We start from the raw sequence: 72,089 nt of genomic DNA on the forward strand, positions 1-72,089 counted from the left end.
TCAGTAGTATGATCAGCACATCAGGTGACAATCCCAAGAGGATCTCTGTAATTGAACCTGTCATAAGTGCAACAGCCATACACAATCCTCTGATGGAGTATCACTTTGGTGTCTGAGGTATGACTTCTTGGCTGAAGGACTAGTCTGAAAGGGGATTAGCAGTAAAACAGCCTGCTGGGCGAGTGGGACAGTACATTTGGGGACTGAAATGATGTGTTCAAGAAAAAGGGGGGAAGAACTGGGTGTGGGGAGGAAGCACAAGTGAGAAGAATAAGACAAAGACAGGTCTTCTCCTTGTTACAGCACTGTACTAGGAAACAGGAATTCTGGGTTCTTGGGTTTGTCATAGACTTCATGCGTGACTATGGGTAAATCAAATAACAACTCCAGCTTCAGTTTCCCCATCTGTAAACTGGGAATTAAGAGTACTTCTCTACCTCAAAAGAGTGTTGTATTGCTTATTCTATTGTTTGGTGTTCAGGTACCACAGTGATCAGCCTTATAGAAAAGCCTATCCATAAATAAGGAAATATATCAAGTGAAAGGTATCTGGAAAATTTCTGGTTAGTCTATTTTTCTTCTCTGTTCTGATACAGCACCCATCACCATAATATCTGAACCTTTGCTGATAGTTCACCTAGCAATATAACTTATTTCGAATCTTTGGTACTCTGCCCATGAACACTTTCTAGGAAAAACTGGGTTCACGGGCACACGTATGCAGTTATGATGAGGAAATTCCAGATGTGATACTACAACCACTGACCTTTGCCCATTGACAGTGCTATATTTTCTTGTCGTCTGGATGTGCCAAAGCTTGAGGCAACAGCAAACCATAGTCAAAATCCAACCGATATGAGAAAGAGAAGATAAATTATATTACCTGCCCTGTTATACCAACAAGCTTAAAAGTGTTCCTTTCACCAACAGAAATTGGTCTAATAGGTGAGGTAACATAATTTATCTTCTCTCTCTCATATCTCTTGGATGTTGACTACGGTTTGCTGGGACCAACATGACTACAACGCCACTACATGCAACAGATATGAGAAAGAAGGGATGGCACAGATGGTTTTTTATAACATTTAATCTTTTTTATTTGATTTGCCTGGGTTGTATTATTTAGTTATGATTCCCAGTCCACTAGGATCAAGATTCGGGATTGTTTAGTCTAGGCACCGAGCAAGCAAAAGGGTGAATCATCACATTTGGACAACATGGTGCTCTCTTCCCTCCCCTCTCCCAAAACACTCTTAACATACTTTCTGAAGAGAGTAGGTCAGCAGTAGGTCAGCTGCCTGCGTTCCAGTGAACTTGCAGATATATTGGGTAGGTCAGGCAGGAGTGGGGACATCAGAGAGGAGACTCTCAGACAGCCAGGGTGACTGCTTTTTTTTGCCATTTGTGTGTTCCATGCACATTTCCATGTTCATCGTAAGATAGTCTTTCTATTTTAAATATCTTTTCCTTACGAAAACACACATATTCCCCAGAGGTTGTGCAAGCTAGTGCAGCCCCAGGAGAGCAATTACTTCTACACATATGCAGAGTACAAATGCACAGCTTTACTCACCCATCTGTTAACATATCCTATCACATACTGATGTATTCCCTTGGGAACAACTACTTTATATGGGCTATGACATGGCTGGGAAAAGCAAAACAACATCTCTAGAAATAGACATGTCCACATATCATGCAATCCTTGGGTTTTACTACCATTTCTCTTAAATAGGGAAAAGTCTATAAAGGGTGTGTTTTAAAACGTAGGTGCCATTGCCTACAGTTTATGATTCCTTTTAGGGTGCTTTTGAACAGAGTTTAACTTTTTTCTCTCGTGAGCATCTCCTTGTTAAAGTCATTTTATTTTGCTTAGTAAAAATTAATGGCCATAAGCTAAGACTTCATAATTCCAAAATTAAAAACAATACTGGAATTATTCCGGTCTCTGGTGCACATTGTGTACCCCCTTTTCACTCACGAATGGCCAGGCTGTACTCCATTCTGAATATGGCTGCAAGGTAGAAGGGTTTCACCTTCCTCCTATGTGCATATCTGTTGCACCATCACTTCCAGCACCATGGAGTTGCTATGTACCATCCTTCTACAAGTGGGCTGTGCCAGCACGATGAGGGCTCAGTTCAGTTGACTCCTTCTCTCAGGCAGTCAAACCACCAGGAGCAAGTTTCTGATTTCCCATGTCAGAGACTCCTGCCCTGGCAGTTGTTCTAGGTACAGCACAACAATATGCTGCTTTTCAGTCTGGACAGACTACTAGCTTCATGCCAGGGCTATGTCTAGACTGGCATGATTTTCCGGAAATGCTTTTAATGGAAAAGTTTTCCGTTAAAAGCATTTTTGGAACAGTGTCTAGATTGGCGCGGACGCTTTTCCGCAAAGCACTTTTTGCGGAAAAGCGTCCATGCCAATCTAGACGCGCTTTTCCACAAAAAAGCCCTGCTCGCCATTTTCGCCATCGGGGCTTTTTTGCGGAAAACAAATCTGGGCTGTCTACACTGGCTCTTTTGCACAAAAGTTTTGCGCAAAAGGACTTTTGCCCGAACGGGAGCAGCATAGTATTTCCGCAAAAACACTGACAATCTTACATGAGATCGTCAGTGCTTTTGCGGAAATTCAAGCAGCCAGTGTAGACAGCTGGCAAGTTTTTCCAGAAAAGTGGCTGATTTTCCGGAAAAACTGGCCAGTCTAGACACAGCCCAGTAGTTTAGGCCCTGTTTTACCTGGACAGATCCCTGGGCCTACATGGAGCCTCAATGAAGTCAATAGGGATCCACTCACACATTTTGAGGCAATGGCAGAGGGGAAAGCAAGCTGGTGCACCGCTCTAATAAGAAGGAGCCAGTGGGCTGGAACACTTAGCTGCAGGAGGAGAGGCAGTGGCTACCAACCAGACTCCTAGGGCTCTGCTGCATGCTGCTGCATTAAGCAATAGACAGACAGACAGGTAAAAAGGACTGGCTGGTGACATGCCCCCTCACCCATCCAGGACTGCCCCAGCCCTGTCCCCCAGGGTGCCCTTTACGGAGGGCAAGGGGACTGGCACTCCCTCCCACCCCTCACCACCAAAATTCATACCAGGATTCTGTTTGCTGCTGTTCCTCTTCTGCCAGTATGAAGGAGTAAGGAGAAAGTGCGCAGCTCATCTGCCCACTGCCCTCCCCAGCCAGCGTGGAAAGAATGCAGCTAACGGTGCTCCCTGACAAGGACTGGAGGGGGAAGAGCAAGCAGCATCCTGCTATGAATCTTGGGGGCAGCCCCCTATCCTCCCCCCCCCACACACACACACACACAGACACCAGAGGTATGTCTAGACTACAAGGTTTTCAAAAAAAGTAGCCTTTTACACGGCTCCTTTTTATGCAAAAAAACCCTTTTGTGTAAGAGCCGTTCTTCCACATTTTTTTCAGGAAGAATGGCTCTTGCACAAGAGGGGGTTTTTACACAAAAACAGAGCCTCATTAATTATGCAAATGAGATATTCCTTGCTTTGCCTCATTTGCATATTTTTTGTGCAAAACAAGGGGGCTGCGTCTAGACTGGCAAGTTTTTCCGCAAACGCTTGCCAGCTGTCTACACTGGCCGCTTGAATTTCCGCAAAAGCACTGACTTCCTACCGTAAGAAATCAGTGCTTCTTGTGGACATACTATGCTGCTCCCATTCAGGCAAAAGTCCTTTTGCGCAAAAGGGCCAGTGTAGACAGCTCAGATTTGTTTCCCACAAAAAAGCCTCGATGGCGAAAATGGCGATCGGGGCTTTCTTGCGCAAAACCGCGTCTAGATTGGCACGGACGCTTTCCGCAGAAAGTTCTTTTGTGGAAAAGCGTCCGTGCCAATCTAGATGCTCTTTTCCGCAAATGCTTTTAACATAAAAACTTTTCCGTTAAAAACATTTGCGGAAAATCATGCCAGTCTAGACGTAGCCAGGCAGTGTAGATGTAGCCCTACAGACAGCATACTGAACTTGGTGGAGCAGTGTGGCAATTTCTATGTTCCATTGACTTCAATGGAAGAAGGATTCAGGCCCCAAGACACCTAACAGAGTTAACCAGCATGCTCAGTCAGGGGAAGAAATGGGAGGTATCCTGGATTCTATACAACAGTCTTGCTGTAAAAGTGCACAAGAAGATATAGAGTACTGAATTCATGTTATGCAAGATTACGCCAGATAGTTTTGTGCTATATGATGCCATGTCTACTCTAGAAATATCCTGAGGTAAAATCTATGCATTTTTTTAAACCCACCCATACTGCCTATAGTGCTTTTAGTTAAAATGGAACTCACTTTTTCACTGACTCATAGCTGCAGATAATTGGATGCAAAGTGAACTGAAAAGTTGAAATGGCAGCTCATTTCATTTTGAAGAATGACCTTGATTGTTCCTCATGACACAATACAGAACATATACATAGAGGTGAAATGGGGTGGATGGCAAGGTGTATGCAAATGTGAGCATTCTAATCACTCTTAACCTACCTGGAGGTTAGAATGGGAGCAGTCTTTTTTTCCCCCTTATCCCTCATTTACATCTGAATCTTAGCTAAAATTAGCTACATAGCTAATATGTCAGAGACATCATTAAGCTTGGAGCATCTTTAAAACAACCTGACTCTGGGATACACACCCTTATGTTTGCAAAAGACTTCTTCTAGCAACCTAGTTACGAGCCTCTCAAGTGGTAGATTTACTACAGCAACAGAAAAACTTTCTTCTGTTGCTGTAAAAAGTGACTATACTACAGTAGCATAGTGCAAACTGTTCAGTTTTCCTATAATAAGCCTCTAGAGAAAACATACATAGATTAGGGCAGATATTTTTGAATCCTCCCATATTCATTAGAGTTTATAATCCAAACACCAGGCACTAACAAGCTTTTTAAAAGCTGTAAATGTTCTTGGCTCACCCTTAACATGATGCTAATGCTCCAACCACTTTTGATTCTACAGGCAGCGAAAATGAAACATGCCAATTGATGATAATTCTGAAGACATAATAGTAATTACAGTCTGGCAGATTGTCATCTGATGCATATCACTATAGTTTCACTGAAATGAATGGAGCTAGACTAATCTATAACACCTTAAAACCTGTCCCAGCAGAATTTTTATGATTCCAAACTCAGTTATCCAACATTATGCTGATATTTATGAATATCTTTGAACATTCCTCCCAAGTATCCAAAACCAGGAATTTTAGAGTTTATTTGACATCAAATAATCGAATTGCATATTAGGAAAGATCAACAAGCATCTTCTCTTGCAATATTTATGTCATTCTAACTGCAGCAAACTATGCTACTCATTTTTGCTTCCATTGAAGCTTCAAAATAGCAATTGAGTGGGTCATCTCCACAGCAATAGTAAAAGAAAACTGAGGAGAAATACCTCAAGTACTTGCCCCAGAAAGAAAGATGTAGTCCTCTGTAAAATGGCTTCCTTAGGGGCATAGCTGCTCATGTCTGTCAAATTTAAAGGACCAGCCCCAGAAAGGTGGGCTGAGAAAAATAATTCCTAATGAGGACAATCCTTCAGGGAGTTGGAAGGATCAGGATGTCTGCCAGGAAAGTGCTGCTTCTGTGTTCTTCATATTGACATTATGTCACAGATTGGGAAGAACTACTTTCATATTTAATTAATCACTGGAGCCTGAAGGTCAGATTCTGTAAGCTTCTGAGTTTGCTCAATAGCCACTGAATTTAGTGATCTGAGGTGTATTCAGCAAGATGCAGCATGCACCTAATATGCCCCTAAGTTCTACAGTGTCTTGGGGAAGACTTTTTATTCTGAAAAGCCCTAGCAGCTGAATCTCAAGGCACATTAAATAGCTACAACTGTTTGTCTCAAAGTATGAATGAGTTTGAACACCAAGCTTTTACTCACTCACCTTCTACACCAGAGGCTGTGTCTAGACTGGCCAGTTTTTCTGGAAAATCAGCCACTTTTCCAGAAAAACTTGACAGCTGTCTACACTGGCCTCTTGAATTTCCACAAAAGCACTGACTTCCTACTGTAAGAAATCAGTGCTTCTTGCGGAAATACTATGCTGCTCCCGTTCAGGCAAAAGGGCCAGTGTAGATAGCTCAGATTTGTTTTCCGCAAAAAATCCCAGATCGTGAAAATGGCGATTGGGGCTTTCTTGCGCAAAACCGCGTCTAGATTGGCATGGACGCTTTTTGCGGAAAAGCGTCCGTGCCGATCTAGACGCTCTTTTCCGAAAATGTTTTTAATGGAAAATTTTTTCTGTTAAAAGCATTTCCGGAAAATCATGCCAGTCTAGACGTAGCCCAGAGTGTTTCTTACTTTGATCAGGTGTGGTTCATTCAGACAGAAAGACACAGATACTTGCCACAGGTACAGCTCATTTCCAACTGTATTTATACCAACAACAACCTTCAAAATCTAGTAAAAAATGCCATGGGTTTCCTTTTTATAATGCTTGTTCTACTAACATAGAAAAGAAATATGAGTATAATATCCTTCATAATACATTAGATATTCAACTTGCATCCGATCCTGCAACACAACAGAAGAAAACACTCTTTGACTCAGCATGGGTCACATGACTAAGGCCAGACACACAGGATTAAGTGCAGTACAGTATTTAAGTCCCAGGCTGAGGTAAAGGCCCAGCTAGGGCTAGACTTCTGCATTCCTGATTGGAGTCCCAATGTAAGAATTGCACTTTGGGGCCACAAAAGGCTTTTATGATTGAACTGAAGTAGCTACTATGCACTTGCAGTGATTCCTCAGCTTGCAGAGAGGTTTCTTTCTCTCCCCCCTCCCCGGCATCCCATCACTGAGATACTAGTTTTATGCTAAGCCAACTTGATGCTTTGATCTTTGGATCTAGTGTCATAGATGTACACTAGGAACATCTATTAGGAATACTTTGCCATGAATGTTGTTTAGTACCCAGGGATCTATAATTGTGAGGGGACAAAAATGGTCCCATGGATTCACCTCTGAATGGGGCAGATAATTGTTAAGCATGTGTTCTATTCCTGTTCACTTTGTTGTACTGCTGAGTTTCTTGATTGAATTTAAGCATTGCCACAGGGTGATTGGCCCCTTAAGAGGAATAGATGCAATTTACCTGAAAACAGCTAGTTAGTTGTTTCCTGAAGGTACTTGATAGGAAGAGACAGTAAAAAGTTGGTCAGAATTGCTTGTAGATAAATACAGGCAGTCCCCGGGTTACATGGATCCAACTTACATCGGATCCCTACTTACAAACGGGGTGAGGCAACCCTGCACTAGCTGCGCCCTCCCCCCCCCCCCCCAGGAGACCACCGAGACACGCCACAGTCCCGCCGCCCGCGTCCTCCGTGGAGAGAAAAGCCGCTCCACATCTCCCTGGTCTGCAGGACTGAGGGAAGTGAGGTATGGGAGAATAAAATTGAGCTCTGGAGAAATGTTTGGCTAGAGTTTCCCCTACAATATGTACAAGTTCCGACTTACATACAAATTCAACTTAAGAACAAACCTACAGTCCCTATCTTGTACGTAACCTGGGGACTGCCTGTAGTTGGGAGCTGGTTAAAAGACTTTGGCCTAAATCCTTGGTGGTAGTTAGGTGCTGAGCTCCTTTTGATTTCAATGGGTGTTATGTAACTAAATACTTTTGAGGCTTTGAGCTCTTTTGTTGGTACTGTGCTATGAACTGCCCAGGGCAGGGAAACTGCGGAGTAGAAAGCTTGTGCAAAAGTTTCTAGGTAAAGGGGAAAACCCAACTCAGGAAGGGCAGGCTGAGTCCAGCAACAGGGGAATTGATTCTGTAAGGAGGTTCCTATGAGCAGCATTAGGATTGGCAAATAGAGGAGTCTGGGGAGCTTTCTTGCAAAAGATCTGTGTGGAGAGTTATGGGAGAAAAGCTACAAGAAGCATGGAGAATTGCTAGAGGTGTGAAGGTCTTGGGGTAGGAGTATAGGAACTTGGCAAGAGGAAGGTTGACTCCTGTATCTCAAGATCCTGAGAGTGACCCTGAAGTGGGCAGAGAGGTTAAAATCCAGACGTTCTACTTTACTCCAAGGGAGTCTGATCTTGGGGTCACTTATGCTGTTAAACTATGTCTGGAAGCAGGGCTTGAACTGGACTTTGAGAGGGACATCTCTTTCCCAGTTGAGGAGAAGTTATCACTGGCCTGTTTGGTGGTAGAGAAGAATGGCAACTTGTTTGGCCCAGGAGACAATAGGGGAAACTGAGACAGCACCATTGCTGGCTGCTGATGAGTTCTCTGTTGGGTGAGAGGGCATGACCCCCTATTTCAAGCATACTCTACACTTTCAAAAACTGAGAAACACACAAAACAACATTCCAGAGCAGACAGAGAAAGATACAAAGTAAGCAATATATTGTACACAGCATTGTGGACATACTGTTGACTGTACGCATACATCTAAACCCCTGAGCTTTTTTTTTTATCAAACATGTAGGGCTCATTTGAAGATGCGTTATCAGTTCTGATCCTTTCCTGGTCTATGTTCAAACTGTCTAGCCGCTTCAACTATGCTAATAGATTCCATTACATGTGCTGTGAATAACAGATCTTTTGCATGTGAGTGAGTTGCTGAGCTGAATTCCTCCGGCTGGGTCAGGATTTAGGGAGACTCAAGCCATGCTCGTGGTTTAACAATTTCAAAATATTTAGAGACAGGTTTCAGGGACAACTTTCTTGCAAAAAATGCTACTTTTTTTTTTTCACCTAACAACAGTGATGCAGGAGTTGCTAAGGTAGCTCTGCTACTTGATGAGCCGGATACAGAGAGGACACTCTTCTGGTAGCTAGCCTGTTAAGCCAGCTTTAGTGTACTAAAGGATCTGACCCCTCGTCCCCATGTTGTGGCAAGAAGCAGTCTGGGAAAGAGTCTCAATTAAAAAATAAATTGTTGTTAACAGACAACTGGCTGTGTTCAGCATCTATAGACGCTATAAATGATAGCACTTCTGGAGTATTTAGATAAGCATTTCCTGTTTTGCATAGGAAAACTCCTCTCTTGCAGAAACCATACCCCTCCCATTGTTGCTCACACTGCAATTCTGATGGAATGATAGGGTTTGGCTTGAACTTTCCTGTTTCAGGGTAATCCTGGAACATCTTGTACCCTTGCAAGCTTTTTTTGTTTTGTTTTGTTTTGTTTTTAAACTTCAAAAGAAATAAGAATCTGTAGTTAGAGTGGAGCACTTACACAGTGCTTACTCATAGCTTTCCTGCTGTCATTATCTGGGTTATTAGTGTCTCTTTTCATGAGCATCAAATGCATATCAAACATGTAAAAAGGGGGAGCTATAATGAGAGGTCTTTCTAAGATTTTTCCAACTCCTACCTGTACGCCTGAGACCAAACATCACTGACGACTGGTCAGTGGCCAGTGCATGTATTTGTTGGTAATTTCTGGACACTGTATGTACCTCAATATCCAACCTTATAATGTTTTGGAAGAACAAAATTTGAGAGTTCTTCCACAAAGCCTTCCAATATACTAGTGATGACTCCAGGCCTCTCTCCCCGCCCCAATGGAACTGTTGCCCTGTGTTTTTTCCTGTCTCGGACTATGTGCACGTTTGCAGTGCTACATAAATTAATTAATAATAATAATAGCAAAGAAAAGACAACAATCTAGTTATGTGCAAGCTTTTCCACTTTGTCAAGTCTAATGCCGCAGTGCAATCTACAGAGCAAGACAATATAGGATAACTTTGCAGTTTATTTACAAAAATTGTGAAATGGCTAACGGAGCCCCATATAGATTACATGTTCTTTTAAAAGGGTCTCTTCAAAATGAATAGGTAACTATTCTAGCTTGTCTTGTGCAATAGCTATTGTGTACTGGGGGACTCAAATGATCACAGCTGAGCTCTGTCATTTGTAAGACCAAGGAGTATGATAATCCCCCTGCCTAATGGATTCATAGAAAGATTTGCATATTACCTAAGCAGTGAGTGGATGTTTGGCTCTGTTTCTAAAAAATGATAAAATCGAAGGATAAACTTGAAATATATAGATAGATAGCAGGCTAGGGGAACTGAATCAGGGCTTACAAATATTAATCAGCTTTAATTAAAGATCAAAATCTTTCTTTGTTTCCAATTATATCTGACTCACTTTGTTTATTTGTTCCTGTTTATCAAGGAAGTGCCTTTGTTCCCAAGGAAAGAAATTCTGTGGATGCTTCATTATGAACCATGACTGGCGGAACTTTGCAAACTCTTCATTTGTTAATATGAAGCAGTGTGACTATGTGATTTTGTACTTGCTTGATCAATAAAGATCTAGTATCACTGCAGCCAGATAGATTCATAGATTACAGAGCTAGAAGGGACCACGATAATCATCTTGTCTGACCTCTTGGGTAACACGGGCCATAGACCTGCCCCCAAATAATTCCTGTTTGAAGTAGAGCATGGCTCTTAGAAAAACATCCCATCTTGATTTTAAAATATTCAGCAATGGAGAATCTACCACAGCCTTTGATAGATACTCTGTACAATCCCTAGAGTATACATTCTCCCCAGCTGATCAAGTGATTCAACAACCTTTATTCAAAAGCCAAGAGCAAACATTTTTTGTCAGTTCATTTTCTTATAAGGTACTGCCATTAAGAGAAACTGACCAAATGATGACTCCTGCTCTTTCCACCAGGTTCAGTTCGGACCCATTAATTGGTATAACCTTTAACATTATCTGCTAACAGTGGAATTTGTGTGAGATGGAGTATACCAAGCAGCTGATGTCCTCTGCTGGAAACCCTGGCACAGCCTACCTGAAGAAGTTTTCCTTTAAAGGGAAAATGGTGAGCTTAGACTTCCAAGAATTGCCTAGCAAGGCCACTCAGGATCAGTTGCTGGCAGAACCAATGAGAATGGGTCTTCCAGAAGCAAGAAGGGCCAGAAAAATGCCAGTTGGGGCCTATCAAGCCAGGTAACAGTGGCTCATTGCTTCTCCTAGGGTCAAGTTATGGGTGAAATTGGGACATGAGAGGACAGATCTTTCCTGTTTTAACCCTGACTGAATCTTTTTGATTAAGCCAGTAAAAAACTGTTTGTTTGTTTTTATTTCCCTGTGCTCCATTCAGGGCCGGCCCACAACATTTTGGTACCTGAGACGGGAAGCTCAAATGATGCCCCATACCACCTCGCTTGGGCCAAAACTTTGAAAGGTCTCAATTCTCTGGGTCCTAGTGGTGTTCTCTCGCTCCCCCCCCTCCACACACACAGTCTGACACACAGTCTATGCTCACCTGTAGTATCCTATCTTATCCTTAGACTGTGTCTACATTGGCGCGATCTTGCACAAAAGCGGCCACTCTTGTGCAAAAAATTGCTGCCTGTCTACACTGGCCGCGAGTTCTTGCACAAGAACACTGACGTTCTAATGTATGAAACCAGGGCTTCTTGCGCAAGAACTATGATGCTCCCGCTCAGGAATAAGTCCTCTTGCATAACTGTTCTTGCGCAAGAGGCCAGTGTAGACAGGCAACATGAATTTCTTGCGCAAGAAAGCCCTATGGTTAAAATGGCCATCGGAGCTTTCTTGCGCAAGAGAGCGTCTACAATGGCATGGATGCTCTTGCGCAAAAGCACATGCCAGTGTAGACGCTCTCTTCTGGAAGAGTTTTTGCACAAGATCATGCCAGTGTAGACGTAGCCTACGATTGTAAGCTCTTTGGGGCAGGGAACATCTCTTGCTTTGTGTTTGTACTGGTGCAGTGGGTTGTCAGTCCATAACTGGGTTTCCTTGGTGCTATACCAATACAATAAGGAGGAAGGTTATGAAACTAAAAAGCCCAGGTGGCCATCTTGAGCTGACTATCAATTTAATGCTGTCTCTTGAGAGGTTTTACTGGTTCAGACAAACCTGCAATACTGTGGTTGTACGGAGTAGGAACAGTAGGAACTGTGTGCCACAGTTCTCATTTTTTGTATTGTATCTGAGCTGGCTTGTCTTAGAATGGGTTCCTATCGGGGAAGTTATACTGTTGCTTGCTGAAGCATTAGCACACATGGCTCCGAGAGCTGCAGATATGTGCTAAGTCATCCCTTCATCACAGCAGTAGCCTTAAAAACAAGTCTTGAAAGAAGGGGCTCCTGTTTTCTTTCAAAAAGGGAGGAAACAACGAATGCATCTGCTCAACAACTGCAAAAAATATATATAAATAATGAACAATAGCCAAGTAGTTCCCACCACTGCAATGATTATGGAGCGAAATTCCATACTTTGTACTGTGAAGGTCATGTGAGGTTATCTTAATTGTCTCTGTGAATCCATGCATAGCATTTATTGCTATACACTCAACATCGTTCATATTGTTATTGTAATAGGAGGAAGGTGAACGTGAGGGGTTTTTTTCAGTGTTCAGATGTTGGTATGACACACGTTAATTACACCCATTCAGGAAATACAATAGCACCGAAGGGAGTTGCAGGACTGTTTAATTATCATTATCATTTTCAAAGGTATTTCCCAGGTAGTTGCCATGCTAAGAAATTAACTTATGTCATATTGAACAGCAGTATGTGACAACAAGGGGAGCTTTTCCTCTTCCCTCTTCACTTCTTTTGTGACTATAGAGGCTATGTTTCTCTAAACAAGCCCACTGATGGTGTGGGGAAAGGGGGCAGAGAGGCAATTATCCAAGGGCCTGCCAATTTAAAAGGATATGGGGCCCCAGCTGCTGCTGCTGAAGCGCTGCCTAAAAGTGTCTCTTGATTGAAAGATGCTTTTGATATGTCCCATGCAGGTTCTGGGGCAGGGTTACTTTATCCTGGAACCTGTCTGGGGCATATCAAAACCATCTTTCAACCAAAAGATGCTGCTGTGGTTTTCCCCAGAGCAGACAGGTTGGGTCCAGGGAAGGGAAGAGAGACATGTTGTGATGACTGCTCTGGGGCTCCTCCCCACAGGTGGGGGATGAGACAGATTTGGAGGGCTCCGGTGGTTTCTCTGCATGATGTGAGGTGGGCCTTGTGATCCTGGTCAGGGGACGGGGATAGGAGGGACTTCTCCCCTGAGGCCCAGAATTGCTGTCCATGGGTATCAAGGCTGTTCCCCACTCTGGCACGACAAATGCAGAAGTGGGGGCCCACAAGAGCACCCCAAAATCTGATCTCTACAAGCTTTGGTACAAAAACTTCCCCCCCAAAATCCTAATACCCAGATTTTGGGAAATCCGCTGCTACTACTCAAGTGGGAGTAAAACCAGGAAGTTTCAAGAAATTCCAAGAAAACCAAGGAAGAGATCACTTGGGAAACCTCCTCCCTAAGGTAAAACTCTCCCCTGCCCCAACCTTCATTTTGCTTGGAGTTGGGAAAAAGAGAGGGGACCCACAGACAGACCTTCGAGGACACAAAAATCAACCAGGCCTCCCATCTACTTCAGTCTTGGAAGAAACTGCTCTGCTTTTTAGACAAAGGAGGGAAAGATAAAGACTCCTCTGAACCAGTTTGAAATTCCTATCTGCATTGTTATTGGCTGACCAGATACCTGGCTAGGTGCTGAAGGCCTTAGTTAATCCCTTAGTCACCTGGTGCTGGTCAGCACTCCTGTTATGACAGTGGGCCTGGGCCAAATCTGTTTGTAAGAATCTATATCCTACTCAAACATATTTATGTGCACAGATAGCAGTGAAAGCAGTTTAAAAATTTCTTACAGGTACTGTCCTATGGCAACTTGGGTCCCTGCCAGCTTTTTAAATAGCTTCCTGCTGGCTTTTGCCATAGCTCAGCCCGCTCATGCCAGAGCTGTGAACTAGGGTGCACCCACCTACTCTCACCTCTGTGCACAGATGCCACCTCAGGAATCATCTTTGCTGACTTCCTCTTTGCTTCTGGGCAAAGGCTGGCTCGGAGAAAGGGGCCAGATATGCTATTGAAATGGCTCCTTATTTTAGATCTAAGAATACTTTTTGTGCTAACCCAATCATTATAATGTTTTTAATAAAGAATATCAGCCAGGAAATAATATTTTTGTTGATTAAAAAACCTGTGATTTTTATCTTCCCACTTAACTCCTGCAACAGCCAGTCAGATGAATGCATGGGTCAAATATATTGTGACACCTCAAGCCAGATGCAATGCCTGGACCATGTTCAAACTCAAGAGGCTTAAAGAGCACATAGGACCAGTGAGTGGGAAGTGTTTTTAGCCTGCTGGAGCTCTACCAGAGTGTATGTGGGAGAGTGTGTGTGTGGGGGGGAGGGGAAGACTAAGAAAGAGAAAATTATCTTTCATATTGTTACAAAATAGCCCCGTATCTAACCAACTCCATGCATCAGGTGTTTTAAGGGTTAACATAGCTAATGGCTAAAATGATCAAAGAATGAAGAGGTACTAAAATTATGACTTAGCCATCAAATGATAGAATGGTATTACAGTGTGAGAAGAGACGGTACGAGATTTTTTTATTATTATTATTTGGTTTTCTGGAGAAACATATGCAGTGGTTTGAGTATGGTTTGCCAGAATGATTGTCATATAATTAGGTAAGTGGTTTAGTTGCATGCTTGTGCTGTGCAACATGTCTACATATAAAATGAAATATGTGGTCTTGCTTTGCAAGGTGGTGTCATGGATTAAATGACCAGGATTTTCATCCCTTACATCAAATTCCCCAATAAGGACTGATCAGTTACATTTACCTTGAGATTTCTGTATGTAGAGATCGCTATTTGCTTGATCTGTTACTGTGACAACTCAGCAACATGTATGCTACATTTAAACCTTCCCTCACAAGTTACAGTGTGACTTTTCAAAGGGCTGAGTGTAATCACAGAAAGACGTATTTATAAATATAGTAGATACTAAAATACATCAGTTCAAAGTGAACATGTCTGTGTGAGCGAACATGTCTGTGTGAGCAAACAAGTGGTGGAACCTTTTAATTTGCCCCACCCACACAGTTGTTAATATAGTGGAAAGTCCAGAATCATCTTTGGTTCTTGAATGTCACTACTACAGTTTCTGTAACAATCCTCTGTTTGATGAAGATGAGTTGGTGGTAAAAGGAAGTGAGCTTTAATTCTTCTGTTTGGTAGCAGGATTTCTTATGAATTGATATTGGAGATGCATTTGTGGAAGCTGGAAGTTGATTGAAAACCATAGAGTGATGGATGAAATTGTTTGCACAAAGTATTGTTTGAGGATTTTATTTTAAAGTGCAAAGTGCTTAGAAAGATGCCTGGCCATCCTTACTATAAGAAGATGCTTGTGATTTGGTGCTTTACAATTTCAGTAACAATAACGTTAACTGAACTTTTTTTCAAAATTCAAATGAAGGTTTGGCTTGAAATTGAGATAAATTCCTGTAACTGTGTTGCTTGAAATATCCCTAATAATAGTAGGATAATGATAAGAATGGAATGTCTAATTCACAAGCCTCATTCTGCAAACAGTTTTAGATGCATGGATTATTACCCCACACAGAATATGCATCCAAAGGCCTACATCCTTCCTTTCTGATTGCAAGAGAACTTTGTGCATCTGAATCTGCAACTGCAAGTGGTCCCTGTTCCTTTTTGGATCCATCAACTGTGATGAATTAAAGAAGTGGTGGCTGGATCCAGAGTCAGTTTAATTTTGGTTTGTGGTTCATGTTCAAGTCTGAATCAGAAATCAATTGGGATCTGATCATGACAGAATCTCAAAAAAATTCTGACATCTTGGGCTGCTCTTGCATTATAAATGCAAGAATGTTACTACTTTCAAACCAGAATATCCCCTCACAGGGCTGTGTTTGGATCTGAATCTATACTCTTCAAATTTGAATGGGTTCAGATACACATTTCTAGTTCCTTTGCATAAATCCATAAATTGTGCCTTGGTTTTTCATGTGAATATATATCATAATGCATCTTTTGTGCTTAACTAATTATTAACTTCTGTATTTATTTACATATCAAGGTGAGAAGAGTCCAGAATAACTAGATTCCTTTGGTTTGTTTCAATCCATATGTATATCATCTCTGTTTTATACCAGTATATGTCATATTGGTGAAACTAAGAAAAAAAATAAACCCATAATGCATCAAGATGGTTTATTACTGATTCATATGGTCTCAGCCCTCCAGCAATTCAGTACCTAATAAAATTATTAACACCTAATAAAGAGGCTTACTGGAGCTCTGAAGTTAGTGATTGTTTTTTAATTACATATTTCGTTTGATTTAATAAGGTAGTAAATATTTTCTTCATCTCTCTTTAAAGCAAATATATATCTTATGTAGTCATGGGCTTTAAAGTGTTTTTTATTTATATTTTCTTTGCATAATCATCACCATATTTACCCTGGGTCACAAGAAGCCCTATCTTCACCTTTTGCATTATTTTGGTTATATTTACTCAGTTTAGCTATTTTATAAGCTGCAAAAAGAACCCTTAACAATTAACACACACAAGTCATTCCTTGGTGTGAATATATTATAGAACCCCCTTCACTTCAATCAGAATATATTTTCATTGGTGCTTGCTCATCTCTGTGGAGTGCTTCAAAGCAGTGTCCCTGTAACCAGAGTGCTTGGACAGCCACCCAGGTCAGATTCAAATGCCACCCAGCTGATTAGCAAAGTGCCCACAACTGGCGGAAGCTGGCAGCATGTGTTTCTACTGGTGGTGCACATCTGCACATGCTTCGGTGCACATGAATGGAAAAAACTAGAGGGAACATTACTCCAGAATGCCAAACTGCAAGTTTTCCTTAGGAGGATAGCATTGGTTTCTATTCCAGGATCAGCTGGTGACCTGCTGTATAACTTTGAATATGTCCTGTGTTCACTCTAGAGGCTACGACTACACTGGCAACTTCTTGCGCAAGAACTCTTTTGTGCAAAAACTTGCTGCCTGTCTACACTGGCCGCGTGTTCTTGTGCAAGTAAACTGATGTTCTAATGTATGAAATCAGGGCTTCTTGCACCAGAACTCTGATGCTCCTGCTTAGGAATAAGCCCTTTCGCGCAACTGTTCTTGTGCAAGAGGCCAGTGTAGACAGGCAACATGAATTTCTTGCGCAAGAAAGCCGTATGGTTAAAATGGCCATCAGAGGTTTCTTGCGCAAGAGAGCATCTACCCTGGCATGGATGCTCTTGTGCAAAAGCACATCTCTTGTGCAAAAGCACACGCCAGTGTAGACGCTCTCTTCTGGAAGAGTTTTTGCACAAGAACTCTTCCGCAAAAGAGTTTTTGCATGAGAATGCACCAGTGTAGGTGTAGCCTAGTGGTTAGGGCTCTTACCTGGGGTATGGGAGAGTCATGTTTGTGTCCTTGCTCCACTGAATATTTATGTATTGGCACAGAGTAACATCTTAAACAGGAGCAATGAAGAAAGACCTAGCCTCGAGGTTAGGACAATTTGGGGGAGATATGGGTTCAAGTCCTGAGTGAGAGTTAGTCTCGGGCTCTCCCACATCCTGGGGGAGAGCTTTAACCACTGGAACACAGACTATGAGGAAAGGAAGGAGTGGCACCTGCTCCTCTTCATTTTCTGGCAATGACAAAGCTGATGCGGCAGAGGCACTTCAGTTCTGATTCAGGCTCATAGCTGCTAATCCCAAATTAGCCCAGAGTTCAGTGCCTAGCTCCATTTGAGGGGTACTGCTTAGGCCTCCCGCCTCCTTGGCATTTCCTATTAGCTCAGTTAGCCAACCCCCTGTATAATTTGCTGCATGTTGTGAATCCCATTTTTAGGTGTCTAACTGCCCCCATGGATTGCATAGGGACCAGGACCAGACTAACTAGAGACCGTTGATGCAAATGGCATCCCATCTAGTCTGGAGAGTTGGCAGCCTTAGGACAGCGTGGGGCACCTGGAGCCTAACTCATGGCTGTGGATTCCACTGTGCAGCAGAGTGTTGTAATGCTACATCTCATCCCCTTTGTGGATCTAGCCTGAAACCATTAAGGCAGAGGTGGGGAACCTTTTTTGGGTTGGGTGTTTCTGATCCACAGAAAAATCAGTTGGAGGCCACATGCAAGTAAGAAGCAAAACAAAAATTAAAACAAAAAAACCTCTCAGTGACACTTGTCCCATTCCTCTTGTTCACCAGAGCTTTGGGGGCCCAAGCTAGTAGGTTTTCTGTGTACCAGACCCTCGGAGGGGCTTTGGGGTGCTAGAGTGGGGAGCCCTGAGCCTCTGGGACCAGATCCAGGCAAGCTGAGGGGGCCACATTCAGCCCCTGGGCCTTAGGATCCCCACCCATGCTTTAAGGGCACATCTACATTGCAGGGAATATCTGTGGCACCAAGGGCAACTGACTTGGCCTTGTGAGACTCAAGCTGCAAGGCTAAAAATGGCAGTGTCGATGTTCCACCTTTGTAGAGTTTCAGAGCCCAGGCTCCAGCCAAAGACCAAATGCCTACACTGATTTTTTTTAGCTTTGCAGCCTGAGCCCTGCAAACCTGAATTAATTGATCCAGGCTCATGGTGCCCTGGGTCTCTGAGTACAGTACAGGCAGTCCCCGAGTTACGCGGATCCGACTTATGTCGGATCCGCAGTTACGAACGGGGTTTGCTCCGCGTCTCCCTGGTCTGCTGGAGACCAGCAGACCAGGAAGACGGGGAGCAAAGCCTTTGAGGACGCCGGCAGCGGGACAGCTGTGGCGCGTATGGGCTGTCTACTGCCCACGTGCTCTGCAGCTTTGCTCCGCGTCTCCCTGGTCTGCTGGTCTCCAGCAGACCAGCAGACCAGGGAGACGGAGCAAAGCCGCGGAGAACCCGGGCGGCAGGACCATGGTGCGTCTCGGTCCACCGCCCGCGTCTCCCTGGTCTGCTGGGGGGGGGGGCGCGCAGCTAGTACGCCACCCCCCCCCAGCAGACCAGGCTTTTCTCCAGACGCCTGTGGTAGAGCAGCTGGGGCACTGCCGGTTGGTTCCGCAGCGCCGCTCTAGGCGCTACTGGACCAACCCGGCAGCACCCCAGCTGCTCTGCCCCAGGCGTCCTGATTCAGCCGCTGATGGTCAGTTTCAGCAGCGGCTGAATCAGGACTCCTGGGGCAGAGCAGCTGGGGTGCTGCTGGGTTGGTCCAGTAGCGCTGAGGAGCGGTGCTACTGGAGCAACCCAGCAGCACCCCAACTGCTCTGCTCCAGGCGTCCCCAAGTCAGCCGCTGCTGAAACTGACCAGCGCTGACTACAGGAAGCCCGAGGCAGAGTTGCTCTGCCCCGGGCTTCCTGGAATCAGCCGCTGATCAGTTTCAGCAGCAGCTGACTTGTGGATGCCTGGGGTTCTTAAGTTGAATCTGTATGTAAGTCGGAACTAGCGTCCAGATTCAGCTTGTTGAAACTGATCAGAGGCTAATTCCAGGAAGCCCGGGGCAGAGCAACTCTGCCTCGGGCTTCCTGTAGTCAGGCGCTGGTCAGTTTCAACAGGCTGAATCTGGACGCCAGTTCCGACTTACATACAGATTCAACTTAAGAACAAACCTACAGTCCCTATCTTGTACGTAACCCGGGGCAACCAAAATGATTAGGGGTCTGGAGCATATGACCTACGAGGAGAGGCTGAGGGACTTGGGTCTGTTTAGTCTGCAGAAGCGAAGAGTGAGGGGGGACTTGATAGCAGCCTTCAACTTCCTGAAGGGAGGTTCCAAAGAGGATGGAGAGAGGCTGTTCTCAGTAGTGACAGATGGCAGAACAAGGAGCAATGGTCTCAAGTTGTGGTGGGAGAGGTCCAGGTTGGATATTAGGAAAAACTATTTTACTAGGAGGGTAGTGAAGCATTGGAATGGGTTACCTAGGGAAGTAGTGGAGTCTCCATCCCTAGAGGTGTTTAAGTCTCGGCTTGACAAAGCCCTGGCCGGGTTGATTTAGATGGGATTGGTCCTGCCTAGAGCGGGGGGCTGGACTTGACAACCTTCTGAGGTCTCTTCCAGTTCTATGATTCTATGATAAGGGGATGGTTGGATGAAATAACATGATCTTGGTAACTAATTGACCATTCATTATCAGTTGGAAATAGGTCAATGGAGGGATGATAGGAGTTGCTATAGGGAACTTTCTGGGTGTCTGGCTGGTGAGTCTTGCCCACATGCTCAGGGTTTAGCTGATCGCCATATTTGGGGTCAGGAAGGAATTTTCCTCCAGGGTAGATTGGCAGAGGCCCTGGAGGTTTTTCGCCTTCCTCTGTAGCATTGGGCACAGATCACAGCCGAAGGACTCTCTGCATGTTGGGGCCTTCAAAGTATTTGAGGGCTTCAATATCTGAGACATAGGTGAGAGGATTATTCTAAGAGGGGTGGGCGAGATTCTGTGGCCTGCACTGTGCAGGGGGTCAGACTAGATGATCATAATGGTCCCTTCTGACCTTAAAGTCTATGAGTCTATGAGATTGCCTGTATAGACATACTCTATATAGGCTACGTCTACACTACAAGGTTTTTGTGCAAAAATGGTCGGTTTTGCGCAAAAACTTGTGGAGCATCTACACCTCAAATGTACTTTTGAACTAGTAAATCAGAGGGCTTTTGCCAGTGTAGGTAAATCTCCTACAAGGCATAACTCCCTTTTGCGCTACAGCTATTGCACAAAAAGGCAAATGTGGACACTCTAGAAGAGTTTCTTGCACATGAAACTCCTATGGGAAAAAGCACAGGTGCTCTGATGGCCATTCTGTGAATGTCTATCAGAGTTTTCTTGTGCAAGAGTGTCCATGCAGTGTGCAATGCGCTTTGAGGTGTGGACATGCTCTTGCGCAAGAAGTTTTTGCACAAACACACTTGCTCAGAAGGCTTCTTGCACAAGAAGCCAACAGTGCAGACATAGTCTATGTTTTAAAAGTCCTTAGTGCAAACCATTCTTACCAGAGTCTTTGTTAGAGCCACTGTTTTACTGATGCTTGACCTATTAGGGTAAATGAAAAGATAATTGGCCTCACTCTCCACTCTGTCACTCCAGTTTTACACCAATCTAATAATGCTTTGGGCTGCAGTGTCAACAGCTGCTGAACTTTTGTCACTGAATAAGATTCAGCAAAACGGTGCAAGGACTCATCTAGGTGGCCTTATTAGCTGTACTTAAGGAAAAAATAAAGGTACAGACACAGGTGTGAGATGCTTATCAACTTCACCTACCATCCACTTATTTAAGAGGATAAACTATATGAGAAATGCTCAAAGTGCAGGTAAAGCTGTATGGCTTCCAACTCTAGCTAATGCAGCTGTGAGCTTAAACATTTTTCTGCAATTCCATTCCCACAATTTCATTTCCAGGAAATAGAAGCCAGGAGAGGCCCCTCTCCATGCCCCTGACAGAACCTGAGATTGGGGTCAGTTCTAATGTTCTGCTGACTTAGAAAACTTAACAAAGGGATTGAATTTGGTAACCATCACATCTTCTCTGAATTAGATGGTGATTAATAAATTCCGTAGGCAGGTGTTCTGCGGGTGTAAATTGGCAAAGCCCAATTGATTTCCATGTTTGTACCAGATGAGGATCTGCCCAATGCTTGTTTTAGATATGTTTGGCACAGCACTATGCTGGCATTCAGCCAGAAAAAAAGTTAATGGATCATATTTAGGACTGGTATAACTCTGTTGGCTAAGCAAGAAGTTACATGGATTTGGCTCAGTGTTCCTTTGCTGATGTGGAAATCATGGTAATCTTAATAGTATGTTTTCTGTTTGTTCTTTTGTCAATATCTGGATGTGACATGTGGAGGAGTTTCTGAAATCTTTCTTTTCAATGATGTCGTTTTCTACTTTTTGAACTGCCAGGGTGCCATGAGAAATCTGTTCACTGAAAAGACAGAAAAGCCAAGATGTACAGCAAAAATGGTATGTGGTCTCTTGCAATAAATTACAGGTTTACTTTTCATGTATTGCACTAGAGGCGGCACTGATGCAATTAGCTACAGCTGCTAACAGAAAGAAAACATGCATCTGTGGATGGATCAGACTAGAGGGAACCAACTTGTATTCTTCTGGAATTTATCACTGTAAAAAGGAGTGGGAAGAACTGCAATTTTCATTCTTTGGTACAACAAACTTTAATTACCTTTATCGTCTTTTGAAACACTAAAGCTGCATGCAAAACCTGCGTACCTGAATAAACACTTTTACTTTATTACAGAGCAATTAGCAAATACAATCAGTTTTATAGCAGCTCATGTGAGGGAAGAATTTGGTAGGGTCATTTTCTGGAGTAAAGATTTTGAAAGGATTCCTTACTGGAATAATGAGCAATACGCCCAATTACTACCTTTAGTCTTAAAGTGTCCCATGTGAGTTTCTATTGCAAGAAAGGTGCTGGTCTAATTTTCCTACAAGCTTTTGTTCCCAGCTGTTCAGTACCTGTTTATTCCCAGCAATTAGGTAGGGGTGTTCCCAATAACACAGCAGTAGGAGGGGCTAGGTCTTTGGAAGCTGTGTATGGTGCAAGCACAGCTTAAACCTGAATTCCCAAGTCCTGGTTCATAGCAAAGAAGCACATTTCCTTCTGCATGTCCTTTTCAGCAGCTTATCTTCTGCTTGCTCTTTTTCGCCTGGCCTTTCATTCTTCCTTTTCACACAAGTTCTTCATCAATTTCTTTTATTAAGTTTGTGATTTAAAAAAAAAAAACTTGCTCCCTCAGAACACAATTTTTTTTTTCCAGGAGCACCAAAACTGGACTTTATTATTTTTCAATTACCTTTTGATTTTTACTAATTTTTAAAAATCCCAACTTGATGAGTCTCCTTTTTGTTCATCCTTCACATTCCTGTTCTTTGATTACACAGGAATATGTGACCTGGGTAATTTTCAGTAATGATATTTCCTCTATCCATTTCTTTACTCTGAACATTTTCCTTGGTCTTCTCTGTGTTGTGCTCTCTTAAGTGCTAGCCACAACAGAGAGAAATCAGAGACACAAAGTGGGTGAGGTAATGCCTTTTTTGTTCTTTGGTTTGTTGATTGGGGTTTTTTTGGACTAACTTCTGCTGGTGGAAGAGTCAAGCTGTTGAGCATCAAAAAGCTCTTCATCAGGAAGGTAAGCACACAAAATGAGGTAGATTAAGCATTTTTAAGAGAGAAGTCAAACACATGTCAGGCTTCTGACTTCTGCTACTGCTTGCAAGAGATTGCAAACAGCAGTATTAAAATTATTCCCATATACTGGATGCTTTTCCCAGGCCCTAAGTAATTCTGCACATGTGACACATCTATATTTCTTCCCTCAAAGGAGTAGTACAACCCATATTTCTCCATGGAGTTTGCTAGCTATAAGGGCTGTGCACCATTCCGTACAGACCAGAATCATCTCTGCAGAAGTGGAAGGGATGATCTGTATTAGTGGATCTAAGGCATGGATGAAAATGGGGGTGTTATCTCCATGGTAGATAATTCCTTTCCTTCAGCTCTCTGGAAGACCCTTGCATGGGTGTTTTGAAGGGCCAGGGCTTCAAAAGCAGGGACCAAGACTATTGCTCTCTGGGACATCAAGCCACTGTTTTCATATATTTTTATCATCTTGGACTGAGATATTGTCAGAACAGCTATTTCTAGGCATTTGGGGACCCATCCAATTTAAACTGGAAAACAGTCACCTTCTAGACTGGGGTTCTGAACTGGATTCACAATCATAAAGGGAGGCTGGATTTTGTGGAGTTGGATTCAAAAGGGATCAGATTGAAGGTTCCAGTCTTTGGCTCATCTCTAATTGCCAAAAAGAAGCAAGCAAAGTTCACAAAAACATTAGCAGTAACATAGCCTGATCTCTTGACTGACTTTTATTTTTAAAGCTGTATTTAAAAGTAAAATGCTGCCACTTTGACTTTCTCACTTGTTGCACAGCCTGCTTTAATGTTCCATCAAAACAAAGAAGAAAACTGTTCACACATTAGGCATACATTAGCTTTGGTGGGAAAGAAAAACAAATCAATATTACATGTTTTAGAGAAGGAAAGGAGCCAGGGTGTGTGCCTAGACAACAAATTTCTGTAATCTCCAAACCTATAATTTACTTCAGAAATGTTTTATTACCTCGAAGAGGAGAGAGGTCTTCCCAGCTTGCAGGATAATGAATGATCCAGGTGTGAATGAAAATACATGAAGGGAAAGTAAAGATCTAAAGAAGAAAAGTTTCAAAATTAAGTTAAACAATGTCTCTTCAGACCTCTCCAATCCAGATCCCTCAGCTTGCAACTCTGGAAAGGAGACGAGCTGTTTTGCTGCTGGTACAGCGACCTACTTACATGCCCACAGAGTGCCAAAAGGATGTAGTTTAAGCATTTCAAGGGCACTTTGCACATCTATGGTTTTAAACCAGCTTCAAGAAGCTTTAAACCATGGAAAATAGGTTAAAGAAAAGACTTGGGGGGTATGTCTAGACTGTGTTGCTCTTTTGGGATACTGGAAGTACCCCAAAATAGCAACACCGCATCTTTAAAAGTACATGCTATTTCCTGAAATAGCGGGCTACAGGGATGCTGGAATAGTGTACCCTTGTTCCACAAGGGTTAAGGGATTTTTTTGGAATAGTCCCTTATTCTGAAATTTGGCACTGTGTAGACAGCATCAAATTTCAAAATAAGCTCTTTCAATTTAGGCTCGTAATAAGCTACACAATTTGCGTAGCACAAATTGTGCAGCTTATTCTGACAGAAGGGTGCTGTCTAGATGCACCCTGAGGCAGCTGCCATTTTCTGTCTAGCTAACTGCAGAAGTTTTCTGTAGCATTCTCAATAAAAATGCTTTGGAAAATGGGAAGAACAACCTGTGCTCATATTTTTCATTCGTGATGCTGAATATAGAAGATGTCCAGAACACATTTTAGCTAAAGAACAGTGACTACTTATGCTGCTCATGAACAGAATATTTCATGTCAACTGCTCTCACAAGGAAAACTAGCAAGGCTTGTTTTATTCAGTGTTTGCTTAGGAAACCATGTTTAGAAACGCCACCAATAATGAAAGACAGGGGAGTGGATGCAAATGGATCCTTTGACTAAAGTGAGAATAAAGTAAATCTTTCCATATTCCACTCACACTTGTGTTACCTATACAAAATCTGAGGAGGATAAAAAGCAGAATCTTCTATGAAGACTACCATGAAAATTTGATGACCTGTTTAGTGCTTAATTACTGCGGGGCTACTTTAATAGGTGCTTTTAAAAAAACAGAGTGATACCAGCACTAGCTCAGGGAATTGTACCCAGGAACAGCTTTTATTGGACATGTTTGTGTTGGATGGGAGACGAACTACTGGTAATGCTCAAATAGTTGGCCTTGCTGATAGTAAAAGTGGTGCGTCAAAGAGGCTAGACAGTGCATTGCTCAGAGCTTGTTTTTAAGGCTTCTGATGATGGAGATCCTGTGGAAGTTAAAATTCTAGTGGTGGTCACAAGATTTAACTGGGGCCTGTATTCCACACACCTCTGTGCCAGCTTTTCTAGTCCATACAGAATGGAGTTTGCCCACTGATGCATGTTGAAGGCCAAATACAAATTAATGGTTGTAACTAAAGACTAATATAGTCTGATCAAAAGAAGCAGAAATCTGGAGGAGCCAGGGTTCTCCTAGTGAAGAGTGAGGTGCATTGGCAGAGCAGTGTGTAGTGATATCTCATTGCCTTGTTGGTTAAGCCTGCTTCAAGACAATACAAAATGACCCCTTCCTTCCTTGAACACAGAACTCACTCACAAATTTTTATCTTAAATGAAAGACAAAAGAAAGATACAACAGAGATTTAGGATTTGGGCCCTTACTTATGTGGGCCATCCCTTTGCAGCAAATGGGTCTGCTCAGTAAGATGTTCACAGCTCGGCCCTGGTGAGTTGATTGTTTCAATCAAGGATTTAAATAATTGCTATTTGAAAATATGTGAGAGAAGCATAACTTCATTGTGGATCGCATGTCACTAACATGGAACAGAAAACATAGGATTATCCAATGGTTAGAACACTCGCCTGGAATGCTGGAAACGAGTTTTCAATTCCCTGCTCTGTCCTAGAGTTCCTGTGTGACCTTTGGTATGTCACTTACAGTCAGATTTTCAAAGGTATTTAGGCACCTAGTGATGCAGACAGTGTCTGGTGGGGTTTTCAAAAGCATCTAATCAATGGAAGTTAAGCCTCTAAGCACTTTTGAAACCCTGACTCATGCCAGTCTGATACTCTAGGTGCCTAAATACCTTTAAAAATTGGGACTGAGTCCCTCTGTGGTTCAGTTACCGGTCTATAAAATGAGGGTAGTAATATTTACCTGTGAGATGCTGTGGCAATGGGAGCCGTATGAGTACTTAAGGCCTGGTCTATACTATATGGTTAGGCTGACACAAGGCAGCTTATGCTGACGTAGCTCTGGAAAAAAAAAGTAGTCCTGTAGCACGTTAGGCCTGGTCTACACTAGGACCCTAATCCAAAATTAGCCCCCAAGGTCAAATTTGTAAGCCATGCATCCAGACTACCAAGCCCGTTATTCCAGAATAAGGAGCTGTAGAATTCGAACTCTGTAGCCATGCTTTTCATGAGGAATAATGCTATTTCCAAACTAGTAAATCCGAATTAGCAGCACCAAAGCTTCCACACTAATGTTATTTTGGATTTATTGGCTTCCAGGATGTCTCCTGCAGCTCCCCAGAGTACTTCCTAGGGCTCTGAATCCAAGGTAGGGCATCCACATTAACGGACTACATTTGATTTTTCCCTGTAGTAAGAACACAGCTTCGAATTTGTAAAATCAGGTGCCCAGAAGTTGAACTTAGGAAATTAGTCTGAATTTACTAGTGTTGACAAGGCTTTGGAGACTAATAAATATAGTAGCATGATCTTTCATGGGCAAAACCCACTTCTTCAGATGAGTTATGACTTTCACTCATCTGAGGAAGTGAGTTTTCCCCTGAAAGCTCATGATACTATTTTTTGTTAGTCTCTAAGGTGCTACAGAACTACTTATTTTGTTGTCATAGTCTGTAACTTAAAAAAAAAAAAAAAAAAGAAAAACACAACTACCCCTCTGGGATTTTTTAAACAGATAACTGGAAGTATCTTCACTTAAAATTGGCTCCTTCTGACAAAAGTGCCCATTATGCCAACTTAATACCACCTTTCCAAGTTGCATAGAGTCAGGCTCAATGTAATTAGGTTAAGTCAGTGGTAGTTGAGACATTGCTTACTTTACTTGTGCTTATGTTTACTGACGTTCACCTTTCCCATAATGTCTCCCCTCAACCACTCTGGTTGCTGTTGTGAACTCTACTGTCCAATGTGTTAGGGAGACAGGAAATTGCCCTTCCTTTTAAAGCTCCATTAAATTTTTTAAATTTGTTATCCTGGTTTCCTGGCGTGGTGAGTACACATAGAAGCACTCCAGTCTAGCTAGAGTGTGACTGTGCTGTGACCATGACAGCTACCTGCTGGTAATGGATCTCCTGAGAAGAAGAGGTTGTACTGCTAATTCGAATTTATTGGCTTCCGGGTGGACTCCTGCAGCCAATTGAAATGTCAACATCAAGGAGTAAATTGTTCAGGGTGTGTTGGAGAAGGGTGCTGTGCACAAAACAAGCAATTTCAGCAAACATAACAGGAAGCCAAGAATTGATCTGGTGCAGAGCCGCAGACCTGCCATTTCTACAAAGAGCCGCATGCCATCCTCAGCATAGACCTCCCCCTCCCCCAAAGAATTCCTGGACATGTCCAAAAATCCCAAGTCACAGAACCTTACTGTGAACAGCAAGGAGGAGGAAATGGGTAAGGAAGAGGAGGAGGGGGACAGGTGATCAATAGATCCTGTTGCACAGTGAGCAGGGCCTGTTTTAGGACACATCTTTTGATTTGCTCATTTTTGATTGTGCTAGAAGTGGTAGTGGAACAACTGAAAAATGCAGAGTTTCTGTTGGCTTTCTTGCCCCTCTAGAGTTAGTCATCTTTGCAAATGTACATTGTGTTTTTGTTACCCAAAAATGAGTTACCAGCTAATTTTGCTGGTTAGTGTTGTACTGCTCTTAGGAATTTAAAGCTAAAGCTTTTAATCTTTGTCTGGCTTTTATAGGCTTAGAAAGGGAAAAGCATGCATGGAACGAACTGGCTGTAGAAGTCCAGTGTAAGCACTTAACAAAAGTTCCTTTGGGTCATTCTAGTGTTTCCCGAAGTGTGGGATGTGAAGGACTAGCCAGGGAGCTTCAAGATGTATAAAATAAAAGGTATAGGCACATGAGGGAGGTGGGACTGGCTTCATTTTCCTGAGAGGAGCACTATAGGGACATGCTAGGGGCCCTAGCTCTTTGTCACGTGATTGCACCAGAATCGTAGCTATTGGTTTCTTTTTAGAAGATATTTGTAACCCTCGCTCTTTGGAAATGTGAATGGACCTGGAACCAATGCTTGCCTGAGTCTGCAGAAAGCCTAAAATAATAGTTCTAGAAATGTGAACTCCAGACATGTCAGTAATGTATTAATTCTTAAACCCAACCTGTCAATACCCTCCCAACAAGGAACTCTGTGCACGGGAGAAGAACAATTAGGGTATGTCTACACTACAGCGTTATTTCAAAATATCTTATTTTGAAATAGCTTATTTTGAAATAACGCCTCTACACACACAATGCATTTCGAAATAGCGTTTTGCTATTTCAAAAGTGCGCGTCCACATTGAGTGGACACTGAATCGCATTTAAGTCTGGCTGGAACCAGGTCCGGCAGGGCATCAGGTCAGGAGTTACTTTGTGTGGCTGCTGCCTGAGGCTATCTGAGGCCTGTGCTTAAAGGGACCCTCCGGGACAGCCAGTTCTCAGCTTTCCCTGCTTGCTTGCCTACCTTGAAGAGGGACAGCAAAGCATTTTGTCTCTGCATGCTCTGGTTGCCATCACTTGGGACATCACAGCACTCTGCAACATGGAGCCGGAGCTGCCCCATGGCACTCTGGTGCTTCTCGTGGACGCGTTGCTGTGAACTTGGCTGCACTTTCTGTAGGCTGCCATCCAGGAGGTACATCAGGGGCTGTCAGTATCCAGGAGGCCTTGTGGGAGAGCTTCCACCCTGAAGAGCACGAAGAGCTTCCCTGGTCTGCCCCACTGGGTGCTTGTGCCTCATTCCTCCCTCACATCCTTCCACTTACTCCTCCCTAACCCCCCTTCCTGATGTCAAATAAAATGCATGTATTTTCATGTACACAAACTCTCTTTATTTAACAAAACTGGAGGGAGGGGGGATGAAATTCTGGTGAGACTGGGGAAAGGAGGCGGGAGAGGGCAGGAGAGATGGAGGCAGAAACCTGGGAGGAGGGAGCTGGAAGGGGGAAGCAAGGGGAAGAAGGGGGAGGGGAAGCTCAGGGTTGGGGGTCTCACTGGACCAACTTGATTTTCATGCAAACCTGCTCCTGGGTTCACATGTGGCCTTTGGTGGCCAGGCTGGCAGCTATCCTGCCATAGACAGCCACATTCCTCTGTCTAGTGTGGAGATCATGGACGTTGGGGGCTTCCCCCCTAAACCTGAATAAGGTCCATGATCTCCACCCTGGTCCAGGAAGGCGCATGGCTTCTCCAGCCACTGGCAGGCTCCTGGCAGCTAGTAGACTGCTCTTGGGGAGTGATGGAGGGCTGGCTGTCCGTGGCTTGCTGGCTCATGTTTTGGGGCCACTGGGTCAGGGGCAGTGACTGCTGGTTCTGGGCTGACAGGCTTGGAGCTGGCACAGGCACTGTGGCCAGAGTCAACCCCTTTAAGGGCTCTGGGAAGTGGGGCGGGAGAGGAGTGTTCTTGGTTGAGGCTGGAGTGGCCACCAGGGCACCCTGGGAAGGTTGGAGGCCCCCTATTTTGATATGTCTACACAGTACTTATTTCAAAATAGCTATTTTGAATTTGGCATTATTCCTCACTGAATGAGGTTTACCAAATTCAAAATAAGTACTTCACTATTTTGAATTAATTTCAAAATAGCGGTTTGGCTGTGTAGACGCTAGGAAAGTTATTTTGAAATAATGGCTGTTATTTCAAAATAACTTTGCTGTATAGACATACCTTTAGTGGGCCTGTCTGACCTAAATAATTGGATACATCCCTGATGCTGAGGTAAGCAATGGAGGATCCTCCAGTTGCCAGTCTTTCTTTTTTGAGAAGCAGAGATGTCTCTTCTCCTGCTTCTTGATAAGAGAAATATGCCTCCATCACTGCCTCTGCTTCACTAGAATTTGGCACTCGAAGTAGGCAGAGGCATGTAGGATGTTCTGAGGGCTGTGGATTCCATTATCTGTGCCACATGGGAAGAGCCTGGTGGGATTTCTAATCATAACTATAGGCTGGGCCTAGCCACGCCACAGGTCCTGATCCTCCAATTTATCTGTCCACCTAGAACAAGTAAGATGGGGGTCCTACGTATTCAAACACTAATGAGAAGACCGCCACACGACTGCTGTGACAGTGCATCTCTTCAGGGAACCATTTGTAAAGAGGGTATGTTGAGAACCATTGACCCAAACTATACACCTGTATATGATGGAAACCACTTCAAGCCAGGGGGAAGGTGATAGAACATCTGCCTCTGTTTGCACCTTATGGCTACGTCTACACTGGCCCCTTCTTCAGAAGGGGCATGCTAATTTTGAACTTGGGAATAGGGAAATCCGTGGGGGATTTAAATATCCCCCGCGGGATTTAAATAAACATGGCCGCTGCTTTTTTTCCGGCTTGGGGAAAAGCTGGAAAAAAGCATCTAGACTGGCGCGATCCTCCGGAATAAAGTAGGAATAAGATCCTCCGGAAAAGGGCTTTATTCTGGAGGATTGCGCCAGTCTAGACGCTTTTTTCCGGCTTTTCCCCAAGCCGGGAAAAAAAGCGGTGGCCATGTTTATTTAAATCCTGCGGGGGATATTTAAATCCCTGAGGATTTCCCTATTCCCAAGTACAAAATTAGCATGCCCCTTCCGAAGAAGGGGCCAGTGTAGACGTAGCCTAACTGTTTCACAACAAAGTGCATTAAAATAAACATCTAAGCTAAGCAGAAAGTTGACATAGTATGTCTCCTGCCAGGAGTATGCTCCACAGAAGAGACATACTTTCACTATCTTTCTAATGCTATGAAAATAAATAGCCATTAGAAGCTTCATATGGACTGCCACTCTGTTCTCAAACAGGTTTAAAGTAAGAAATGACATTTGACAAGTTGTTAGCTCTTCTTTCCTGCTATTTCTCCTCACTCCACATTTCACTGCTATAACAGTGGGAAGGAAGAGTTGGAAACTGATGTTATTTCCTCCTCACCCCCACTCTTTTTGACTTTATGATCTCTTTGGAGCAGGGACTGTCATCACATTTATGGACAGCACTTTCCATATTTTGAGCATTACCAGAATGGAACAGCAATGCTAATACATAGTCCTGTCTGTCTCAGTGCATGTAAGCCCCGCATTATGAGAAGTCAGAAAACAAGGAATTTACACAGGGATTTAGCACACTAGAGCAGTGGTCCCCAAATGTTTTATCTTGCACTTCTGTCCCATCCACCATCACCTTGACACATCCATCGGGCACTCTTGGGAGTCAGGGCTGCAGTTGGAGCCTGATGCTGGGACCAGAGTAATTTCTGGGCCAGAGGCTGAGGCCAGGGATGCAGCTGGGAGTGAGACTGCAGCCAGGAATGGGGACAGGGCCAGCAACCAGTGCAAAGCCATGGATGGGGCCAAGGCTGGGGGCAGGACAGGGGTTGGTAGTGGAGCTGCATACAAACTGTGGTTGGGGCCCAGGGCTGGGGTGAGGCCCAGCACCACAACTAAACTTGACCAAAAACAATTTTAAACAAATCTGATACTCTACTAAATAAAAGCTATGCAATAGTACATCACAGAAAACTAGTTGAATAAATAACATTTCTTTCTTTCTTTCTTTTTCTTTTTCCTGTTTTTGTTAAATCTTCCTCACTTCTGATTTTGTTTTGTAGGTAGTTGGAGATCTGGTTTACTTTAAAACAATGAAGTGGGCAGAATCCCCTGAGGTAAATTTATTGAGTACTGGGAGGTCCTGATGACACAACTGAACTGGCACCAAATCAATAAAAACAGAACTGAAGAAAAAAATAATTAAAACATTCTGTCAAAAAAGAGAGAGAGCAGTAATTAAAAGATGAAACCTATTGTTTTGCTGCACTAATTGCATTTTAATTTTCAATAGCCTGCTGCAGAGTATGAAAGCCCATGCCTATAAAATGTCCCAGTAACAGTGCTCTTTCTGCAGCTAGCGTGATAGCTGTGTTTATGTGCTGTAGCAGAGCGGTATGTGCTTTCAACTCTGTGTGGGTGAAACTAGCTTTCTTGTAAGATAGCATGAGAAAAATATTTCATTATTTTCTTGTCTGGTGTGGAAAATTGTTTCTCAACACACACAAACATATACAAACACACAGACACATGCAAAATGGGCTTGATTCTAAAGCTTTCATTTTTCGAGTACCTCCACAACTTTAGTGGGAGTTTTGCACATGGAAAAACAATAGTGTTTGGCCCAGGATATATATATACGTACATATAGTATTTATGTTCAAAATGTAATGTTTTTGTAATGTTAGTGGAAGAGAGTGTAGTGCAGCATTTAAAATACACCATTAGAAATACTTATTGGGCGTGATTCTGAAGTCTTTTCTTGTAAGAAATTCCTCACTGATTTCAGTGGGCATTACCCAGGCATGGTGGCCGTGAGATAAAACCCCAGATATAGCTTATGAGAAGCATGGAGCACATATTGACCAATTTTGGAGACAATTTACAACATGAATTTAAATAATCACACATAATAAAATGGGCATGTAGAGGAGTTTCCAGTCGGAGTATCAGAGATGATGCACACATAATCCTGGGATTTACAATGGACTGATACTTACAAATTATATTTCAGATTACATTTCAAAACTAGCTAACATTTATACTGCTGAATAGTCAAATTAAAAAGGAGTGAATGGTGAAAAATATCTAAGCTTAGCATATTTTAGAGAATTAGCTGACAAACTTAACAAATGTCCTTCAAACAATAGCAAGAAAAATATAAATTAGGAAAACAGTATCTTCTTAAAAATAAAACATTGGGCAAATTCTATGATAGTTTCATCCAGCTGAATCTCTCTCCACTAAATTCTTCCTTCAGCTATATCTCTTCACTCCTGTTGAGTACAGAAGAGATCTCCAGCGGCACCTATGAACATAATTCTACTACTATTCACAAAATCAGAAACAATGGAGTTAGTTTGAACTAAATGTATCTGTAATAGTTGCCAATATAAGGACATTTCAATTTAATTAGATCACTTTTGTATATAGATACCGATAAATAGACCAGGAGTATGCATTTTTGTGCTATCTCAATACCCTGAGTGCCAAACAGGAGAAGGAAACAAACCAAAAAAACTCTCCAGAGGGTTTGAAAGGCTATCATGCTAGCCATTGTAAATTATACGATTAGCAAGCAATGTACAGTTATAACTGTGTGGTTACACTCATCAATGTTGCAGAACAAAATAAGGCAAAATTCACAATGAAATGCTTTAGGAAGAGCTATTGTTTAATGAACCTTTCTCATATCTTCTAAGTTGGAAGTCTTCTGGCCTGATGTAAGAAAATCTCTGCAGAAATTATTTCATGGAGATATAGTATTCCCCAAATCCCTATTATTATGGTGCTAAAGAAATGTCCTGATTTACTGAAATTAAACAAACACAGATACACTCTTAGAATTCCTGTAAGTGCTGCAACCAGTAAATGGCTTTCATTAGTATGGTTGCAAAAACAAATACCTACCATAGGAATGTGGTGCACAAGGATAAAACATTTAATGGAAATTGACTTATTTCATCAATATTAGACAAAAGTCAGAAATATTTGCAGGAAAATAGAGCAGGTAGAAAGAACAAAATGAAAAAAAATCATTGCTTGATCTTCTGTAATAGTGGGGAGAGCAATTCCCCCTGCGTCGGGGACCTCACTACTGAGCTCAGAGCCAGGCTTGCCAGCTGTACACTTCTGTAGTAGGAGCCCCTGATGCAAGTGGCAGCTGCCAGCCACCAGAAAGAGAAGGCATGATTGCAGCATGCCTCCAGCCTGCCCATTCTGCAATAGTCTGTAGGCCTGTAGCAGCAGAGACACCAATTAAGGATATTCACAAAGATCCTCTAACCTGTGTTCGGGACCAACCAGTTCCAAGCATTGCCTACCTTATTGAGCTGTGTTCTGGTTCTGTACTGTAGCCTATTGCCTTTCTGATGACAGCTCTGTTGTATTCTGTTCGGGCCAATCCTATTCTCTAGCTACAGCCTGAGGAAAGAGGGTCGATGCAAGGGAATTTCTCTGGAGATGAGGTGATGGAATCGCTCTCTCTGGCCATGGAAAGGCAGGGCTTTTCCATTGCCATCACTGCAGCCTGAAGAAGAGCCTGTAACTGCTAGATATCCTTTCCAGGATCCATCTGCTTGTCCCCTCTATTTTGCCATGGAAGGAGACCCAGGAAGCAGCCCAGTGCAGCACAAAGGAGACATGCAGTCCCTCTGCAGATTCCAAGCAGCTCAACACCTACTTCTCACCTTGTCCAGAGCAGCATTGCCATTGTTGGAAATGGTAGCAAGCACTGATATGAGTGTAACTCAGGTGTTTTCACCTGCATGGGACCAAACCTGCCCTGAAGAAGACTAGATGGTTAAAAAGGTCCAAGTCCTAATGGGCCCATCAGTGTTAGCACTGGTGGAGCTGTATTAGTACTAGTGCTAGTGCAGGGGTGGAAGATTTCTCAAACCACCCAGGAGAGACATGGCTAGCGTGGCACTGCTGCTTATTGAGCCTTGCGTGCCTGTGGAAAAGAAGGCAGGATTTGTTGTTTGGTTTGTTGACTACAATAAGAAATTAATTCATGCTGTCAGCACTGCTTGTTTGCCTTTTATTCAGGATACAGGACTGGCTACTCCTTCCACTCATATGGGAATAGGGGAGTGAGAGCAAGTGCAAATGGGGGTCATGTCCCAAGCTTGGTGGGGGGAGGGAGCAGCAATTCTGCCTCAATACTCTTGCTGCCTCCAACCTATGGAAATGACTGCAGGAATACTGGGAGGTTGAGGTTTTATGGTTTGGCAGAGCACCACATGTACCCCACAGCAACGGAAAATTGCTTCACAGTTTAATTCTGGCCCCAACCAAGTAAACTTCGATTCATCCACATTCAGTCGCTATGTTAGATGTTATTCTGTGCATAGGAGTGTGGGGAGCGGGGGGAAGGAGAGCTAATGACAGCCTCACTGCTTGAGTTTGCCATCAGATTGCATGGAGAGTCCTCAGCTCCATAGTTGTAGACAAAGATCCATATGTTTAGGGATTATGAGTTCTCCAGATCCTGAGCCTGAACATCTCTGCCCTGTTCCATATAATGAAGAGAGAGAACCACAAACAACTACTTATGGTATTTTCAGAGTATGTTTCTTTCTCCTGTGGTTATTCCTGATGATTAAGGCATAGTAACTACATGAGTGCAATCTCGCCGTTAATAAATCCTAGAAACACACACACAAAATAGTAACGGAGTTCCTTTAGTATCACTGGGCTGAATCAGCTTGTTAAAGATAAAAAGCCCAGCGTGCTGAACAATGTGCTGTACTATTTAACAATATAGCAAACCCATCTTAGCTGGTGGAGAGTCTGAAGGACTTAATACAGCCTTTCTGGCTCTAATAGCTGTAATTTTCTCTATAATATGAAATGGTTAGCTAGGCTAAGTCCAAAAGAATGAATATTTTATAACAAGATTTTTCCTTTTCTTGTATGTATTAGTACATACTGATTTTTTAATAAACAAATGAAAGTGAGTTAAATACTCTAATTTACTCTATTCTAAAAATACATTACCTTTTAATAGATTTTGGCTGTTACCATATACTAATCTGAAAAATCTAAATAAAATATTTCAAAGATACTCTAACAGTGAATGAGTGGTCTGATGCTGATGTGGTGTGGTGACAAAAATTTTACACTTTACTATAATGCACATCAGTTTACAAGAGAGCAGTACCAAAGTCCGTGAGTTGAGGTGAATATGAAATTAACCTAACAGAGTTTCCCTTTTCTTCTGATATATTAGCTGATGAAGCAGAGAGGAGGCATAAAGAGCTGTAATTGCAGTTGCATTTTTCCTATACTTACCCATTCAGTTAGCAGCCTTTCTTGGATTATGTTGTGAGAAGAAAACAGAATTCAAAGTCCAATGTTCCTCAATATCTAGATCATACTTCTTCTCAGTAGGCCTCATTTGGACTCCTTTATTTTGTTCTGGACACCACACTTTAAAAAATATGCATAGACCAATTTAAAAGGCTTCTCAGAAGAATAAAAAGGATAAAGCCAGTAAAAAGATGGTCCTAAGAAATAAGCATGTTAAATCTGGAAAGAAGACTGAGGGGAGGCATGACAACTGTCTGAAATTACATAAAAGAATACCAGGGCATAACAGGAAATAATGGACTTCAACAATAGCAGGGAGTTTTTAGGTTAAATACATAGTAGGAAAAATTCTGTGGGTCAAATTCATCCCTGGTGAACTTCAGTAGTCTTAAACCAGGGATGAATTAGTTTAATAACTCTCAGAAGAGTTAGGAATTGGAAGTTGCTAAGATTCAATGTTTCTTTAGAACATTTAGGCATCTCACTACAAGCAAGGAGTAAAATACTAACTGAATATGATCACCCTTTACAACAACAACACCACAAATATATATCATGTTTTATTTGTGAATCTCAAAGTGCTTAGCAAAGGTGGTGAAATATTATCTCCATGTGTCAGATGGTGTAACAGACGCTTAACAAATTTAAGAGAGTTGTTACGGTCTTGCAGTAAATCAGTGGCAGAACCAACAGAAGAACCCAGATCTCCTGATCTTATAACCAGATTCCCACACAATGATTCCCACAGTTTCAACAATAGCTAGCATTGGGACTAATTTAACAACAAAAGAAAATACACTCTGCACTGGGGGATCCTCCTGTGGCTAGTCGCTTCCTTTGGTATTCATTGTAATTAGTAACATTAGTGACACTCTATTATTTCATCTCTGGCATCTGTGAGGTTGTGCTAGTAGCTTATTAACAATCCCTAGGAAAACCATTATTATTATACTGTACATATATTTTAGTCCTCATGTAAAATATAAATAAGAATGTAAACCTCAACAGTTTAAATGAATAGGATGAGGTTTTCAGATCAGTCTAAGGTACTTAGACACATCTATCATTAACATTTAAATTCCATTATAAGACTCACATATACATAAACTTTGTAATGCCTTTGGTTGTACCCCCAACCCCAAATAAATCCCAAAAGCCATTTTGCAGTCCACACATTCCTGCCTCAGCCCTAGAGTTTCTACAGAAATACAACCAGAGGCCTGTTTTACTTTCCGGTCCAGGCCAGTTTTGATTTAAAAAAACAGTCAAGAATAATTGTTATAGAATGTTCTGTAAGAAAAAGGGAAAACAGAACAGTCTAAGCCAAAGTCCAAGCAGTGGCGTAAAAAGGCAGGCTAAAAGCTTAATTTACTTATTTTGGAACTCTTTGTCCTGACTTTTGCCAAAAGGAGGGACAGTCTTTTTACTTTGTTTGTATATTGCCTAGCACAAGAAAACCTCATAGCTGGCCCCTATGCACCACCATTATAAAAATAAAAATAAAATCATATGTCTAGGTCCAGGTCTCTGGATCAGGAGAGAAAGGACATGTTAATAGAACCCACTCATTGAAAGAGCCCCTTATCTGCAGGCTGTGTATAGAAATGAAATATCGAAGTCTTGCTTATTCGGTTCCTGGTTGATCAGATTCAACTTTTTACTCTTTTTAAAACAAATATTATAATCAGTGGATTTATGAATTGTGGAAGATGCCAGGCTGACATACCCGCACTGTCTCCATAGAGCAGGTATAAGTAACTGCAGTGTAAGCAATCCCAAAGTGTCCAATATGTCTTTACCCTGAAGGAGCTCAGTTAGGGCTGAGATCATAGTCCAATTCTCAGATTTGCTCCCTCCATAGCCTTTTTTGGGTACACTGGAGAGTATTAATTAATAGCAAATTTAATACTAACTTTTGTGATATGCAAAAAATGGGATGAAATCACCAGCTTATTTCACGTAGGCCACCAAACAACCTTCAGTTGCTAATGGCTTTTAATCACCACCAGCCAGAGACAGCTATGAACTGATGATACAGAAAGAAAATATTCTATACTCTTATCTACTGAACCATGCTAATTTTTAAAAATTATCTTTCTATGATGTTGCAACATCATTGATAAGCAGAGGCACAACCTTGAAAATAGTTATGATAGTGTGCTACCTCAGAGCCAATAAGAAGAAAAAAATATGTATTTGTATGATGTATAAATTGAGTAATTGCTCTTCAAGGTAGGGCATGTTTTAGGACTAAAACACTGAGACCTGATTTTCAAAATACAGGAAAACCTCAAAATATGCATTCAGATACAGGATACATGCAGACCAGATGCTTGCTGAAAAAACTTCAAAACGTTTTTAAAAATATTTAAAAAAATACTTAATGATGCTGATTGCATATTCAGGACTGGATTAAGATGTCCTGAGGTCCTACGATATGTTAAGTTTCAGCAGTCCCATGCTATTTCCAAAAAAGGTGTATTATTCTAACAAAAAATAGAAATAATAAAGTTTTATGTTTGCATCTATACGGCTACATAAAGCAAAAATGCAACTAGAAACTAGTAATTTGTGTTTTTATAATCTGTAGCTGTATTATATAGTTTACTTAGCTTGTGCACAAGTCCGAACACAATTTATTTTGTGGACACAATTTAGACACTAATGTTAAAAAGTTAGTTATGAGTTTCCCAATTATATACTTCTTTTAGAAATATATCTGTGTCTATTAATTCTTTTTTTCCCCTTTTGTAGCTACTGTAGTTCCTAAATATGATATTTTTGGGTCTACTACTATAAAGTTGCTTACTAAACCACCACACATATTTATTTTTTCCTCTTCAGAAATATGTACTTGCTCAAATTTGAGGATTAGTTTTTAAGCACGTGAAATCTGTCTGATTGAATAGGCTGGCGGATGCTACCTTCACTAGTATAACTTTGAAAAAGTTTTCTGCAATGAGCAATTTCAAACAATTTATTTTACTCCTTTTCATCTCCCCAAACATCACAGTTAAGGGATACACTTTGCCATACTCATTTATTATATTTTAAGTATATTTAATTGGTTCTGAGATTCAGAGTATTATTTTCCTGACTATTCTGTCCTTCTCTGTCTTTCATACACATTATTCCTTTTGCAGAATGTTTCAGTGGTTAGAACACTGAAGTGAGACTCAAGTGATCTGGAATGTGGCATTGCCACTGATCTGTGCTACTGTGATCTTGAACAAGTGACTTTTCCCATCTCATCCTTTGCCTCACCTGTTGATTTAGCCTGTACGCATTTTATGGTAGAGAGATCCATTTGCAGTATGTCCACATAGTGTCTAATACAAGCCCCAATCTCAGTTGGGGCTTTTAGGCACTATAGTATAGAACAAGGGTGAGGAACCTAAGGCCTGGGGAATGGATGTGGCCTTCAGCTTGCCTGAATCCAGCCTCCACGGTTCAGGGAGGCCCCCCAGCATTAGGGAGCCCACGCTAGCATCCCACCTCCCCTAAAGTACACAGAATGTACTAGCCTGGGCCCCCCTAGGCTCTGATGTGAGAAGGGAATGTGGGGAGTTGCTTCTCAGTCAGAGGCCACATCAGTGAGGGCTCGTGGGGAGGGAGGGATTCTCACTTGTGTATGGCCCCTGACTGAGTTTTCTGTGGGTCAGCAGCCCCCAACCCAAATAAAGGTTTCCCACCTATGGCACAGAATAATAAAGTTGCACCATATAAGTAGCCTTAAAACAGGTAGGTATGTCTACACTAGCCCCCTAGTTCGAACTAGGGAGGCTAATATAGGCATTCGAAGTTGGAAATGAAGCCCGGGATTTAAATATCCCGGGCTTTATTTGCATCTTCCCGTCTGGGTGCCATTTTTAAATCCCCTTAGTCTGAACTAACTGCAGTCAAACGTTAACTCGAACTAAGTCCTTAGTTCGAGTTAACTGTTACACCTCATTCCATTCCATGAGGTGTAACAGTTAACTCGAACTAAAGACTTAGTTCGAGTTAACATTTGACTGCCGCGTGCAGCCGCGGGCAGTTAGTTCGGACTAAGGGGATTTCAAAATGGTGCCCGGACGGGAAGATTCAAATAAAGCCCAGGATATTTAAATCCCGGGCTTCATTTTCAACTTCGAATGCCTACATTAGCTACCCTAGTTCAAACTAGGGGGCTAGTGTAGACATACCCGTAGAGATTATAAGTGGAAAATTCCCCCTCCAAAGTTGGGTAAGGAAAAAGGAGAAGCATGGCAGTGATGTACTGGGGAGAGCTGGAAAGAGGGATGGAGGTGTAGAGCTATGTCTGTTCTTACACCAATGTACAGTTTCCGTGGGGGTTTACATCAGAGTCATAAGTTACACTGCTCCCATGTAGCTTGAATTTATTCCAGGGCCAAGCAATTCAGAATCAGGGAGTCACAACCAGTTTTCCATGGCCCCCCAATCCCACTTCCTTTGAATGGAGCTTGGTAAAGAATTCAGAGCATTGAACAAAGCTATGTTATTTCTCGTGGCACTGCCCAGAACCAGTATTTCTTTCACTGCCACAGGCAGTGACTTTTAAATTTTCTTTTTAGGCCACCAGCTGTCAGATGGTAACAATTTTCATTCACTTGCTGACGTGAGCTGGTTTTGAACTTTAATCCAGTCCATGTCTTAATTGTGGAGGCAAATACTTTGTTAACTGAAGAAACTTCAAAACATTTTAAAAAACAGCCCTTGCCTAACAATGCAGCTTTGGAAGGTAAAAACAAGCCAGCTAACAAAACAAAGCAAAGCAAAATATGCATCAGTGCTGTAAAGAGCAGAAAAAGAGCATCATATGGAGAGAAAGAAAGTGAAGATTTACTAGCTGTCTATAATTCTATTTCTGCTTTGGTCTGAAGTATATTAGTACATTCTTTCCAAGGAAATCTAGGTATTAAACATTATATTTCCTTTTTAAAAATTTATTTATCATCCTCATAGGATCTAGGAGCCCCAGTCACAGACTAGGATATCAACATGCTAGGTCTTGTATAGACACTGAACAAAAAGATGGCCCCTGCCTAAGAGACCTACAACAGGGATGGGCAACCAGGAATTGTGGGTGGGCCATATGAGTGGCCGTCCTTCTCCTCAGTTGGCTGCAGCAGCCAGCGGCCCACTGGGGTTCCACCTGCGGGCCTTTGGCCCCATCTGTCCCCCTTCTTCCACATGCCTCTCGTACTCTGGGGCACTAGAGCCCCACATTGACCTCTTTTGGGGGAGCTGTGAATTGCCTGATTCGTGCTTGATCCCCACTCCTCCAGCCCCCCTCCTGAAGCAGGAACACCACAAACAGCTGATTCACAAGAAGCATGTGGGGGTGGAATGCAGCTAGGGAGTCTGCTGGCTATAGATGGAGCACCAGTGGGCCGCAGGTTGCCCACCATTGCCTTACAATGTAAATATAGGACAAGAGACACTAGTGTTTACAGATACATGGTGGGAACAAGGAAATAATGAAAAATTCTAGTCAGCATGAAAACCGGGGGGGGGGGGGGGGGTTCAACCTCAAACTATCCTAGTTTGGTTTTGTAGAGTCCAAACTGCAAAAGGATCATTGTGATCATCTAGTCTGACCTAGAACACCTAGAGAAAATCTTTTAGAAGGACCATCTTAATCTTAAAATTGTCAATAATGGTGAGCCCACTAAGTAAATTGTCAACAAATTACATCTTATTTCCAGTGTGAATTAATTCAGCTGCTGATTGTAGCCACTGGATCATGTCGTGTCATATTCTCTGCTAGACTGAAAAGCCCACTATGAAATATTTTTCCCCACGGAGATACTGACAAATTGTAAACAAATCACCCTTAATGTCTTTGTTAAGCTAAATAAACTAAGCTCTTTGAGCTGGTTACTACAAGTCATGTTTTGAAATCCTTTAATCATTCTTGTAGTTCTTCTCCTAACCTTCTCCTGTTTATCAACATCCTTGTTATTTGTGGGCATGGGAACGGGACATGATAGTCCAGTAGTAGTCACAGTGTTGCCAATAACAGAGTGAAAAACTTTTGTATTCCTACTCAAAACTTCCCTGTACATGCATCTTGGGGCTGTATTAGGTTTTTTGGCCACAGCATTACTCTGGGAATTCATGTTCAACTGATTATCCACCATGACCACCATGTTTCAGAGTCACTGTTTCCCAAAGTAGAGTTCCCCATTCTTTAAATGTAATGCTATATGTATATGTTTACATTTAGACACAATAAATTACATATTGTCTGCTGGTGCCCAGTTTAGCAAATGATACACATCACTTTGAATCAATGAGCTGTCCCCTTTATTGTTTACCGATTCCCCCCTTTTTTGTTGTTATCTGCAAACTTTATCAGTGATGATTTTATGTTTTCTTCCAGGGCATTAATAACAATGTTAAATACTGTAGGGTTAAGAACTGATCCCTGAGCCTAATAGAAACATACCTGCTCTATGATGATTTCACATATACAGTCAACGTTTGAGACCTATCAGTGAATTTTTAGTCCATTTAATACGCGTTGTTAATTTTATATCATTCTAGTTTTTAATCAAAATTTTGAGCTGCATCAAATCAAAAGTTTTATGGAAATCTAAGTATATTACATTTACACTATTACCTTTATCAACCAAATATGTAATATTATCAAAAAATATGGTTTTTAGTTTTATAGGATCTATTTTCCAAACATCCATAAAGATCTGCATTTATTACATCACCTTCCTTTACTTCTTTATTAAATGATTCCTGTAGCAGCCACTTCATTGATTTGTCTGGGATAGATGTTAAGATGACAGACTTCTAATAACCTGGATCATCTTGTTTACCCTTTTAAAAAATGGCCCAACTTTAATCTTCCAACTTTCTAGAATTTCCCCTATGCTTCAAGAATTTCTGAAGAAAAAACCCCCACATTAATGGTACAGCAAACTCATCAGCCATCTATTTCTAAACTCTTGGATTCAAATTATCTGTACCTGCTTATTTAAAAATGTGTTACTTTAGTAGCTTCCGTTAAACATCCTCCAGACATAATAGTGGAATGGAAAGAGTGTTATCAACACATTGATGTGACTATGTTATCTGTTTTTTTCACCAGTTACAGAACAGAAATGTCTATTGAACATTTTTGCCCTTTCTGCATTCTTATAGATAATTCTACCATTTCTATTTAGCAATGGACCTAACCACTGTCAGGATTTTTTGTTCCTAATATACTTTAAAAATTCTTCCTTATTTTCAGAAAGCCTTTGACAAGGTCCCTCACCAAAGGCTCTTGTGTAAATTACATGGCCATGGGATAAGAGGGAAGGTCCTTTCTTGGATTGAGAACTGGTTAAAAGACAGGAAACAAAGGGTAGGAATAAATGGTAAATTTTCAGAATGGAGAGGGGTAACTAGTGGTGTCCCCCAAGGGTCAGTCCTAGGACCAATCCTGTTCAACTTATTCATAAGTGATTGGAGAAAGGGGTAAGCAGTGAGGTGGTAAAGTTTGCAGATGATACCAAACTGTTTAGGACAGTCAAGACAGAAGCAGACTGTGAGGGGCTCCAAGAAGATCTCACCAAACTGAGTGATTGGGCAACAAAATGGCAAATGAAATTTAATGTGGATAAGTATAAAAAAATGCACATCGGGAAAAATAACCCCAACTATATGTACAGTATGATGGGTGCTAATTTGGCTACGACAAATCAGGAAAGAGATCTTGGCGTTATCATGGACAGTTCTCTGAAAACTTCCACGCAGTGTGCAGCGGAGGTCAAAAAGGCAAATAGGATGCTAAGAATTATTAAGAAAGGGATAGAAAATAAGACCCAAAATATCTTACTGCCCCTGTATAAAACTATGGTATGCCTACATCTTGAATGCTGTGTACAGATGTGGTCTCCTCACCTCAAAAAAGATATTTTGGCCTTGGAAAGGGTTCAGAAAAGGGCAACTAAAATTATTAGGAGTTTGGAACAGGTACCATATGAGGAGAGGTTAAAGCGACTGGGACTTTTCAGTTTAGAAAAGAGGAGACTGAGGGGGGATATAATAGAGGTATATAAAATAATGAGTGGTGTGGGAGAGGGCCGATAAAGAAAAGTTATTTATTAGTTCCCTAAATAGAAGAACTAGAGGACACCAAATGAAACTAATGGGTAGCAGGTTTAAAACTAATAAAAGAAAGTTCTTCTTCACACAGCGTGTAGTCAACCTGTGGAACTCCTTGCCAGAGGAGGTTGTGAAGGCTAGGACTATAATAGAGTTTAAAGAGAAGCTAGATAATTTCATGGAGGTTAGGTCCATAAAAGGCTATTAGCCAGGGGATAAAATGGTGTCCTTGGCCTCTGTTTGTCAGAGGCTGGAGAGGGATGTCAGGAGACAAATCGCTTAATCATTGTCTTTGGTCCACCCTCTCTGGGGCACCTGGTGCTGGCCACTGTCAGCAAACAGAATACTGGGCTAGATAATAGCCAGTACGGCCGTTCTTATGTTCTTATGTTCCTAATCTCTGCTAACCATAGAGCTCACCTTGTGTCCCTTTGCTTCTCTTATCAATTTTCTACAACTTCCTTTTTCTTCCATTTGTTATGTATTAATTTTAATTGTTTATAACTGCCTTCACTTCCCATCTAAATGAGGTTGGTTTTTTAATCAGCACAGCCTTCTTCCTCACTTTGGATTGTGGCTTTGGGGCACCTAGTATATTATTCTTAAATAATTCCCAATATCATTCACATTTTTTTGATTAAATTCTTCCTTTTATCTGATTTGGCTCATAATTGTTTTCAGCTTTGAAAATGGCCCTGTGAAAGCACCAAATATATATATTACTGGTTTGGACTTTATTCTGCTTGCGCACTATAAATGGATCAAGTTATGATCACTTGTACCTAAACTACCGTTCATTTTTAATTCTGTGCACAGTTCATTTTTATCTGCTTGGACAAAATCTAATGAAGAATTCCCCTGTGTTGGCTACAAGAGTTTTCTGAGTTAGGAAAATGTCATCTATAATATTTTGAAATTCTAAGAATGTTTTAGTACTGGTAGCATGAGACCTACAAAATATGTCATTGAAACTGAAGTCCCCCATACTCATACAGGTTTTTTCCCCTCACATTATAGATAGGTGTGCAAGGGGTTAATAATCCTGTTACCTAGTGTGATTTGGTGGCCTGTAGCAGAATTACCAGATAAACCCAATCTTAAGCTTTGTCTGTTGGATACTGATCCATAAGCTTTCATGATCACTTTCTTCTGAGTTATCAGTGACTCAGGGTATGTCTGCACTACACAGCTTTTGCAACAAGGCCATGCCCTATTGCTAAAAGTCAGGTGTATAAAAGCTGTTTGTCAGCATTTTGCACCCCGAACGAGGGTGTTTTGCTTTGTTGGCAGCAGAGCACTCATGCTGACAAAGCAGCACACTTTCACTTACTGCGGCAAAATTTTGTCATTCCTAAGAGGGTGGGGATTAAGCACACCCATGAATGACAAAAGTTTTGTCATTCAAGTGCAAGTGTAGACATAGCCTTGGAAACTGGTAATGCCATTTTTGACGTGGAGTACCACTCCCTCGCTTCTTATGCCAACTCCGTCTTTCCTAATTAAATTATAACCATTGATTTTAACATTCCAGTCATGTAAATCATCACACCAGGTTTGAGAAATACCAACAAGATTAAATTTATACTCATAAATGAGAAATTCCAGTTACTCTTGTTTGCTATCCAAACTCCTAGTGTTGCTATATAGACAATTCATGTCTATCTGTTTCTTGTTTAATTTTGTTCCCAACATCTCAGTTTTGTGCTGAGTGCTCATATTTTCCTTCTTTTTACTCTCACATTTTGCTATTAGTTTAACCCCTTCGGGTATGTCTACACTACCCTGCTAGTTCGAACTAGCGGGGTAATGTAGGCATACCGCACTTGCAAATGAACCCGGGATTTGAATTTCTCGGGCTTCATTTGCATAAGCCGGGCGCCGCCATTTTTAAATCCCGGCTGGTTCGAACCCCGTGCCACGCGGCTACACGAGGCACAAACTAGGTAGTTCAGACTAGGCTTCCTAGTTCGAACTACCATTACTCCTCATTCCAGCAAATGAAGCCTAGTCCGAACTACCTAGTTCGTGCCGCGTGTAGCCGTGCGGCACGGGGTTCGAACCAGCCGGGATTTTAAAATGGTGGCACCCGGCTTATGCAAATGAAGCCCGGGAAATTCAAATCCCGGGCTTCATTTGCAAGTGCGGTATGCCTACATTACCCCGCTAGTTCGAACTAGCGGGGTAGTGTAGACATACCCTTCCTGATTAATCTAGCCATCCAGTCTCTGAGAATACTATCCCTTCTACTGAGGTGGCATCCTTTAGAACTATACTGCCCTCTCTCCTGATATAGAAGTTGGACCAATGTTCCATAAAACCAAAGCTTTCCTGCCTACATCATTTATCTAGCCAGCAGTTCACTTCCAAAATGTTCTGCCTCTTGTCTTCCTTCAGTCATGGGGCAGGAAGAATCTCAGAGAAGATCACTTGGACAGTCTTCTTCAGCATGTTTCTGAGTCCCTGGAGGTCAACTACTATCTGCAAGCTATCCTACCACTTAGGGTATTTCTAGACTGCACGGTTTTTTTCAAAAAAAGTTGCCTTTTTTTAAAAAAACTACACTACCACCGCATTCTTTCGAAAGTAAATTGAAAGAACGTGGCAGTTTTGTTGACAGCGGTGAACCTCATTTTATAAGGAATAATGCCTTTTTTGACAGAGATCTGTCGAAAAAAGGCGTGTGTGGACGTGGATTTGTTTTTTTTCCAAAAAAACAGACCTCCAGGGGAAATCCCTTGTGGACAGTCCATCTGCAGGAAAATCCTCTATTGTTCCTGTCTGTAGCCATGTTTTAAAGGCACAGGCACCCTGGGCAGCGATTGTGGCAGGAAGGCAGCCAAAAGAAGTTTCTGACCACATGGCTCTCGCTGGCTCTCTGCCAAGGAAGAATGGCACAAGCACAAGACCCCCGAGACCCCCCAAGGATCTTCCAGGGAGCCATCCCACGAGCCTTCCAAGGGCCCGCAAGCGCAGCTTCACCTCAGGGGAAGCGCCTCACCACTGTGAGTCCACAGTGGTGAACCAGGGCCTGCAGCACAATGGAGAAGTACCCTTTTCTGTTGATATACCAGGCTGCTCGATGGAGCAGTGAATGGAACAGGATGTGAGTTCCATTGAGTGCTCCTCCACAGTTTGGGAATCCCAGCCCAGCAAAGCCAGCCATGATGGTGACCAGGTCTCCGAGGCGGCTCCTAGTTGATGGCCCGCACCACCTACAGAAATAGTCACATACAAACACACGGATTAGGACGTTAGAGGGGTTGGCCAAGTCCTTTGGAGGTGCCCCCTCTTTATCCCCTCCCCCAAAGACCCCAGGAGGGCCCCCCTCCAGCGGCTGGTCCCAGTAGTAGGGCAGGGTGAGGCCAGGAGCCCTCCCTCACTCCTACTCCATTGCCCCCCCCCACACCCTTTCCTGTTACACTCCCCCTACTCCACATGGACTGTCCCCTCAGAGGGACTTACCTCCATCAACACGGTGCCAACAGTGGATCTCCCCACGCCAAACTGTTGTCCTACTGAACGGTAGCTGTCGGGGATGGCCAGCTTCCAGAGGGCAATAGCCACCCTCTTCTCCAGGGCGCAGGTGGGTGCCCTGTCATTGCAGGGTGGGGGCAAGCCAGGCACACAGCTCCTGGAACCTGGACTTCCGCATACAGAAGTTTTGGAGCCAAGCCTGGTCATCCCACCGCTCCATGACAAGCCGGTCCCACCAGTCTGAACTTGTCTCCAGCCTCCACTGTTGGAAGAAGTTTGGTGGCAAGAACAGTGTTGCTGAAGCCTGAGTGAGGGTCTGAAGGCTGGGTTCAGAATCCAGACCTGGCATGAAGATCATGAAGGTCTCATGGAGTTGCAGCAGAACTTGAAGCATGATTGTGTGGGGCCATTGCCTGCCCAGGGGCAGCTTCGGCTCCATGGCAAAAAAACAATTCAAAGCACAAAAACCAACCAGTAAAAAAAATGCTGTGGTGTCCCAGAAAGCAGGGCACTCCAAGCAAGCACTGCAGACGCTTTGCTGTCCCTCTAGGAGGTAGGCAAGCCAGCTGCAGGAGCAGAGGAGTAGCTGTTCAGGGGGGGCCCAAAGAGCATGCTGCAGGACCCGGAAGTAAAGGCTGCCCCCATGTCCTGGCAGAAGTGTTTCCAGATGCCCTTTTTTTGACAGAGCATCCAGGCAGTCTGGATGCTCTTTTTCGAAAAAGCAGATCAATTCTTCGATCCGCTTAGTGCAATCTAGACGCTCTTTTTTGAAAGAGGCTTTTTCGAAATTATCTTTCGAAAAAGCCTCTTTTGAGAAAGGCGTGTAGTCTAGACTTACCCTTAGTGTCATTATGTCCAGGGCTCAACAATTAATATAATCTACCCCTCCGTGGTGAGTAGATTACAAGCTGGCACAGCTGTGCAGTGCGGTCAGCGCATGCGCAGCGCGGTCCGTGCATGTGCAGCGTGCAGAACTGCACGGCTGGCGAGCGGGGCTCGCCATGGCTTGGCAAGCCCTGATTCTGTCAATATGAACCATAACCAATGGATCCTTTCCCATTAGCTTTAGAAGCTTCTCCCACCTTACAAAGCCAGCTTATAGCTTGGCTCCAGGAAGGCAGCACTCTTCTCCTATTGTCCAACTGTCCCTTGCAGAATGTTCTTTTGATTCTTCCGAATATTGAATCTCCAACAAGGATTATTTGTCTTTCTCTGGGGCAGTTGGAGAACTCTTTGCAGGCAAGCTTAATTTTCTTACAGGTTAGACTGATCTGCCATCCACATGTGTCTCATATATATTTCCATTACCTGGGACTTGCTGGTTATTGAGTGGTATCTTTCAAAATTGTCATGTCGATAATCTGGTATTGATTTGAAAGTTCTATCTGCGTGGAATTTCTCCTGTCCTCTCCTCTCTGGTGGACACTGTCTGCCCACTCCTATCTATCTTGAGCTGTGCAGAAACAACCAGACCTCCTCTCTGACTTCATCTCTCTTCAATTCTTTGATGAAAAGATCCATTCTTTGTTGATGTGGAATATTGGTGTTTCCCGAACCTGGCTGTCAGTGTGCTCCTAGGTTTCTCTGATTTCTCATTTACTCTCCTAATGTCTCAAAAGTTTCAGTCCTCATCTTGCAAGACACAGATTTTCTGTGCAGCGCTGAGTGCCTTCAAGTCCAATGAGATTAAAAGCATTGATAGAAGTCAGCAGCCTGCAGCAAGTACTCAGTATCTTGCATGATCGTGCTCATGGAACCACATCTTGGGTGGGTCACACATTCTGGGATGGAGTTATCTGGAGCTGTCACTTCTGTAACTGAACTATTATAATGCAATAATACTGCTGAGATACATTGGTTATGCTTCTGGATGCCAACAGTCTTTCTTCTTCTTAAACCCTTGTACTCTGAGTGAAGCATAGGTCATCTACAAGTCTCCTCCACATCACTGTGTCTTGAGACAAAACTGCTAGCTGACTCCAGGAGTACCCCAGTTGTTGTCCTTCAGTCTCAATAGATCTTCTCCACATTGCCTGAGGTCTTCCTCTTTTGTGTTTTCTTTGTGGGTTCCATGTGAGAGCTTGGCGGACTATGCTGGATGATGGTTTTCTGATAGTGTGGCCTAGCTATCCCCACTTTCTTCTCTTGATTTGAACGTCAAGTGGTTCTTGTCCTGCTCTGTTCCAAAGCTCCTCGTTTGTGATAAAGTCTTGCCATTTGATGTGAAGGCATCTGTTTATGAATGTCTGTAGCTTGTGATTTGAAGACTTTTTAGTGTGCCAGGTCTCGCATCTATACAAGGGCACACTCTTCACATTTGTGTTAAAGATTTGCAGCTTCGTCTTCGCACATATTATTTGTGAACTCCATATGGGACAAAGAGTCTTGAATGCAGCTGTTGCTTTCCCTATCCTAGCATTGATATCCTTGTCTGTTCCTCCATCTCTGCTCATACTCCCCAAATAGATGAACTGCTGCACATCTTCCAGGTCATCCCCTGTGATGGTGTTGTTGTTGGACTAGTTGATCCTCATTGTCTTGGTCTTTCCCTTGTTAATGCTCAGTCCAATCATTGAGGCAGTTTTTTTCTAGTGCTGCGACTTTTCTTCCATGTTTTCATGTTGGTGTGAAAGGAGGGCAAAATCAATGTCCTCTAGCAGTTTGAAAAGTGTCCACTGTATGCCTCGTTGATGGCCATCTGTTGTCCTGCTCAAAATCCAGTTCATTGTGACCAAGAACAGGAAAGGTGACAATAGGCACCCTTGTCACACTCCTGAGAGTATGCTGAAGGATGCCAACAGTATTAGTACTTAATCAAGGATATAGGGGTTAAAATACTATACAGTATCCTTTTAGAGACATAGTTGTATATCATTTTAGAGACACCCCCATCTGCCAAAATCTATACCTTAATGGCAGAAAGGCATCTACTGCCGTTAACAGAGTTTAATTAACTGCATTAAATTTGAACCTTGAGAAATGGTTTAAAAATGTACATGACAAAGATTAGCCTTGGGAAGGAAAAATGTGGCAAATACTACAATTCTTAGCCAACCACACCTTTTGGAAATTCCCAAAGTAGCTGAATCACTGGGATGAAAATTAGCCGTTGGCACATTGTATTACAGGAAACTTAATAAGATGCAGTTTGCTTACAAGTCATTAAGACTTTATAGAAATTGCTCATATTGATCATAATCTTTGAAAAGTAATTTTTTAAATTCCAGTGGGATTTCTCCACTACCACACACATACTGATTCCAAGACTAAATAAGAAGAATGAGACCAATTCTGAATCACTGTCATTAGGAGTTTTGCCATTCATTTCTACAGGAGCAAAAACAACACCTATATACAAATCAACAATGGAAAATTAGACACCACCCTCTACAGAAAACCCACTGACTCATACAGTTACCTACATGCTTCCAGCTCCCATCCAGCACACACCATACGATCCATCATCTGTAGCCAAGCCCTTCGATACAACCGCATTTTCTCTAATCCCACTGACAGAGACCAGAAACTTCAGGATCTCTACCAAGCATTTATAAACCTCAACTACCCACCCGGAGAAATAAAAAAGCAAATTGAAAGAGCCAGATGAATACCTAGAAACCATCTACTTCAAGACAGACCCAAGAAAACCAACAATAGAACACCACTTGTCATCACTTACAGCCCCCAACTTAAACCTGTCCAACACATTATCAATAAACTATATCCAGTATACTGGAACAGGATACTAAACTCTCAGGGTATGTCTACACTACCACCCTAGTTCGAACTAGGGTGGTAATGTAGGCATACCACACTTGCAAATGAAGCCCGGGATTTGAATTTCCCGGGCTTCATTTGCATAAGCCCTCCGGCGCCATTTTTAAATGCCGGCTCGTTCGAATCCCGTCTAGCCGGCCGGGCTAGATAGTGTGGAACGAGGTGTACAGATAGTGCGGAATAGCTAGCTAGTCCGCACTATCTAGCCCGTGCCGCATCTAGCTGCGCGGCACGGGGTTCGAACGAGCCGGCATTTAAAAATGGCGCTGGCCGGCTTATGAAAATGAAGCCTGGGAAATTCAAATCCCGGGCTTCATTTGCAAGTTCGATTTGTACTAGTTCGAACTAGGGTGGTAGTGTAGACATACCCCAAGAGGCTCTGGGAGACAGACCCATAGTCTCCTATAGACAACCACCTAACCTCAAGATGATTCTTACCAACAACCACAGGACATACCACACTAATACCAACCCTGGTACCTTCCCTTGCAACAAACCCCGTTGCCAGCTTTGTCCACATATTCACTCTGCTGATACCATTATTGGACCTAACCAAGTGAGTTATAAGATCAAGAACACATATTCCTGCGCATCCAGAAATATAATTTATGCTATCATGTGCCGAAAGTGTCCGTCTGCTTTGTACATTGGACAAACGTCTCAGACACTTCGCCAAAGGATCAATGCCCACAAAACAGATATTAGACAGGATCACAAAGAAAAAACAGTTTCTTGCCATTTCAACCAGAAAGGACACTGTCTCAATGACTTAATTACCTGCATCCTGTTTCAGAAGCCTTTTAAATCTACACTTGAAAGGGAATCCTCTCAACTGTTATTCATGCTAAAATTCGACACTCTACGTGTGGGTCTCAACAAAGACTCTTGCTATCTTACCCATTACAAAGATAGCTTCCCCAATTATCACCTCTAATACCATTAGCTCACAGACATTTACTTCCCCTCCCCCTCCCCCGCATCCTCCTTCTGTTCTGAAATTTGATTTGTCGTTTTCATATGTGTTCATTTTTTTTAATTGTATCCTTTGGTATATATGGTTGTGACTATTTTCTTCCACTATTTGATCTGAGGAAGTGGGTCTGGCCCACGAAAGCTCATCATCTAATAAACGATCTTGTTAGTCTTTAAAGTGCTACATAGTCCTGTATTTTGTTTCACCTATATAATCAGATCCCTGAAAAGTTAATATGACACTTTAGACTCCCAGTCTTTCATTCAGTGTTCAATAACACTGCTGTTAATTCTAGTTTATTTTTTATTAAATATGTTTTCTATTTTGGGTCAAGGAATGTGAGATCAGGCTCACAAAAGGAATAATTAGACAAATTCTAGGCCCAGGCTACTTGCAGTTTGTGCCATTCATGTGTTTGGTTTAATTTGTGCCACACACATCAGCTAGCACCAGGACTGAGAAAATGGCTTCCTTTGGCTTTCCATCACCAGCTCATGTGCTAACTCATACACATGACAACTAAGGAATGAGCCCACCATGAGTATAGATAGTATGGTTATATGCAGTATAGCTGTAGCCGTGTGGGTCCATGTTAGAAAGGCAAGGTGTATGAGGTAATAGCTTTCATTGGACCAACATATGCTAGGGAGAGTGACAAGCTTTTGAGCTACACAGAACTCTTCTTCAAGACTGTGCGAAGTACTCTGAGGCTGGTCTACAGCACAAAGTTAGGGCAATGCAAGGCAGCTTAAGTGTCAACACTAAAATGTTGCTTCTGCTGATGTAACAACTGTCCCTCTAAGCTGACTTAATAAGTTCACCTCCACCACAGACATACAGTCATTGTCGATGTTGGTAGCCCAATGCAGGGTCAGTGTAAACCAATGGTGGGCAATCCACGGCCCATTGGGAGTTCTGTGTGTGGTCTGAGAGACATTTTGTTTACTGGAAAAACTTAAAAAGCAACGAATAGTCTAGCAGCACCTTAAAGACTAACAAAATGTGTAGATGGTATCATGAGCTTTCGTGGACACAACTCACTTCCTGATACCATCTGCATGTTTTGTTAGTCTTTAAGGTGCTACTAGTCTATTTGTTATTTTTTAAGTTTTTCCTATTACAGACTAATTCAGCTATCCCTCTGAAGCTTTTGTTTACTGCTGCCCATGCACAGGATTGCCAGACAATGTTGGTTCCATATAGTTTTTTTTCTATCGATATTACTAAAGTGACACACACTGAAAACAAGTGCATGTGAAGCAAGGTGCATGCTGGTGTGGGAGGGTGCAGGGATGTGAGCTCCATCTGTGGCAATGAAGAGTTTGGGGGTGTAGCAGGGAGTTCCAGGCTGAAGGGTGCACACAACATCAACTGTGAGAGCTGTGGACTCTCTTGGCATCCAATCAAAATGCTGCTGTGGTTCACTCAGCAAACCCCATGAATTCTAGGTATGCAAGCACAGTTAGTAAAACTACCCTATCCCAGGAAATCGTTTTGGTTCCAACAATCTTGTGGACCACTGAGATGAAGGAGGGCCACTTATGCTCTGAGCACCAGCTCCATACTCCCATTGGCCAGAAACCGGCAAGCCTACTGTATTTTTAAGGTAAAAAGCACTACTAAGAAAATATATGAAAAATCATAAAAGAACCTGCACCCATGCTAATAAGCTTACCAGAGATCATAGATTCTGGCAGTTTGGTCCTTCCAGTTGTACTCGAAGGATTGGGCCCTCCATGGATCAGTGGTCCTGTCCATTTGCCAGATCAAGGAGAAGTCACTGAGTCAGCCAACACAGACACTATTTATTCAGAAGTGTTTTCTTTGTCTATTGGTCTCTGGAGAATTCAGTTTGAACTAATATATGTATTTCCATCCAGGGGGGTTGCTTCACAATAATTGAGAAAGTTCATCAGCATCCACCCTTCCCTACTAAAGAACGTGTATCCAATGCCACAACAACACATACACAACTGCATTTTAACACGTACCACAAAAGTGTTAAGCTGAATGCAGTACAGTTTATCTTAATTCAATAAAGTTTTTTCAGTCTAGTAGAGATATTGTCAGTCTGTCACGAAATATATACACAATATTTAGCTCTATTAGTTTTTTTTGCCTTATGGAAATATAAATAATACTAAAATGCTACATTAATCTAATAATAAGTCCTGACCCTGCAAATATTCAAGCACAACAGTAACTTTACTCATGTGAATAGTCCTTTTGCCTTTAATGGGACTACTCATGTGAGTAAAATTAGATGTGCTTATGTGTTTACACATGAGGGCTAAAACCACAGGGAAAACCCCCATTCTCTTGTCCAGAAACTGTATGACTAGGATTTTAGTGTAGGACGGAGCCGGATGAATTATAGCATTTCAGGAATCACTGCAGTTGGTCATGTTCAGATTGGACATGTATGGATAAATAGAGAAACACCATTAGAACACACAAGCCCTCCATCCCTCCATGATTATTATTGATTAAAGCAGTTTTGGTAAAAATTGCATTATTTTCTCTGTGTTTGTGCAAATTACTTTGCTTTTAAATTCCCTATCGTACTATATGGTAATGGGTGTTCGATATCCCAACAATTCAACACCCTGGGAATTTCCAGAAGATGCAGTCTAAGAAAAACTGTTATTTTGACCACAATGAATGATTTTTTTCCTAAATTTGTACATTCTTTTTCCCCAATTCAAAAGTAGTGTCCAAATATACTTTATATTGGCTATAGTATTTTACTATCAACTATAAATTATGTAAAATATTCTTTTATAGGAGTTCTCAGAGCAGCTGGTGGGACAGTGTTTTTTATATTCCCCACTGAGAGCCATTTATGAAGTATTGCATCTCTGCTTTAAAAATTATTTTCTACAACACACGTATGGCAAGCATCTGGACCACTATACAAAAGTTAAATATTTTATAATATATCCCATCAGCCAGAAAAACTAGACAACATAGCAGACCCCAAAATTGGACACAGGAAAAAGAACCCCAAAGTGAAAGCTAATGAAAAGGCAAGTTCAGTATAGTGAAAGATTAGCCTCCTGAGTGAATTAGAACTAATTAAACATTTAGGTTAAATAACACATCAGAATCAGCTCTCTATAGCTTTCAGCAATAGCACTTCCTTACCTGTTTCTTTCTTTGGCTATTGTATCCCAAATGGCTTATCACCATAGAATTCAGTGCAGTTGCAACCAATTTGGTCCCCCAGAATATTAGACACACAAGGTGGGTGGGGTAATATTTTTTATTGGACCTACTACTGCTGATGAGAGAGATAAGCTTTCCAGGCACACACACAGAGCTCTTCTTCAGGTCTGAGAAATGTACCCCAAAAAAGCAGGGGCAATCAGTGAAGAAAGATGGGGGGGGGGAGGATGCACTGGCCATGTGACTGACTCCCATGTGACTCCTCTCTGCACCACCCTAGCCAGGACAATGCCTCCTCTTCCCCAGACCCTGCCCCTGCCTCGCCTCTTCCACTAAGTCCCTTCCCCAAGTGATGTAACCCATGGGATTAGTGGGGGGGAGGGAACGGCACCCACACCAGGGGTAAGCTGTGTGCTTGTGTGGCCATTGATGAGAGATTCAAATGCTGCCCAGCTGATTAGCAGAGCACTCACAGCTAGGGTTTTCTGTTTCTACTGGTGGTGCACGTTCACCCATGCTTCAGTACACATGAAAAATGTATTCTGTAAATGAATGGGAAAAATCCACACACGGATGGAAAAGATTTAGAGAGAACATTGGTGTCAAGTGTATTTAGGTGCATCAGAGGGAGCTCAAAACTAGGACATAGCCATGTCAGTTTGGAATTTAGGTAGCAAAGTACTTTTGTGAATCCCACTCTAAACTCCTCTCTGTTGGGAATGGGGTTCACTCCGCACCACTCAGGAGGCACTCAGCACCTTGCGAGTTCAGGCTTACGGGAAGATATGGGTGCTCAGCATGTCTCAGGAGTGTTTTGGCTGTGGCAATGCCTTTGCCAAGGAAATTGCAATCAGGCAAATTGCATAAAGTAAACAAACTTTCTTCCTAGTAGGAAGTCTGCATGACCTTTCGGTCAGGGCACTTGGTTCCCAGCAGACAAACCAAAGTCATTACTATGTTTATTCATTATTTGTTGAGCAATGTTAATATGAGTGCAGCTTTTCAAACATGGTCGCAGCTGAACTATTTGTTGTTCATAGTATTTGTTATTAACTTAGCTCCCTTTATTGATCAAGGGAATCAGTCATTATCCAACCCTGAATCTATCTGGTCACTGGGGGTACGTCTACACGCTTATTTCAAAATAAACTAATCCGGAATAGCTATTCTGAAATAGCTTATTTCAAAATCGCTTGTCTGCACTGCAGAGAAGCCTCAAAATTAGTCTAAGGCAGACTTCCCTAATATAAATGTGCTATCTCGATTTAGAGCCCCAGGAGGCACTGGGGAGGAATAACTTAGAATGGCCCTGGTGAAGGGCTATTTTGAAATAGCAGCAGTGGAGCATCTCCACATGCTTATTTCGAAATAGCTGTTTTGGAATAGATGTTATTCTTCGCAGAATGAGGTTTACATATTTCAGAATAAGCCATCTGTTATTTCAAAATTATTTCGAAATAACAGAATGGTTGTGTTATTTAGAAATAGCACTAGTTATCTCGAAATAATGGTGCAGTGTAAATGAACCCTAAATTATTTGAATTATGGCCTCATTATCATCCATGCAGCTTTGAATTGTGGAAACAAACATAGCATATTTTGATGGTTTTTATAGAAAGTTTCTTTTTATTTTGAAAGAATCTGTAATATAATAATAATATGCCATTTCAAGATGTGGTAACACGATATCAACACACCCTGTTTGGATGAACATGCGTGACATGTAGCCCATGGCTGACAACAGCCCATAGGTGTGGTGATACTTCTGTGTCACCATGCCCTGTCATGTCTAACAGTTTCATTAGAATATAGTGCTAAGACCCGGTTGTGTTACCTTTTCTCACCATGAGTAAGAGTGATGGGATCTCATGCTAAGTGACTAAAAGTTACAATAAGGAAGCAACAACTGTATAATGCCAGTGAAAATTCTACAATCACAGCTTTGGAAATAAGGCATTAATTGGTTTTTGACTGTTTCAATCCAATAATCTCTTACCAGCATCTCAACACCACTTTAAGGCTATGTCTAAACTACATCCCTTTGTCGGCAGAGGGATGTAAATGAAGCACTTTGAAAGTGCAAATGAAGCGGGGATTTAAATATCCCACGCTTCATTTGCAGAATCACTTACTGGCACGCTTTCAAAAAAGCGCTATTTCAAAATAGAAATCGCAGTCTAGACGCTGTTATTTTGAAAACGGGGCACTTTTTCGAAAGATCCTGTAGAGCGCCATTATGAGATTATGCAAATGAAGAGTGGGATATTGAAATCCCCACTTCATTTGCACTTTCGAAGTACTTCATTTGCATCTCTCTGCAAAGAGAGGGATGTAGTCTAGACATAGCCCAAGTTATTAACTTTGTTTAAACTAGTGGTAGTTTCTGATAGTAAGTGTCTATCTAATTACTCGGCTTCTCTGCTCTGGACAGCACATAGCATTCCTTCTGCTACTAAATAGTCAAAGCAACATGTTAGTTGGCGGTTGGATTGAAAAACAAATTACACAGACTGCGGGATTCTGGCAATCATGTTAAGATCAGTGAGCTGGCAAGAAATCCTGCCAAGCTTTCCTGATCCAAGAGACACCTGAAATCACTAATCCAAAAGACCATCTGACAATAACAAAACAGAACAAAAAAGGGGTAAAATATATTTTTATGGACTGGGAGGGATGTAGTTTGGGAGTCAGGAAGTGGATTTCCTGTTGAAAGCAAACTATTGGACGGCAGGAATTGCAAATTTAAAAAAGAAAAAGAACACTAATGTGAGATCAGGGGACAGGCATGAGATTTTGAAGGATTTTATCAGCACTGGCTCTAAAGCAAGTCTGTGACTGAATTTCTTCCTAAACATTCTCCAGAAAGAGACAAGTTTATTGGTATCAAAACATATCATGGAGACACACCCATTGCACATACAGGGAAACACCCATTAGTGGTAGTTTTGCCTGAGTAATGACTACAGTATCAAATCCATAATCTCTACATCTTCTTTTGTTTAGGGGGAAGAGGAAGGGAGCTTACAGGGAGACTCAGAAAGGCACAAAGGGCGTACCCAACTGCCACTGAAAATCAATGGGAGTTATGCACCTAACTCTCATGTGGGAGAGAAGGTGGGTGAGGTCATATCTTTTTTGAATAAACTTCTGTTCACAACAAAGACAAGCTTTCGAGCTCACATGGAGCTCTCCTTCAGGTCTGGAAGAGGTATTCCCAGTGTTACAGTGAAGTACAAGGTGAAACAGATTGTTTAACCTAAGTAGTCAGCACATACTGTACGTTACCAATCAGGGTAGAGTCACCCACTAACCAGGGACAGCAGGTTTGCAGAAATTTAGGTGGTACCAAAATGCCCAGAGCCCACAAGGGAAGAAGTTTGGGTGTTGGGTTCAGGCTCTGGGCTGAGGCAAGGAATTGGGATGCAGGAGGGGGTGCAGGGTGCTGGCTCTGGAAGGGAGTTTTTTTGCTGGACAGGGTGAGAGGTGCAGACTCTGGGAGTGAGTTTGGGGGTGGAAGGGAGGGAGGGAGGTGTGCAAAGTAGTGCAGGCAGAGTGGGCAGAGAGTACAGTGTTTACCTGAGGCACCGCCTTCTGGCAGTGGCTCCTGGGGGGCAGGAGTCTCTGTACACTGCTGCCCATCTCCCACCCCATGCATTCCCTGTGCACTGCTTCCAGGACTCTGCAGACGGATGGAGACCTCCCCCTTCCTCTCTCAGGGGCAGGAATATGTCAGCAGCAGAACAGAGCTCACAGCAGGAAGCCGCTCCAGCCCTGCTGCACTGCTGGTGGAGGCGGTGGCAACCTCTGGGCTGTTTTAAATCACCTGGAGGCAGCATGCATCTAGGAGATGTACAGGGTGGGGGAGTGTGCAGGGGAAACAGACAGGGCTGGGAGAGAGACTCTGGTCCTGAATTTTGGTGGATCAGGGCCCTCGTCCTAGAAATATTCCTGGTTCCCAGACACCATAGGCCCTTATAACTCGCTGCATATGCCGCTAGCATAGAGGGGGTTAATGGGCCACAAATTGTTGTAATAAGCCATAAATCTGTCTCTGTTCAATCCATTTTTTTAATGACTATAAGCTCCTAGGCTTATTACTATCCTGGAATCTCTAGCTTTTGAACGTGTTGAGCATTTTCCTTTGAGGAGGAGGACAGATAGATCAGATATAGAGTGATCACAAAAGTGACTGCATTTGCTGTGATGCTGGCAGTTCCTTTCCCATACCTGAAGAAGAGCTTTATGTGGGTATGTCTTCACTGCAGAGATTTTCTGGAAAAACTACCGTTTTTCAAGAAAAATTACACTTACGTCCACATTGCAATCCCATTTTTTCGATAGAAAGTCAAAGAACGGAGTGGGTTTTCCAACAGTGGTAAACCTCTTTCTATGAGGAAGAAGCCTCTTTCTGAAAGAGCACTTTCGGAAAAAGGTGTGTGCGGACGGGGAAGAGGGAATTATTTCGGAAGAAGAGAAAAGAGGAAAAAGCACAGGTGCCCTGGTGGCCACTCTGTCCATAGTAATCACAACTTAAATGCAAGATAACATCCAATCACTGTGGATACTGTCTTTCGAAAAAGCAGATCGCTTTTTCGATGCACTTTTGCAGTGTGGACGCTCTCTTTTGAAATATGTTTTTCCAGAAGATCTCTTTCAGAAAAGCTTCTTCCAAAAGAAGCCTGCAGTCTAGACGTAACCTCTGTCTCAAAAGTTGGTACAATAAAAGATATTACCTATCTTGTCTCTCTAATATTCTGGAACAGACATGGCGGCAACTACTTAGCATATAACTTTCCTGTGTGCCGTTGAAAATCTCCCCTTTACATTATTATTAGTATTAGTATTAGTATTATAGTATTATTATTATGCATACTGAGCCCCAGTCATGAACTAGTGTCCCACTGTGCCAAGTGTTGTATAAACACAGAACAAAAAAGAGCGTCCCTTCTGTAAAAGGATTTTAAAATATTTCATACTTTCTTATTAAAATATATCTGAAGATATTGGATTCATCTGGGACTTAGCTTTTTTTCTTGTCACAACAATTAGCGCTTATGTTTGGCTTGAACTCCACTCTGCACATTGTTTTATTAAGACAGTACTATAATCTGCTTTCCTTAAATGAAGATGGATTTTTACTCGAAAGAGGAATAATCCAGTTGTATAAACAAGTATAAAATAAATCTGGTATCTAGACATTTCGGTAATATTTCTTCAAATTAATGGGGGAAAGTATGCTGGAATCTCCAGCTTTTGTTCATACTAACTTCAGTCTCAAAAGAAGATCCTGAACCACATAGTAATTAAATACAGAAGACAATTAAACTAGAACAATGCCCTCTTTGCTCCAGTTTTCTTCTTTTATCAAGACAAATGCTCTATAACAGTACCACCTCTTAGTGGTGAAGAAATTTTCATGGATTCCTAGATTTTAAGGCTAAATTTAGTCCTTTTATAGCATCATAGGACATCAGATTCCATTTGGTTATCCCTGTAGTGAGCCAAATAACTTATATTTTTTATTCCTTCACTTCAGTATGTATCTGCATGTTTCAGTTGGAAGTATGAAAAGGTAGACTAGACCAGTGGTTCTCAACATGGGCTATATGGCTCCCTAGGGGCCACACTCTACCTCTAGGGGGCCACATGGAAAAAACGGAACATTATGTACCTTTTTTTCCAACTAACAGCAGCTATGAGGGGGGCCACAGAGGTAAACGAGGCTCAGAAGGGGGCCATGAGCAAAAAAAGGTTGAGAAACACTGGACTAGACTAAAATTTTATATTATAGAGTGATTTTTCATTGTGTAATGGTATAGTAAAGAGTTGCACAGAACAATGGACTAGGTATTTGCACTGCAACAATTATGTGAACAACCCCAAGTAGCCATTATACACCAATTAGCAATATTTCATATGCATCAGCAATGAGAAAAACTGATTAAAGCCTTTTTTCGAAAAAACGTCACCTGCATTAAGACTACAGCCACGTTCTTTCGAAATTAAATCGAAAGAACGCGGCTTTTCTTTTGACGGCGGTACTCCTCATTTCACGAGGAAGAAGTGTTCTTTCGAAAAAAGGCGTTCTTTGAATGCAAACAGGGCTTTTTAGAAAGAGAGCATCCAGACTGCCTGGGTGCTCTCTTTCAAAAAAGCGGCTCACTTTTTCGAAAAAAGAGATTGCAGTCTAGATGCTCTTTTTCGAAAGAAGCTTTTTCGAAAGTATCTTACGGAGAGAGAATACGTTTTCTCTATAGCTTTTTAGCTTAAGCATTAGAGGCTCATGCACTAACCTCCTGCGGTCCTAGGTTCTGTTCCACTTGTCTGTGTTACTCAGACACTTGCTACAGTTATGAAGGGAATTTTCTGTTTCTGTAGAAGCAATAAGTCAATGGAAGATTTCTTTCTTCAACCTAACAGTCTCTATACATCTCTGTTGGGTGAATTTTTCACACCCTGGAGCAACATAATGAGGTGGACCTAAGTTTTAGGTGTAGACCAGACCTAACAAAGAAGGCAATCATGTGTCTGTTAAAAGACAATATGAAGGGCTTGTAGGAAATACATATTATCAACATGGCCACGGTTTACATTTCCTTAAGCAGCTTGATCCTTCTAGCAATATTATGACTTTAAAAATCCAATTAAAAGTTTTTCCTTCTATAAATTATTTATTTTGTCTTCTTATAGCAATGGGTTGCATTGTTTCTCTCCTTCAGAGTTTTCACTTTGATGTGTCAACTGCTGAAGGAAACACTGTGGACCGAAGTAGGAAACCGATTACAGTTGGAATTCAATGCAAACTGCAGGTGCATTGGCTAGTTTATGAAAGTTGCCTGTTTTCCTGCTCTTTTATAGAATGAAGAGAGGAGAAATAGGAAAACACTTCAGCACTTCATTTTTCAGGAGACGCGAGATGTGGAAAACAAAAATTAAGATGTGAGATGTGGCATGTTTCCTTCATTTGTCCACCTCTTCCCCATGCAAATTAAAAAAATATGTAAATACTGCATCTGTTCATGATAGTAGGCTGCAAAAATGAGTATTCTGGGACAAAGTTCTGACAGGAGTTCAAATGTCTTTCATTGGAGCTACAACAATTTACACCAGTCAACAATTTGGCCAGCTGTTCTTTAGGGGAAGTGCACCAGTATTTTTGTTCTTTTACAAATCTAAACAAAAGGGTATTGAGGAAGTTGCTCAATGTGCCTCATGCTTCTTGATTTGATCTTTGATTACCAGATGTCCCAATTTTATAGGGACAGTTCTAATATTCACGTTTGTCTTATATTGGTGCCTATTAGCCCCCTCCCCTGTCCTGATTTTTTGCCCTTATTATCTGGTCACCCTATTTTGGTGTCACAGTTACAGACACTATATTAGTGCTTTCCATCTTCACAGCTCATTAGCAAACATTAAGGGCTTGATCCCCCACAAGGATCCACAAGGGCTTGAACAAAACCCTAAAAGTAGACTTCCCATGTTGTACCCTTGCTGGAGGAGACAGGGAAAATGAGCCTTAAAGATTTAACCCTCCCTGCACTCCCTGGAAAAAATTAAGTCAGTGAAATTACCTGCCCTCCTCAGCAATAGGGGGCTGTGAACTCAGGAGTGCCTGGATCCTGGTTCCATATTTAGCGCACATCTTGTCTTCTGAAATTCTTTTTGCCTGACCAACTGCTGGTCCTTAGTTCAGTCTTTACCCAGCTATAACTTATTCCTTCAACAGGAATTCTCACATGAATAAGGCAAAGAAGGTGTGAACCAATGTATGATCTTTATGGGATTGAGATCCATCTCTACCCTTCTAAGAACTTCTCCTGGGCTAAAGAAACATTTACATGTCTCTAAATAGTATTCTTACTTCACATTTCACTGTCCAACATTCTTATTTCCTATTACTTGGCCAAAGTGCTTGGGGCCAGGGGGAAGGCTGGGTCAAACATATTAAATAGAAATTTAGTATAGATCTAAAAAATGCTTGTTTGTTTTTTCAAATAAAGCATCAAAGTCACAGTGACCCAAGTGAGAATGGAAATGCTATGTAAATGAGTCACTCAGCCCCACTTCCTACTCCTCTTTCTATCTGCTTCCTGAGTGCCAAAATCCTAGCTCTCGGTGGACTAGGATAACTATATTTTAAACCTGCAAATTAATCCAGCTCAAAGCAGGATTAGCTGCCATTGAAGCATCAGAATGCTAGCCAGATGTTGCTACCCAGCTGGCAAAATGCCATCAACATCTTTTTAATTCCTTTTCCTCATGTAAACTGGGTGCTTTTTTTTTTTGCTTCAATCAAAGTCACTATGTCCTGAGGATGCTGAGTGGATTACATAGATTACATTTCTGAAGGCAGACGAGATGGCCACTTTTCACTCACAAAGACTCAGTCAAACCTCACCTAAATCAATGACAAAAGACGCCCATAGAGTTCAATGGGCTATAGGTCATGTCCATGCAGAGGATTATACACACCAGATTATCATTAAATGTACTGTATTCAGAAAGTGAAAGAAATACATATTGGCACATTAGAGAATGGGGACAGATTCACAGGTTTTCTAGGGCATGTCTGCACTAGGAAATTATTTCACAATAACTTATTTTGAAAAAAAAATAACTCCCAAAATAACTATTTTGAAATAGCATGTCCACACTGCAGGAAAGCCTTGACATTGGTCTGAGGCAGGCTCCCGTAATGTGGATGCGCTACCTTCACTTAGAGCCCAGGAAACACTGGAGGGTAGTTATTTTGAAATAACAGCAATGGAAAATCAACACTACCACTATTTTGAAATAATTATTTCAAAATAAGCGTTATTCCTCATGGAAAACAGGAGTTTATTGTGAAACAACAGACTTGGTAGTGTGGACATCTGATTATTATTTTAAAATAAGATAGTGTAGACTAGGGCCTGAGGGGTTAATCAGCTACTCAGAAAAGTCCATACTCCATATCCCAACCCAGTTTGTATATGTTCTTTTTGCCCATTTACATTCCATAAAGCATGTTTATGGCACTGTATCTTTGGATACTTTAAGGCAGCCATCTACATCTATTGTACAACACAAGCAAGTTGCTTGTGACTAGAAACAGGCATTTTTTTTAACCATTTAAACAGAATCAGGGATTCTTAATCAATTACCTCAGCATTCACATCTCTCTCAATCTCTCCATCACTCAACATTTTCCCTTCTCTATTTAACTCTCATCCTCTTATTCAGAAACCATTCACATTTACCAAGTCTCCCAATCCCTTTGCATCTTTTCCACATTGTTGTTTTTTATGCCACCGTAACAGCCCAGTTAGATTATGAAAATCACATTTCTCCAATAAAATAATACAGTACTTTTCATTGAAAATAAATAGGACCAGGTCCTGCAAGAAAAAGTCTGGAGGATTAGGAACAAGAACTTTCAATCCTATTGGATGAGACAACGTGCCAAATCTCTTGACTGTGTCTCATGTGGTTAAAGTTATACAGAGATTCTTTGTGTTCAAAGGAGTTAGCCTCAGGTAAAGTAATGTCTTTCATCATGTGTAAAATAAGTCCTGAAGAGTCCCTGATGTAAGAAGAAAATGTTGAAACACACAGTCTGGTCCAAAAAAAAATCTATAAAATAATAGTGGGCTTAATAGTAACTCTATGACTAAGACACTTGGAACGGTAGTGGTCATGTGGGTTTTACAACATTAATTTTAGGTATGTTAGAATCTAGGATTTGTGAAGAATGTTAATAAGTATTTGAAGTGCATATCAGGGGTCCAGAAGGAATAAAGTTCAGACTTAATGACCCTCACTAGCTGTTGAAATTCTTTTGTGAGACTGGATAGTGGCTCTTGATATGAAGTGGTGTTATCTCTGACTATTTATGTACCTCTTGTCTGTATTTAGGTTCTTCAAGGCTACAGCTGATCCCCTCTATCAACTTAATAACTCTGTTGGTATTCCGTCTCTTGCAGGGCTTTCAAAACTTTCTGTTCTCCTGCCCTATGCAAAAGTAAGACCGTTTTCTGTTGAATTACAATGGTGACATCCCACTCTACCTGTCTGCAAAATCTGACTAAGAGTAAATTTATAGTTAGGGTCACTTTTTGAACTCCTTTCCCTCTTTCATTAAACTTACACAAAGCTATACTAACATGATTGCTGCCATCACATCCATTGTCATTATTATTGTTGATGCTGTTGTTATAATGACTAGGAATAGATTTCTAGTCATAAGAACATAAGGATGGTCATAATGGGTCAGACCAAAGGTCCATCTAGCCCAGTATCCTGTTTTCTGATAGTGACCAATGCCAGGTAACCCAGAGGAAATTAACTAAACAGGTAAGCATTAAGTGATCTACACCTTGTTGCCCGTTCCCAGCTTCTAACAAACAGAAGTAGGGACACCATCCCTACCACCCTGACTAATAGCCATGGATGGAACTATCCTCCATGAATTTATCTAGTTCTTTCTTAAACCCTATTAAAGTCCTGGTCTTCACAACATCCTCTGGCAAGTAGTTCCAGGTTGTCTGTGTGTTATGTGAAGAAATACTTCCTTTTGATTATGTTTTTCAATATGCCTTACTTTGCATTTATCAACATTAAATTTCATCTGCCATTTTGTTGCCCAATCACCTTGTTTTGTGAGATCCTTTTGAAGCTCTTTGCAGTCTGTTTGGATTTAACTATCTTGAGCATTTTTATTTTATCTGCAAATGTTGCCACCTCACTGCTTACCCTTTTCTCCAAATCATTTATTAATAAGTTGAATAGGATTGGTCCTGTATGGACCCTTGTGAGATATCACTAGTTATTTCTCTCCATTCTGAAAACTAACCATTTATTCCTACTTTTTGTTTCCTATCTTTTAACCAGCTATCAGTCCATGAGAGGACCTTCCCTCTTATCCCATGACAGCTTACTTTTCTTAAGAGCCTTTGGTGGGGGGGTCTTGTCAAAAGTTTTCTGGCAATCTAAGGATCCCCCTTGTCCATGTGTTTGTTGACCCCCTCAAAGTATTCTAGTAGATTGGTGAGACATGATTTCCCTTCACAGAAACCGTGTTTACTTTTCCCTAACCAATTATGTTCATCTATGTGTTTGGCAAGTCTTTTCTTTACTATAGTTTCAACCAATTTGTCCAGGACTGAAGTTAGACTTGCCAATCTGTAATTGCCAGGATCACTTCTAGAGTCCTTTTAAAAAATTGGTATCACATTAGCCATCCTCCAGTAATTTGGTACAAAAGATTATTTGAAGGATAGGTTACAAACCACCATTAGTAGTTTCAAAATTTCACATTTGAGTTTCTTCAGAACTCTTGAGTAAATGCCATCTGGTCCTGGTCCTGGATGTTACTGTTTAGTTAACTGAATGTTTTTACACTATTCCATCACATTATTGCCTAAGGTGTGTGCAAACACATAGACCAAGAGCTAATCATGCCCTCACACTCCACAGCCGTGGAGGGTCCCATATAGAGCAAAGATTCAAAGCTGGGGGATGTTGCCCAGAGGTCATGCAATCTCTTTGCAGCATTAGGTTAAGGGAGAGTCCTCTACACATTGTTACACAGGAGTCATGTGAGGCACAAAATAACTGCAGGTCAGAGGCAGAGCATGGGCAAAGTGGATATCAACAATTCATTACCTTTACATATGGCAGAAGTGCAGGATCAAGACACTAATGTTGCAGTTAGAGATGCAGTATGAACTGCTCTGATCTGTGGGATAGAGGATTGCTTCACAATGGTCTTATGGAGCCTGAATGCTGAACCTGGCTGCTTAGTGCACAGCTGTTCAAGATGTGGCCTTGAATATATACATTTTTGTCAAGAACATCTTCCTTTATGTAAGGAAAATCATAATGTCTTCAAACCACTTTTACTATCATAATATTCCAGCCACTTTATATGTAGGCATGTCTATGAATAGAAGACAGACAATGTTAATTTTGTAGGTCAGTCTTTTGAAATCAAATTATTTTAAATTATTTCAGCAATTCAGGTTTCTCTTTCTAATAGAAATATTGACCCATACTTACATATAGAAGTACAACCCCCTCTAACTACCAGGGTAGAATATTTTATATCAAAGACATTTGTTATAACTAGCTCTGTTACTCATATTTATCATGCAATATGCAACTGATAAAAATTAGAACTGTGGCAACTTGTCTCAGAAACGTATTTGGGGACTCTATAACATTCCACTTCTTCTAAGAATGGTGGATTTTTTTCATCATTAACACAAGATCAATGCACACAGAGGAAATGGTGACTTATTACATGTATTATGGAATTGTGGAAAACTGCAGTTACACTGGAAAGAGGCACAAAAATTGTGAATGAACTATTTGAATAAAATGAAAATTCTCCAATGACTTTAAGAATGTTCAAAAACTTCAGAGGGGTTGCCAAGTTAGTCTGTAACAGGAAAAACTTAAAAAACAACAAATAGACTAGTAGTACCTTAAAGAATAACAAAACATGTAGATGGTATCATGAGCTTTCGTGGGCACAACCCACATCTGAAGAAGTAGGATGCACCCACAAAAGCTCTTGATACCATCTACATGTTTTGTTAGTCTTTAAGGTGCTACTAGTCTATTCATTGTTTTTTAAGTTTTTGAAGAATGTTGCCTTTGTATATCTGCGCTTCAGATGACTCTGTTTCTTCTCACAAGCAGAAATTACTGCATATTCAGTTTTCATCTCCCAGCAGACGTTACATTTAATTACATTAGGTTGCTTGGGATGTCTTTTACACACCAGTCTAGCAACAGCTGAATTTGGCCAGGGAGGCCTAATAAGCTAATTAAAATGCAAACAGAGGAGATTTAAGCTGTGTGTGGAGGGGGCTAATTAGAAGGATGCTAGCCTGTGAAGGAACAAGTGGGTTTCTATAAAGCAGAAGCTGACAACAGAGAATGGAGGATGGGGTAGGAAGAAGAATCCTTCAGTCCCTCTTCCTGAGGTGAGGGAGAAGGACAGAAAGATAAGAAGAAATCCAGTGGTGAGAGCAGTAAGGTGGTATAGATGAAAGACCTTAATTGCTTTGTGAAGGGCCCTACACTAGAAATCAGTGTAGAGGGTTCCTCTGTCGACCACTGTAAAGTGATGTTTAGGGCAGCAAATGCGAAGACTGCCAGAGTCACTGTTGGCATGACATGGTCAGGACAGTGGTGAGGGCTGCCTGATGCTGCTTGGTGGTGGTAAGAAACTTTGAAAGATCACCTCAGAAGAGGGAAATGCTGAATGACCTGGCCAAAGGACCATCCCATGAAGATCTGGAGACAGAGAGGGGTTGTAGACAGATAGACAGAGAAATGGAATGCAACTCCAGGAAGGGATGTCAGCCTGGCAGAAACAATTCTCAGACCTGCCAGGAGGAGGTGCCTTCCACCGGTGAGTAGAATGATGCCATTACAGTGCTATTACTGAGCAGTTCAGGACATTCACCTCTTGAACCAGGTCCTGTGTTCCATCCAGGACTAAATCAAGGATTGCCTCTGTCCTTGTGGGTTTCAGAACTAGCTGATCAAAGAAGCAGTTAATAATTCTGTCTAGAAATTTTATTTCTTCATCCTATCCTTAGGTGACATATACCTAGTCAGTATGGGAGTAATTGAAATTCCCCATTATTCCTGGGTTTTCTGTTTTTGCAGACTCTCTAATCTCTCTAAGCACTTCATATGGTTTGTTGGTAATATATTCCCACTGTTATATTCTTATTATTCAAGCAAGATATTTCTCTATAAAGAGATTCTGTGGTACCGTTTGTTTTATTTAAAGAATTTTACTGTATTTGACACCATGCTCTCATTCACATGCAGTATCACTCCCCCACCAGTGTAACCTGCTCTGTCACTCTTGTATATTTTTATACCTGTTAGATCAATAGCCTTATTTAATACCAGGCACTGAAGTTCATTGAAGCAGACTAGCAAAAGGCACTCTCAAATGATGATATTCAGTGGTGATTTTGGCAAACTCAGTCTACATGAATTCTTACAAGACTTTGTATGAGTTTAAGTTCCTAGCTCTGCTTCTCATCATCAGGTGGTACTTCTAGTTACTATAAGTTTAGGAAGCTATGTGGCACTTAAATGTGAACAAGTACTGCATGATCACTACTGTATGTATAGAAACATATGTCTTATGGTAATGAAGACAGCTATTCACATGATGAAATCATTACTTTTCTTTGAAAAAGAGATTGGCTTTTTTTTTTTATTTGGTATCCTTAGCCTTTATTTTAGTTTTGCAAATTCGAGACTCTTCTGTGACTTTTTGCGCTCATAAAAGCATATTGCTTTCAGTCCCACTTCTTTTATCCTGCTACAATATGAGTGCTTAGGCTGCTCTGAATTTCTGCCTGTCACAGTGCAAAATGATTAAGAAAAATCTTAGAGCAAGTTTACCAAGAGCTTGGCCAGACTCAGCCTAATGAGGCCCAAATGTAGAATGACCCAAAATGAAGGTTTCAATATTGTCATAGTGAAAGAATGTTCAGATAACATAAGAGACAACTTTGAAACATAAAGGATACTTCAGTTTCATGATTAAAAATATTTTATTTGCTCATTTCAGAGAAGTATACAATTATTTACAAATTCAAACAATTTGATAAATCATAGGCTAGCAATCTAACAAAATATTAAAAATAAATATTTATATATGTTCAATATTCAGATTTCCTGTTATCCCTAATTCATCTCCTGTCCTTATTTTACTCCCACAAAGAAAAGACTATGGAAAGTAAAACTTCACTAGCAGTATAGCTTAACAAAGGTTTCCCTGCAATCTGTGAAAAAAACACTAAACCATGATATTCATCAAGTATGTACCCATAATCAGTAGTATCTAGAGATGCCTGTGAAATCAGGGACCCATTGTCTTAGGTGCTGTAAATATATTTATTCAGAGACAGTCCTGGAGAGCTCGCAGATGAAGTAGACAAGACAAACGAAGTATGGAAGAGATTAAATATTAGTGGCTTAATTTTACAGATGTGGAACTGAGGAGTAATCACACTAGAAGTCTAAGGCTGAGCTAAGAATTAAGAACTCTTAAGACCCATGGCATGTTTATAACAAACAGAATCAGCACATAACACCATAAAAATCATAACACATAGGCACAACTTTAAAAACTCAACCGCTTGAGATTTGTATTTCCCAAGGACTGTTTCCATTCCCAGTACACCGCAGGTATTGCTGTGAGCAGCTTCCAGTGGGACTGACTTAATTTTGCATCTCCAGGTATTTCTGTAGTATATAATTTAACAGTGATAACATCGCAATTGGTTTGAATGGGAATGAAGGTTAATTTTGTTTCTGTGTCATTACCACAAAAATTAGCTAAGAGGGAACCTGCAATGAGACTCCTATAACTGGAACCAGGAAGAAGAGGATAATTAAACCCTGGGAGTGAGAGGTGAATGACCTCTTCACACCCAACCTACAATGTTTATATACTGTGTCTCAGACCCTAAAAGATATTTAAGTGTCTAATAATGCCCATTTATTTCAATGGGAGTTAAGTCACTAAATACCTTTGAGGATCTGAACCTGGGTCCAGTCAACTTTCAGTGAAATCAGCAGAAAGATATTGATTATGGTAGACTTTGGATTTAACCAGGAGAGAAATGTTCCAGTTGGTAGCCAGGTACTGGAACTGATTTGACCATCTTCTCAAACTGGAACCCTCTGTCTGCAGGCAGGCAGCAACTCTATCAGGTAGAACCAAATGGTTAAACCAGTAAGAGCTGTGCTAAGCTTTTCTCAGGTAAAATGTATTCCTCACATCTAAAGCTAGTAAAAGTGAAAAAGAAAGGGAACACGGTAGAGATAAAAGGGGAGGGAATTCAGAATTGCCTGACTTGTGATTGTTTTGTATTTTAAACTTCTGTAACAAGTTACACAGTACTTTCAAAATGATGCAAAGATGTGATAAAACAGATGCAGCAGATGCAGGAAATATAGCACTTCTAGGAAAGCAGACTTTGGGGGGTAATTGAGTTTATTAATAGCATGTATTATGGAATAACAAGTTGCAGATGAGCATTAAAACTTATCCTTAACAGACATTCCTTGTGCATTCCTCTTTTGTTGTTTCCAAAGTAGGGATTGGAGAACCTCATGGGGTTTGAGGTTTTGCAAACTTCATTAGCTATTCTTGTATTCCCAGGGCTCAAATTTGCAAACTCTTTTGTAATATAAATCCAACTTTTATTTTTGAGCTGGTGTAATTTTAAAAAAATCTAGCAAAAAGAAAACCTATGATATATGTTAGGGATATCACTACTTCCAAATAATTCATCCCTCTACGCCTTCATTTCTTCCTTTATCTTAAGGGACCTAGCAAAAAGCATTGCAAATTTTGAGATCATATTGGGGATCCACATCCACATTAGAGTTAGTCAAAGAAAATTCTGTGATGAATACACAGGTTCTAAATGTTGTTTTTCAGACCATCCAGCCTGAGTATTTGTGCTAAAGAAAGGGAT

General features: G+C 41.7%; 1 long non-coding RNA gene across 2 annotated transcripts; it reads left to right on the plus strand.

Moving 5' to 3' along the window:
* The first annotated feature begins 21,267 nt into the window (after nt 1–21,267).
* LOC102454449 (uncharacterized) lies at nt 21,268–32,101 on the plus strand. 2 transcript variants are annotated; one of them, XR_012902310.2, is made up of 4 exons: nt 21,268–21,594; nt 21,713–21,772; nt 30,260–30,360; nt 31,844–32,101. It is a non-coding gene; the product is annotated as an uncharacterized LOC102454449 (long non-coding RNA). The 2 variants fall into 2 exon arrangements; XR_012902311.2 differs by lacking the exons at nt 21,268–21,594; nt 21,713–21,772 and adding an exon at nt 22,370–22,965 and having other exon boundaries at nt 31,844–32,100.
* The last annotated feature ends 39,988 nt before the right edge of the window (nt 32,102–72,089 follow it).

Source organism: Pelodiscus sinensis, chromosome 3 (genome assembly GCF_052426305.1).
Source record: "Pelodiscus sinensis isolate ZL-2025 chromosome 3, ASM5242630v1, whole genome shotgun sequence".
NCBI lineage: Eukaryota > Metazoa > Chordata > Testudines > Trionychidae > Pelodiscus > Pelodiscus sinensis.